This window comes from Coptis chinensis, chromosome 1 (assembly GCF_015680905.1).
Source record: "Coptis chinensis isolate HL-2020 chromosome 1, ASM1568090v1, whole genome shotgun sequence".
NCBI lineage: Eukaryota > Viridiplantae > Streptophyta > Magnoliopsida > Ranunculales > Ranunculaceae > Coptis > Coptis chinensis.
The window spans coordinates 46,672,581-46,744,669 of NC_141456.1; the positions used below are offsets into that span (position 1 = coordinate 46,672,581).

General features: G+C 38.3%; 3 protein-coding genes, 1 non-coding gene and 1 pseudogene across 4 annotated transcripts in view; 4 read left to right on the forward strand and 1 right to left on the reverse strand.

Annotated features, from left to right (window-relative positions):
- Positions 1 to 199, forward strand: part of LOC147524299 (uncharacterized) — a 627-nt gene extending 428 nt beyond the window's left edge. Inside the window, exon 1 of the mRNA XM_086574185.1 lies at positions 1 to 199. This exon is cut by the window's left edge and continues 428 nt beyond it. Coding sequence (XP_086430311.1) covers positions 1 to 199 — 199 coding nt within the window.
- A 9,561-nt stretch (positions 200 to 9,760) lies between these two features.
- LOC147524300 (uncharacterized) lies at positions 9,761 to 10,669 on the forward strand. The gene has a single exon (XM_086574193.1). It carries the CDS (start codon positions 9,761 to 9,763, stop codon positions 10,667 to 10,669), a length of 909 nt encoding a protein of 302 aa, XP_086430319.1.
- Positions 10,670 to 14,598: 3,929 nt separating this feature from the next.
- On the forward strand, positions 14,599 to 15,961 carry LOC147524301 (peroxidase P7 pseudogene; annotated as a pseudogene).
- Positions 15,962 to 49,216: 33,255 nt separating this feature from the next.
- On the forward strand, positions 49,217 to 50,843 carry LOC147524302 (small ribosomal subunit protein eS19-like). Its single transcript, XM_086563190.1, has 2 exons — positions 49,217 to 49,493; positions 50,550 to 50,843. Exons 1-2 carry the CDS (start codon positions 49,219 to 49,221, stop codon positions 50,695 to 50,697), a joined length of 423 nt encoding a protein of 140 aa, XP_086419316.1. The 5' UTR covers positions 49,217 to 49,218; the 3' UTR covers positions 50,698 to 50,843.
- An 8,263-nt stretch (positions 50,844 to 59,106) lies between these two features.
- Positions 59,107 to 59,212, reverse strand: LOC147524303 (small nucleolar RNA R71). The gene has a single exon (XR_015206088.1). It is a non-coding gene; the product is annotated as a small nucleolar RNA R71 (small nucleolar RNA).
- Between the last annotated feature and the right edge of the window lie 12,877 nt (positions 59,213 to 72,089).

Consider the following 72,089-nt stretch of genomic DNA (forward strand, 5'->3'; position numbering starts at 1 on the left):
ATTGTCGATGAAGTTGGGATTCGCGGCTTCTAACAATGAATCAGATTATGAAGCGGTGATAGCTGGGCTGGAATTGGCCGCTGATCTGGGTGTGAGAGAACTTACAGTCTACTCTGATTCCAACTTGGTGATTTGTCAGATGAACGGAGAATTTGCTGCCCTGTGCCCCAGGATGGCGAAGTATCTGGAGGTATTATAGAGAAAGGCTAGTAAGTTTGGTAAGATCCGATTCGCTCATCTAGGCCGCGGTGAAAATAGACATGCTGACGTGATGACATATGTTGTCACGGTACTTCTTGGGTCCGAAGGTAGATCAATTGAGGTCAGGGTGCTGAGCAAGCCAAGTACATCCGAGAATGAGGTGGTTTGGGCGACCACGGAGGAAGAGCCATGATGGATAGAACCTATAAAGAATTTCTTGTCAGGGATAGAGATCGAGGACAAACGGGAGAGAATGAGAATGGAACAGGTATCCTAAAGATACACTTTGCTGGATGGAGACCTATACAGACGAAACATCAGCGGACCGTTGTTGAGATGTTTGGGGTCGCGGCAGGCGCAAGAGATCTTGGGAGAGGTTCATGAGGGGGACTGTGGGAGCCATTCGGCAGGAAGAACGATTGCGCATCGTTTGTTATCACAGGGGTATTTCTGGCCACACATTAAGAGAGACGTAACCGAGTATGCCAAGAGGTGTGAGAAGTGCCAAATATTTGCGCCGCTGATACATGCTCCAGCTGAGCCCTTACATAAGGTGTGTAGTCCTTAGCCGTTCGCCATGTGGGCACTTGATATTGTAGGACTGCTACCATTGGCAAGTGGTAAACGACGATATATACTAGTCGCGACTGATTATTTTACCAAATGGGTAGAGGGCGTGGCGCTCCAACAGATTAAGGAAGAACAGGTCAAGAAATTCCTGTGGGAGAATATAATATGCAGATTTGGGTTGCCGCATACCATAATCGCAGATAATGGGACTAAGTTTATAGGGGGGAAAGTGCGAGAGTTCCTCCAGGTGTTCAAAGTAAAACAAGTATTCGCGGCTCCTTACAACCCTGAGGGGAATGGGCAGGCAGAATCCTCCAACAAAACAATTATGGATAATCTGAAGAAAAAACTGGAGGATAAAAAGGGGGCTTGGGCGGACAAGTTAAACCAGGTGTTGTGGGCAGATCGAACCACGCCGCTAACATCTACTCACGAGTCGCCATGGCGTATGGAGTAGAGGTGGTGATTCCAGTAGAGATGGTGGAGGCCACAACTAGAACAAGAGCGGTGGAAGAAGGGGTCAATGAGACCATATTGGCCGCAGAGTTGAATCTTACAGAAGAAAGGAGAGACATAGCACGCATTAGACTGGAGGAATACCATAAGAGATTGCAAAGACAGTATGAAAAGAGAGTAAAGCCGCGGCAATTTTAGGTGGGGGATCGTGTTCTGAGGCGAGTAACCCCGGTAACCAAAAAGGAGATAGACGGAAAAGTAGGGCCTAACTGGGAGGGGCTCTACATCGTGGTAGAAAAGGGAAGTGCAGGAACCTAACGGCTATAGATGCCACAGGGAAAAGACATCGCAAGGCCCTGAAACATCAGAATGTTGAAAAGGTTCCATGAGTGACACCTTGTACAGTGTTTACATCAAAGACAAAGTCAGTGGCTTCTAGAAATGTAGTGACATTTTATGATGATGTTTGTGTTACATATGTTATCAATGAATAGAGTGCAACTTTGTCCAAATGTCGTATTACATTATTGGCTGCGAATGAGCAGAGAAATTGACCAAGGGCGATGAGGTCCAAATCCAACTTAGGGGCAAACTGAGCTGCCCCCAGCTAGCCTTACGGCTGGCAAGGACAACGGGGTGGGGTGAGCCCTTCACGGATAATGAGGTCCGAATCCAACTTGGGGGCAATTTGAGCTACCCCAACTTGGGAGCACATTAGAGACAGCCGGGGGGGGGGGGGTGCTCTCTGCAGACGACGAGGTCCGAAACCAACTTGGGGGCAAACTGAGTTGCCCCCAAGTAGCTTCGCGGTAGAAAATTAAGTATAACAATTTTCCAATGATTGCAGTGATTGGTGAAAAACTTTATGCAACATGGGCAAACAATTTTCCAATGAGATAACAAATTGCAGCAAACACACTGGTTAAATAGCAAAACAGATGTGATTTCCCGCTGGGAGCACCCAGAAATACGGGACACAGAGTATACATACAAAGGTTTGAAAGCAAAATATGTTAAAATCAAGTACAGGGGAACTATCTCCAAACTATTTCTCATTGGCCGTCTCCTTCGGATTCTGATCCTCAGCTGCTTCTTTTTAGGGCGAGCCCTCAGATATTTCCACCACAGCATCATCTGTCACCAGGATAGTGTTGAGATCTCCTTCAGGTGGCGGAGTGGAGGCAGCAGAAGGGTTAGCAGCAGGGGTAGAGGTGGAGGAGGGCAAGGGGAGGAGTCTCCCAGCAGTGGTGAGATCAGCTAGCTGATGTTGGAGCTCCCTATCAATCTTCTTTTCAGCCAGATCTTGAAAGCGATCAGAAGCGACCTTCAACGATTGTTCAAGTGAGGCTTGTGTAGCGGCCTCACTTGCTGCTTTCTCACTCTCCACCTCGGTCTGACGGTCAGACATTTATTGGTGGAAAGTCTCCTCCGCGGTCTGGAGCGCTTTGTGTGATTTTAGAGCCGTGAGACGTGAGTCATCGCGGTCTTTCTCCAGACGGGCATATCGCGTTTTCCAACCTTCAGGCCCATTAATCTCCTGCTTCACCACATCCAGGGTGTCCAGAGTGTTGGTTAGGTTGTAGATGATGTAGCCTATATCCAACTCAGCTGAACACAAAAGGGTCGTTAAATATGTTATCATTAAAAAACACCAAGGCAAGAGGGGAAACAGGTACACCTTTTCCCAACCAATGTAGATAGCAGCACGGTGAGCAGTAAAGGTCCCAAAATCATCGTAGGCCTGGCCCCAGGGAAGATGGGAACTGAAAAATAGCGTGGCAGCCACAGCAGTGTTGTCCAAAGCCGAGTCTAGGGTGGTGACCACACGATCCCTAGCCTTGAAGTCAGGACGCCAGACTTCGGGTCTAACCGGGGCGAGTTCCTTGCCTGGGCGACATGTAGGAGCCACTGGCCGCGATAAGATGGATGCTGGGGCAGAAAGGGCAATGGAAGTCCTCATAGTTTTACTTCTCTTAGCGGGTGGCCTCTTTGCAGCAGAGTCAGTGGGTTTCTTTTCTTCATCGCTGTCCCATAGTTTCAGCTTGGTGACGTCCATGTCTGGGGGTTGCAGAGGGGAGCCGGCAACTTCAAAATCATCCTCCTAATCAGCGAGGGAAGAGAAAGGGGCGGGGGCAACTTGTGGGCTGCCCGAAGAGGCTTTCGCGATGGAAGGGTGTGATTGAGTGGCCGTCGCTTATTTGGTAGCAGCTTGGGTGTGAGAGATCTTCTTGGTGTAGCCCCTCTTCTTGGTCTGAGGGGGGAAGCTTTGGGCAACCTTTCCTTGGGAGAAGGCAGATAGTAGGAGGGGCCCTAGTACTTGCCGAAGTCTTTGAGAGATGGGTCCAGAAGGAGAGGGGTGGCTTTTTCCGGATCGATACCTAAAATGTCGCACTGGTCACTTCCTAGTTCGCGGAGCTTCTGGAAGATCTCTGAGGAGACACCAGCGTATAGTTGAGAGTGTGAGTCTGGTCTCCAACCTGTGCCCAAGAAAGTTATATGGTGTTAGCAGTGAGAATATTAAGAAGAAACATAGGCTGACCGACTACACTTACCGCTCTAGAGAAAATGTAAATGCCTTAGAGAAACTTCAGTAGGTATATCCGCTGACAGAAAGCTCCCGGACACATAGAATGTATAGTGGTGCCACACTTTGTCGGAAGTAGTGATGCGGAGAACAAAGGACTTCTTTCGCAGACAGCTACAGAATGATTGGTAGCCTACACTCCCGAACTTGGTGCTCTTCTTTATGTAATAGTGGGCTATTATATTGCGGAGTTGGATTTGGGGGGAGTTGGTTTTGTTATAGAAGTTAGCGGCATACGTAACACGCTAGAAATTACCAATACCTTGACATGGCAGAATGTTGAAATGGTTGCATACTTCTACATCTAGTAGGGACAAGGGAAAGCGCAGACCGGCCACTATTTGACCTACCGTAACGACCAGAGTTCCCGGCCAAGGCTTGACCAGGTGAGGGAAGTGAGTAACTCCAGACACATGTTCTAAAACCACGTCGTCAGGGATGCCATAAGCCGCCTTGACCGCAGCTAGATTGGGTCTGCGGTAATATGAGGGATGCGGAGGGAGTTTAAACGATCTCCCAGAGGTGGAGGGGACAGCGGTAGGGCCATCCGAGTCCGAAGTCGCGGACTCAGACCTATCGGCAAGGGGGCTACTAGACCTAGAGGAGGGGGACCCATATATGAGGGATTTGATGGCGGATGAGCTCGCCAACTCAGAAGCCGACATTGTACAAATAGTACGAAAGGTAGAAATCGAAAGGTGAGGGATCTAAAAGTGGCAAGTGTGAGGAACCCAAGGGTCACCAGAGAACATCAAAAAATGTATGGAAAAGATTTGAAAGAGAAAAAAAAAGAAGAAAACAAACCTTGTTTATGAAGAAGCTGCTGGCAAAGGAAAAGGTGGCGTTGCAAACTTGTGCGAAAGCAGGGGAGATATCACCGGGAAGAAGGAGAGGGGTAGGAAGGATGACTGGGCAGAGAGGAACGAAGGATGGGTTAAGGTTGAAAAAAATGTATGAGGAAACAAAGTGGAGTTGGAGAGAAAAGGAAGAGTTTGAACGGATTTCGAAGCGCTAGGGGTACCAAGGTAATTTCCAAGGTACAAAAGCCGAAGAGTCAGAATGAGGGGCCAGAGGGTGAGTGACACGTGGAAGGATAAAAAACGAGGAATCAGGTTCTGCAGGCAATCATGATAGGTGGAGGCGTGTGGAGCACGTGAACAAAGTTAGAGTGACACATGTCAATTAGGAGAAGACACAAGCCGGCATGAAAAGGACACAACAATCATGTACCGTGGATCTAGTTGGCGGAGAGTATCTCGGCCCCCGAACTAGATTTTCAGGGGGTCCGAGGGCCGAGAGGGGGCATCTGTATCAACCTAGTTCATGACCATCAAGATGACATGTCTTTTAAACTGAGGCAGCATAATGTAGGAAGGAAAAAAAGCACAGGATCCAGTCTGCGAAACATAGAAGGTCCGCAGAATCCAGAAGGGCATATGGGTCAGTAGAGTGTCGGCGGCCCAAAAGGAGGAAGAATAGTGAAAGGAGTGGGAGCATGGTAGCAAGGCCATGATACCTAAAGAGACAGGTGGACAAGTAGTGATCGTGGGACGAGAAAGGAGATCATGGGATAGGAGAGCGGTTAGAGAAAAGTGAGCAGTTAGAAGATATAAAGGAGAGATGAAGAAAAGAAAGGGGAGGAGAAATAGAGAGAGAGAGAGAGAGAGAGAGAGAGAGAAAAGGACAAATAATCTTCAAAGTTATAATATCTGATAATACACTTGGTGATGATGATTTTGAGGGAGAAGATAATGATGATAGCGACTATGAAGAGTATCAAGTTTCGAGTGATGATCTTGATGATGAAGAGGAGGTGGAGAAGTATGTTGTCGATGACGATGATATTAATGAAGGTAATAATGGGACTAAAGCTGCTACGATAAATTATCAGAGTTGAAAGAAAAGAATTTGGGAAAGAATAGAAAGAGAAAGGGGGGTTAAGCCTACAACTGATGGTAATATATAGGAGACATAAATCTGGCAGGCAAAATGATTAGAGAAGAAAGCAAGGAAGTTTGGGGAAGTTTACAATTGAGAAAAATTGTGTGAGTATAAAGAAACGGGCAGTTGTCAGGGAATCTACAAAGGGGAAAGAATTTGGTTCCTCAAGTGATAGGAGGAATAATAAAGCATTATTAAAGCTGTTAAGACAAGAAATCAAAGTAGAAAGAAGGGGATTTTGAGGTAGGGTACGAAGACAAAGAGAGTTGGTTCTTCAAGTGATACTAACCATAGTACAAAATTTCATAATATGGCAAAATATCGATGCCTGATTTATGGATATGTGTCGTGGATATATCCCCCTCTTTGGGGATATTTGACATTGTTTCATGCAAATATTATGGATATATTCAAAATATCGACAAATATCGTAGATATTGTGGATATTTCTTGATATATTATGATATATAATTTATATTTATTTGAAATATAATGATAAATATTAAATAAAATTGTTACATACACAAAATATAGCCAAATATCGCAATATATCTTAAAATATCGATAATATTGATAATATCGTCGAAATATTGCCGACATATACAGTTGTAAATATCTCTAAGCATATCGCGATATTTACTTATCTTTTGCAGAAATCTCAATATATATCGCAATATTTTGTACTATGATACTATGATGCCGATGATAATGATTTGGATAATAGGATGACTAAATCTAGTGGAGATAAGATCACAGCAGAAAAAAGGGGTTTTGCGGAATTCTACATAGAGAAAAAGGGTTGGTTTCAGTGTTTAGAAATTCGACTGGACCAGTGGTTGAACGGAGGTTCGACCGGAACTGGTAATTTTTCGGCTCGAGTTGGTGAAAACTGAAACTTTTGGTACTCGGTTTAAGATAAATCGGGTTGAACCAAGAAAAACCAGACCACTTTTATTATATATATTTTTTTTGAAAAATTGATAATGTGGTGGGCCACCACCTCAACAATATAGGGCAAGCTCCAAACCAAAATGCTATTATGTGTTTTTTGTAAACTACTTCCATTTTGATTTATAATACCAATTAATACTGAATTGAAACTTGTGTTTATTAATTTCACTTTTGTAATTATATAATTTATTAAAAAATTTGCTAAATAAAAGTCAATCGGTCCAATCAAGTCAAATTATGGTTGAACTATTTCAACAAAAAATTGCCTGGATTACCGGTTCGGTTTTCAAAACATTGGTTGGTTCTTTACGTGATAATTTTCAAGTGATAATTATGAAGACGTTTTTTTTTCTAAATGTAGTTGTTTAAATGACTTAAAAACGTGGCTGTAAATCTAAAAGACTTATAATTAAATTTCTGGAGAACTAATGACCAAATTTCTTATTATTGATCGATGAATACAATGTATTAGTTTTGAGAGTAAATATATTTATAAATTGATTTTTCAGTCAAAACGAATGCGTAAAAGAACGGATATAGGACCCCTAATAGGAAGATAGGATTCACGATTAACATTTTCATTATCCCCAGCCAAGAATAGAAAATGTTTGAAAATGTAGTATAATAATCAATCTATATGACTATATGCCTAGTGAAAAAGAACGTAGAATATAATCATTATATGCATTGAAAAAGAACGTAGAATATGATATTTTGGTAAAAATAATGGGGATAATTGATAGATTTCTACATGAGAACAAAATACACATTTCTAAGTAATTTCCTAATAAGCCATTTCACGAACTAGCATGCAAAAGACCAAAACATGGCTGCTTTATGAAAGAAAGAAAGGAACAACTTCCAACTTTTTTTCCTTTGTACATTTGGTATTTAGTAATTCTGGTCCCTCTCCACCTCTCCACCTCTCACCCAACTCTCCACCTCTCACCACTCCTCTCCCTAAGCCCATACCCAAACATCTAAGCCCAGATCCAGCCCAGAGAGCCAGCTACTGTTTTATTTTTCTTTGTCTGGGGACTTGTTTTTAAAGATGCGCTAAGTAGATTTGTTTCATACAAGTGTTTGTTTTTTCATTGGTTTTGAGTTTAAACTAATAGGACTGATGCTAATCATGATTAGCCTAGAAAAGCACGAGCATAGCAGAACGGCGAAAGATGCGTTTTCTTGATGCAGTTTTTGTGTTGGAACTCTAAGTTTCTGGTGTTTTTTCCTTGCAGACTGGTTTTTCTGGGTTTTTTTGTATGATGAGTTTTTACCACGCGAGCTGGAGTCGGAAGCTGATGAGACAATGGAAGTTCTATATAAACAATCCTTCACTGTTTCTTCATCATCTCAACCCCAACTTTGCACTATCTATCAAAATAACCATGCCCAGTTCCAAAGATCAAAACACTTTTATCCAAGACCACTCAAACAACATGGAAAACCTTTCTTTTGATTTTGCTCAAAAAGTTCGTTTGACTTATAAATCAGCCCCTACTATTGTTTACTCAGACCGTATGAAATCAAAATTGTTGGATCATAATAAACTAAGCATTTTTATTCGTGTCTTGGATGGAAAAATAGTAGCTGTAAATCTGCGTGCTGGTCTAGAAAAACTTTGGGCACCTTTCAAGATTGTTAAGATGGAGCTTTATAGAAATGAAGTCTTTCAGGTCTGGCTTGAGAACCAACACCAACTAGAACTGATCCTCAAAAGGCAACCTTGGATTGTGTCGCAGCATATCTTGCAGATTGAACCTTGGATAGATGTGAAGGAAAACAAGGAACTTGATTTCAATAAGTTCCTTATATGGGTTCAATTACTAAACTTTCTTGAGATTTTTCAGGACAAGGAAATAGTTGAGAATAATCTACTTGAATCTGGTTGTTTCGGACCAACCCAACTGATGCACTTAGAACTATACCCAAAGCATAAAGAAATGGCTGAACTAACAAGAGTCAAGGTGTTGCTTGATGTTAACGACCCCATTCCACCTGGTTTTAAGCTTCCAGAATCGATTAATGGGGCGGAATGGATCCAATTTGCTTATGAGTATCTACCAATTTTTTGCTTTCGGTGTGGTTTCATTGGACATATTAAGGCCTCTTGCAATTACAACAATGCTGATTTCTGTGCTGAACCTCAATTCACCTCAACTGGTTTGAAGTTTGAACTCTACAACGCCAAGAACCGCATTTTCCCAAAGCCAATTGTTGAGCGCCCCCTCCAAGAATCTCAATTGATATCGCCAACTGAACCACCTCGAGGACATTACCCTTTTCTCACCAGGAACTCTTTTAATGTAGAAGGGCTGTATACATCAATGAAAGGACCAAATGACGATGGTTACAACCCAGGACCATCAGGTAAAGGTAAAGGTAAAAGACCGATGATTATGGAATTAAACACCCCTGACTCTAATCTGGGCACAGGTCAGCATTTTAATGAAGACTGGATGATCAATGACAACCCTGTCAACTCTGAAGTCATTTTTCCTGATCAACTTGTTTTTAACCATCAACTCCCTGCCATTCAGTTTAATGCACTTCCACAACAGACTTTCTATGCAGGCGCATCACAGACAGAACCATCTAATCCTAATGTGGTTCCTTTGGTTGATCTTACTACGCAGTTGGATGGCGAGAATGCGAAACAGATGACCAGTTCAAAAGGCAAGAAATTAGTCAAGGCAAAGCTGCTGATACTGATGGAAACTTTACCCATGTCCAGACTGAAGTGGTGGATAGCTTTAACATGGACAGAGAGCAGCGACGAAAGACTCCTCTTCATGTAATTATGGAGGATCGTGAAAACTCCATGTCTTCAAATAGTAATACTTTGTGCCTATCTAGCAGGCGTAAGAGAAGCCAGACGGTGAAGGCAGCTGCCCGTAAGCAGCTCCACCCCAAGCAATGAATTGCATCAGCTGGAACTGTCGAGGATGTGGCCGTTCCTCGACTTTGGAGGAGCTTAAAAAGAAGATTTCTTTTTTTAGGCCTTTGTTGATTTTTGTAATGGAAACTAAATGTAGTAATCTAAATAAAGCTACTAGTATGATACGTAGATTGGGTGACTATAGCTCTTATATGGTGCCAAGTATGGGTTTGTCAGGAGGTATGTGGTTGTTGTGGGAAAGTTTTGTGAAGGTTGAAGTGTTGGGAGCTAACAGTTGGTTTAGCCATTGTAATGTCGACTTATCTATGAATGGAAAGGAAGAGAGTTTTGTTTTGTCTTGTGTATATGGAAATCCAAAACTGGCAATTCGAAAGATGCAATGGGCTGTTTTACCTCTGCTAAAGCCACAAAATGATGAAAAATGGATTGTGATGGGGGATTTTAATGAAGTAACAACCCAGACTGAAAAGAGGGGTGGTCGACCTTTCAACTTTGTACAAGCCATACCATTTCTAGATATGATTGCTGCCTGTGAATTAATCGACTTGGGCTTCATTGGGAACATTTTCACATGGACAAATAAACAAGTTGGACGACGCCGAATATGGGAACGACTCGATAGAACTCTAGTTAATGCTTCTTGGATTCTTCATTTTGTGAACACAAAGGTTTACCATCATATGTCTATGACTTCTGATCATAAGCTCTTGGTCATCAAAATTTGTAATGAATCAAATCACCTTCCAAGACCTTTCCGTTTTGAAGCCATGTGGTTACAAGATAGGAGCTGTACTGAACAAGTTCAGTTGGCCTTCGAAGTTGACACTGTGGGCTCTCCCTCTTTTACCTTGTGTAATAAGCTAAAGCAATGCCAGAAGAACCTCAAATGGTGGAATAAGAACATTTTCGGTCTTTTGGACACCAAAATGCAAGACGCACATCATAGACTTGAGCAGATTCAATATGAAATCCTTTCTCAAACCGACCCTGGGGATGATTTGTTTGCGGCTGAGCACACTCAAATTCAAAGATACAATGATCTTCTTGTCCAACAGGCTACTCACTGAAATCTTGCTCTGACTGGTATAAGTTCGGTGACCTGAATACCAAGTATTTTCATGCTCTAGTCAAATGTTGTCGGCAAAGATCTTTCATTCACCGGATTAGTGACCCTACAGGGGCTATACTCACTGAAAGGCGCCAGATTGGAGATAGATTGACGGAATTCTTTGCAACTTTAATGACAACTTCTGAACCTTCTTTTGATTCGGAGATTCTAAATGTAGAGACACCAGTTTTGTCCACTGAGGATCTTCTTTGTCTCGCGAAGCCAATTGACAATAAGGAGATCTTGTTTGCTTTAAAACAAATGCACCCTTTCAAAGCTCCTGGGCCAGACGGTTTCCAAGCAATTTTCTTCCATCATTTCTGGCACCTCGTCGGACCACAGGTGTGTGATGCGGTAAATAGATTTTTTACCCAAGGATCTTTTTCACTACAACTCAATCATTCTTTCATTGCTTTAATCCCAAAAATTTCACATCCTACATCCCCACGAACATTATCGCCCCATGCAACTTTAACTAATGTCGTGTACAAATTAATCTAAAAAATTATTGTAAATAGGTTATGCCCTATTCTGAGGAAAATAATCAGCCCTTATCAAACCGCTTTTCTTCCACATAGAAGTATCCATGACAATGCTCTTCTAGCCAATGAGTTTTATCATAAAATTAGAGGTCGTGGAAATAGGAAATCCAAGTTCTTTGCTTTAAAGATTGACATGCAAAAAGCTTTTGATAAACTTGAATGGTCTTTCCTTAGAATTGTTCTTTCCAAATTTGGATTTCCTATTGACTGGATTAACCGCATTATGTTTTGTGTGGAGAAAGTTTCGTACTCTATTCTCTTAAATGGAGCTTCTCATGGTTTCTTCAAACCAACAAGGGGTCTTAGACAAGGAGACCCTTTATCTCCGTATCTATTCATTATATGCACTGAGATTCTATCTTTGAATTTTCTGAAGTTACAAAGACAAGGTCTAATTCATGGCTGCCGTCTTGCAAGACATTGTGCTGCTGTTTCCCACCTTATGTATGTCGATGATCTCTTTGTATTTGGGAAATGTGGTCTGCCGGAGCAATATCACTTGAACAACTTGTTATCAGAATACTGCAGAGTATCTGGCCAGACAATTAACAGAGACAAGTCTCAGATTCTTCATCATCCAAAGCTCCACAGGAGGCTTGTTTATTTTCTCCATAAAATCCTTGAATGCCTTCCACCAGCTGTATGCCGACCTATTTGGGAATACCAAATCTTACTGGTAGAGGCCGCATTCATAAATTTGCTCTGTTACTCCAGCATTTTCAAAATAAGCTTGCTGGCTGGAAGTCGAAGATTCTATCTAAAGCAGGCCGTTTGACCTTGGTAAATTCCGTTTTATCTTAAATACCGACTCACACTATGTCTTGCACTTTACTACCGGCAAAGATTGTTGACACTATGGATGTAATAAGAAGGTCTTTTCTCTGGGGGCACTCTCCTTCTGAACGCAAGATGCATTATTTTTCTTGGAGGCTTGCCTGTACTGCCAAGGGTAATGGAGGACTTGGCATCAAAGACCTACAGCTTCAAAATTATGCACTGTTTGCCAAAAAAGCTTGGGATTTGCTATAGCAAAATTCCATGTGGGCGATATAGATGAAGGGCAAGTACTTCCATTCAACAAGTTTTCTCAATGCAAAAATTCGAAGCAATGACTCCATCATGTGGAAGCAACTTTGTGCAGTGCGAAAAGTGATTAGAGTTGGTTGTTTTTGGAACATTGCGACTGGTTCATCAATTAAAGCATGGGAGGATGCTTGGATTTTAAATGCTAACGAACCTCTGTCGATGCCTCCAAAACCACAGGCATGTGATTTGGAGTTAGTTGCTGATTTTATAAACCATTCTAATAACACATGGAATTTTGAATTGCTTCGTCAATTTTGGCCAACTGATTTTGTTCATAAAATCAGTTCCATTCCATTGTTTCACACGACTGATAGTGATAAACTTGAATGGAAGTGGACCAGTTTGGGATGTTTTTCTGTCAAGTCAGCATATAATGGATGTCTACATTTGGTGAATTCCAGAAGTAGTTTGGTGTGCGAACAAAGGTTTTTGTTCAAATTTGTATGGAGACTCAAGTTACCTTTTCGAATTAGATTTTTCTTGTGGCAATGTTTGCAGGGTGTCATCCCCACAGTGGATCATTTGGCATCCCTTCATTTTCAAGTTTATGCGCAGTGTACTCTATGTGAGACTACTTCAGAGACTCCATTTCATGTTTTTTTCGAATGCAGCTTTGCAAAGGCTGTATGGTGTGGTACAAATTGCTTGACAATGATCGACGACGTCCTCTACTCTTCTGTTTAGGATTTTAAACAAAGAATTTTCCAGATGTTTAATATAGTAAGGAAGCAGCCTGAAGGGGATATTCAAGTTTGCCTACTAGGACTGGGTTTGTGGTTCATTTGGCTTGCAAGGAATGACTAACGTTTCAACCGCAACAGTCCAGATCCTATTTTTTACATTAGAAAGATTTATGGACAGCTGCAAATTCTTAAAGACATCCTAGATGAAAAAGAACACAAGGAGCTCATCACTATATATATTAAGTGGCATCCACCTATTGAAGGATGGGCAAAACTCAACACAGACGGATTTGCCCTTGCGAATAACGGGATTAGGAGGTCTTTGGTTGTGTTTTCTGAATGGCTAATGGTCGAGTTTATCATGGGGTGCTGCGATCCCAACACTTCACACCTCCAACAATTTGGCTGAGTTTTTGGCTATGTTATATGGTATCCATTTGGTCGTGAGACTCGCGATCCATAAGATTGAAGCTGAAACCGATTCTCAATTCATTGTACAAATACATGACTGCTATAACGGTCGATACAAATTGGTTGTTGGTGAAAATAAACAGGGAAATCATGTCCTTGTTACAAAATTTTGAGGAATTCAGAATTCTTTGGTGCTACAGGGAGGGAAATTCAAGTGTTGACTGTTTTGCTACTCATGCTGCTAGTTTGGCATCGTCAGATACGTGGAGAGCACACCCAGAGAAAACACTTCTTGGTCTTTAGATGACTTAAGTTTTTTACCTCTATCTTCAGTTTGGTTACATCGCTCACTTGTTCTTGCTGCTTCAGTCCTAGCTTTTGATGCTTGGGGCTTTTGTAAATATAGAATTATAAATAAATAAGATCTTAGCTTTCGATCAAAAAAAAAAAAAGAAAAAACAAAACACCGGCCACCAGTAGTTAGAGTTTGATAGATTCTATCCATCGATTGAGGGGCCATGTATAATCCTTATGATTCAATTTGCAAAATAAATTGATTTAAGGTTATATATGTTTGGAAATTATGGCGATTTATATTAAAAGGAATTCAAGTATTTGGGATTTAATTTATGTTACTCGAGACTTTGTATTATGGACAGTAGTCTGAAAAACGTATGACTGGATTTAAGTTGACAAGAATCAATTTTAAATTAAGAAATGACATGAATTATGCATTAAGTAGGAATTCTATCTACAACGATTTTCATTCTAAGTTCAAAGTGCCTTGAAATTCAAGTTTCATATATTTTAATATACAATGCATATTAAACACCATTAGGAAATAGCCTAATAGGAGAGTAGGAGACAATGATATCAAATTATATAGCTTTAACACACGTTTAAATTTTTTGGAACCTCCACATGCTAATTAATTTTTATGGAAAGCTGCTTACAGTCCGGAGGCTTGCTGATTGAATTTTTTTATTAAGTGTTTATCACTAGATTATAATAAAATAATTAGTACGTCTGAATTGAAAGTAACAATATCACAAAAGTAAAAAAGTTATATATACCGGCCACCTTGTTCCACTCGAATGACATCCAAGAATTTCTCACCATTGAGAAGAGCAAAGAGGTAGAACAAACACGTTTAGCACAGTTTTACAATGGCAGCTATTAGTTACTCAAACAAGTATAGTTTGTTTTCTATCCTCATTTTCATCACCGTCGTCTCATCCCCAGTCTTGGCCCAGCTTTCAGTTGGCTTCTATGGCAGGACATGCCCTTCAGTATACGACACAGTTCGTGCAGCTACACGCTCGGTCATCAATAGAGAACCTCGTATGGGGGCCTCTTTAATACGTCTCTTCTTCCATGATTGCTTCGTAAATGTGAGTCGTTACTATCAATGTTCAAATGTCGTAGTTTTATTTGATCAAGCAGGTCAACTTGATAAAGTAACATTATGAATGGCTCATGCAGGGCTGTGATGGAGGGGTTCTTTTGGATGACACTGCATCCACTCCTGGTGAAAAGGGTCGTACAGGTAACATAAATTTGCTTCGAGGTTTCGAGGTGATTGACAACATTAAGGTACAAGTTGATAGGGCTTGTGGACGCGTTGTGGTGTCATGTGCTGATATTGTAGCAATTGCAGCTCGTGATTCTGTTGTAGAAGTGAGTACAAGTTTTTGTGTAACATATATGTACTGTCAACGTTCATTTCAAAACTAAAATCAGCCTAATTCTAAAATTTCAGTAAAAATATTCCTCTATTGCTTTAAAAATTCAAACTAACGTACAGTAACACCTTATATAAAGTCACACTCTGAACCTTATTCTACTATCTAATATCTTTGAATATGTGGCAATAGCTTGGGGACCATCTTATGCAATCCCAGTAGGAAGAAGAGATGCTAGAGCACCAAGTCCAGCTAGAACCAATGATCTTCCAGCATTTTGAGGACCTAAACCCACTAGCGGCAAAATTCAAAAGCAAAAGATTTACTACTCCAGAAATGGTCGCAGTCTGGTGCACACACCCTTGGACAAGCCCGTTGCGCATTATTTAGGGACCGAATATACAATGAAACCAACATTGATCCTAGTTATCGGAGATCGCTACAGGCTAATTGCCCTCGCGTTTCTCCAAATGGGGACAATAATTTGGCTCCTCTCGACGAAAAAAGTCCTAATCGATTTGGAAATAGTTATTTCCAATCATTGATGAATAGACGAGGACTACTTCATTCCGACCAAGTCTTATTCAATGGTGCTACAACGGATTCTATTGTGAGAGAATATAGTAACGATCCCAGAGCTTTCTTGAGTGATTTCTCAAATTCTATGCTGAAGATGGGTAATAAGCTCAAATTCTAGCCACCATATATGTAAATGGTCTAATCTAGCCCAAACTTATTAAGCCCAGAGCTGAACAGCTTAATAAGCCCATACCGTATTAAAGCCCAGATAACAAAAAGCGTAAGGCCCCGCTTTGAGAGCTCGCCTAGCACCTTTCAAATCTCAAGGTCAGCCCTGCGTAAATCCATCCTTCTCAGCCTTCTCTCCAAAGACATCGCTGTCTTTTTAGGTATTTACACACTATTATTAAACCCTAGATCCTAATTTAATTATTGTTTTAATACTCATTATAGATTGTGTAAAGAAAGGGTGTGAGAAACACACCATTGGACAGGCAATAGAGTGTTTTTAGCCTAAGAAAAATGTGTAAACGATCTCTTAAAAAACAATGTGAATCTCCCCAAAAATCTTGTTGAACCTTCGTGTTTTTATATATATATATATATTTTTTTTTTTCATTTTTAAATATTATTTTGTGGTGTTTCAAGGCATCTTATTGGCTTGTTTGGCACCATGGATTGGGTAACTTGTATACTGAATAAGACCCTGGATAAGATGTTTAGTTGTTTGGTCAAGTCCATTTTTAGAAGATGGGCCACAACTTATGAATAGTCAATATGAAAATGGCCCAAAAATTGGGTGGATCTTTATCATAGGAAATATATATAGGATTCAATAACGTGTACAGTAGGAAGGAGGAGATAGAAAAATAAAATAAAAAAGTGATCGTTTTCTTCACTCTTTCTCCTGGTCTCCACTCCCAAAGAAGATTTCCCTGTCTCTCTCTCTCTTCCAATCTTTACCCTTTCAAGAAAGTGTTCTTTCTTTCTCTTTCTCTCATCTCTTTCATATGATTTCATCAATTTTTTTTTATGTTGTTTGGGTCAAATCCAACTTTATAATATTACAAATCTTTCAAAATTTGACTTCCATTAATGGCTAAAACATTTTTGTTCGAACTCCATTCAATGGCTTAGGTAATTGAAGAATATGCAGTCAATAATCTTGAGCAAGAGGAATTTGTAGGAGAATTCATTTTGAACTACCAATTTTCTTGCAAAGTTATAATTGATTATATCTAATTTTGAATTGTGGATGTTGGATGTTGTTTGCGGATTGTAAAAAATGTTGCGGTGGGTTTCAATCGTTATCAATAAGGTTAGTGACAAACTAACAACCAAACACTCCAAGAAGCTACTTGTGTGACAACATAACTTTGCAAGTGACAACCAAACAATAGTCTGACTAATTCAGTCAGGGTGTCCTTCACTAGAATTTGGTGATCTAAACACGTTGAACTACTACCGAAATTCTTGGTGCCAAATAAAGCCTATTTGGACTTTGGCAACACATTAGTGAGTTGGCTATTAGGAATTGCTAAATGCTTGTGGGTTTTAAGGTAATTTGATATATTGGGGCTTGTGCAGCCTAAATCTGCATAGAATTGAAGCATCTCTTTTGTTGGAGTGGCACATGAGCAGTCTTCAATGTGTACAACTAGGGGTGATAATTCGGTCCTCAAGCCCTCAATCTGGCCCGACCCGGCCCTAAAAAATGCTTGCAAAAGCTCTCAAAAGCTACCCTCATAGATTTGAGGGCCGACCCTCATGCCTATTAGGGGTGGGCTAGGGTCTAGGTTCTAGAACATGAGCCCGACCTCATTAGACCCTCATCAGTCCTCACTTGGCCTTCATAATTTTTTTTTGTTATTTTACGTTACATATATGTTTTCTAATAATTATCTATGTTATATCACCTTTTTTCACTACAATTAGTATTCAATAAAGAGTAGATTAGAACAGAACATATACTTTTTTTGTAATTAAATGAAATAGAGGTATATAGGTCATATAAAGGCAAAGTAAATAACATGCAATTCTAACGTAGCAACATGGTTAAGTATTAAAAGTGTAAGACTTTCATCTCTTCCACCATCTCTATATCTCCCTTTCTAAAGGTATAAGAATAAGTTTTATATCCTTAGTTGAAATTGATACATAATCAAAATTATAATACAAACAAAAAATCAAAACCATAAAAAACATTAAATAATTAGTAGTGTATAATTCGACCGGGCCTGACCCGACCTCATTTGGCTCTCAAAATTGAGGGTGGGTAAGGGCTTGTGTATTTATGTCATGGCTCTACTTGACTCGGCCCTCAACACACATTAGGGACGGGCTGGCCTGACCCTCAGTCATAAAGGCTTTTATGGTTTGAGAGTCGGGTTAGCCCGACCCAACCCTTTTAACACCCCTATGTACAACCTCTCAATTTCGTTGTCAACTTCCTTTTTTAAATTTTTATCAGAGTTAAGTTTCAAAGTTCAAACCAAGCACTCTCACTATCCCTTTAGCTGTTTAGTGAAACTACCAACCCTCTTGGCGTGGTAGTTTCAAAAAAAAAAAAAAAAAATGACAGTTTCATTCCATTCAGTTTCGACACTTTCGGTTTCTTGGCACAATAGTCTGTTGAGCTCCTTAAGAGGTTACAGAAAGTTATGGACAGTAACGTAATGACAGCTGATTCTAACGAGTTTGCATTTAGAAGTATATGATTTGTGCACCATTCAGAAAGGACTTAAGGCGCAACTTGTTGCACGCTTGTCTTAATTAATTGTAAAACTTGTTATCATTATTAATAAAAATTTCCACTTCTTAAAAAAAAAATCGACTTGGAAGAGGCGCATTAGGCATATTTTCTTTCAAAGACAAAATAGAGTATGTGCTTGATACGCCAATGCCAAATGAGCCGCCTCTTGCTGCTGGTGTGGCAACAATATCAAGACAAACTTATGACCGTTTTCTTGATGATGACAAGGCTGCAAAGTCCACCATGTTAACTTTTATGGACCCCAACTTAGAAATTATCTATGATGGACAACCTACTACTAAGAGTATGTTTGAAGCTATCACTCGAGCATATATACGGAGGACAATCTAAAACTTACATTCAACTTTTAATTGAGAAGTTTAATAATACCAAGATGAAGGAAAATGAGTGTGTTTTGGACTATTGTAGTCGTATGACCGTGATTGCTAAAGAATTAGCGGCAGTATAGGGGTAACCCAATTTCAGGAAAAAAAAATATAAATTTTGACTCTTTTACATAGTCTACCTACCTCTTGGGATCTCGTAGTAATTGTTATTAATTTGCTTGGAAGGGTAGTTATAATGAATGATATACCGATGTTGTTGGGTGTTGAAGCCCAACGTAGAGAAAAAAGAAATGGTGAAAGTTCACAAGTCCATGTTACGGAACAAGTTACTACAAACAAGAAGCACTATCATGCAGGTATCAAAAAGCCATTTAAAAGGAACCTTAAAAAGTTCAATAAAAAGGGTTGGCACAATCCCAAAGACAAGACTTGATATATTTGTGGAAAAGAAGGACACTTCAAATCAAATTGCCCAGAAAATAGTAACAACAATACTAATGGCCGGCAAGAACACGAAAAATGTGCCTAGGGATTTGATATGTGTTATTTCAGAATCTCTTCTATCCGATTGTGATGAAGAAACTTGGTGGATTGACTTGGCTTCTTCAAGGTATGTGACAAAATCTAGAAATTACTTTGCTGGCATCAAGGAGCTGAGCTCAAAACCGGCGATCATAAAGTGCATATGGGAAATAACACCTATTGTGATGTCTTAGGCATTAGAATGGTGAAAATCCCTTTGCCAGGTGAGATGAATTTGCTCCTAATTGATGTATTGTTTGTGCCAAATATGCATGAGGAGTATTTTGATATCTGTGCCACGTCTTGATGACAAGGGTTATGAAGTAAGATTCCGATTTGGAAAAATTTCTTTAGGGAGACATAATAGAATTCTTTTTTGGGGAACTGAAGTAGTTATATAGTGGGAGTGTTGGTAAGAGCCAAAAACTGTAGTTTTAACCCCTTTAAAAATATCACTTTTGACTAATTATGTGAATAATAAGTAAGAGTTAGTACTGTTATTATGTTCTTATATATTTCAGGTATTGGAGTCAAATATGTGCAGAAATACGCCCCTTTTGTGAGATAAAGGAGCAACGGTTGGTTGCTATAAGAAGTTCTATGATAAAAGGCCAAGATTCAAGGATAAAAAACCTTTTTAAACCCCGGTTAAAGCTGAAAAGTCAAAGTCAACGCGGGCAGAAACAGCACACAAAAGTCAACATAATTTCCAAAGGCCGTATCTTTGGACTCAGATCTCAGAATTGGGTTTATCTTATGTCAAAACGAGCGTCTTGGAAAGAGCTTTCTAATGATCCCAGCCTTGACCCAATCAGAGGAGCAAAAGTGGACGAAAAGGCTGTTGAAGTCAAATCTAACTGAAAAGCCCTTTGTGGATTGAAGTACTCAAGTTTTAGGCTCGATTTTCCGGCCCAAAACAGGCTCCTCAGCCCATGCACGATTTTGTGGATCTGGTCTCCTCCATTTAACAAACAAAGACTTAGCTCTTAAGGATACCTAGTTCTAGATCAGAAAATTAGTTTTAAACTTAGTTTTTACTTAGTTAATTAGTTTTTACTTAGTTTTTAATTAGTGAATGATGAAAAATACTTAGTTTTATTGCATTAAATTAGTTTTTATAGATTAATCTAATTAGTTGTTAAAACAAGATTTGAGTTTTAGAATAAAATACTTAGTTTATATTTCAAGTTTTAATTTCTAATTCAATATTGAATTCATAAATTTAGTTTGTCTTGAATTTATAATTAGTTATTCATAATCTTAGTTCTACATTAGTTTTAATTTCAGTTTTAATTCATTTTGAATATTATCTTATTGTTCAATTAGATTTATAAGTAAAATCACTTATTCAATCATGACTTGTTCTTATTACTCTTGTTTTAGAAACGATAGTATAATGATATTAGGCTAATCCCCCCATTAGAGAGAGTGATTATGAAACCTAATGAGGAATAAATTGCTTAGTAGAATTATTTCATGTGTATGTATTTTAATGAGTTTAGTTTATTGTATGACTTCAAAAAATAAGCATATGATAAATTAAACTAGGGATTGTTGTAATTAAGTTGAGAGACTTGGTTGTAATAATCTTACATGCTATTAATAATGACTATAGAGATATAGGTTGTTGCTAGGGATGATAAATGTTAAGGCTTTAGGTTGAATCGTTGCGTGAAAACCTAAATATGATCTATTTTCAATGAATAATTCAATTCTTGCATGAAACTAGTTATTAGGTGGATTGATTACTCTTCTCTATAACTTTCTCTTCTATCAAAACCCTATTTTTATTTGTTTAGTTAATTTAGATTTATTTGAATCCATAGTATAATCGTAGAATAGAAATTTCACATCACACATTACTCTCGCCATTGTTTCTTTGTCTTTGATTAGTTAAATTCTATTTATGTCTTGATAGTTTATGAGTGGAAGGAATCCTGACTCTCTATATTGCATAATGAATTGAGAGTAGGAATATTGATCTAAGCACTTATTTCGTTAATTGATTATTTGTGTTTACGCATAGATAGTTAGTCTACGTAAATTTGTCTTTATCAAATGGCGCCACTGCCATCTTAAACTCTTTCAGGACAAGAATTCAATTGCTTGAATCCAAGGGGCAATCCCCCATTCTCAACCCACCCACCCTTGTTTGGTTCTAACTATGATCGTTTAGTTCAGAAACTAATTTTTTCTTGCAAGAATAGCAGCCAAGCGACCCCATACATACAAGGCTACTTATGAAGCACCTAATTTGGCGTCACCTGGAACTCGAGTTCAACCTGGCTTGCAAGCAACCAGCCTCTAACAAGGCAAATTTCCCCCCCAAGACCGCTCAAGCTTGGAACTCGAGTTGGACTTGAGCGCAACCCGCACCCTATCTAGGCTATTTCTTAGCGCGACCCGCGCCCTCTTCTGGAGCAGCCCGATTTTCACAGGTTAGTCCAAATTTCAATTCTTCATGTTATTCAGTGTTTCTAACTTGTTAAATACACTGAGCTCGCGTATACAAGACGCTATTCATAAGCGTAGCAAGGAGGCATTCAGGTACTCCTTCTTTCACTCCTCGTTTCTTCTGTCAGAGGAGTTTAATTCTAGTATAATCATTCTTGTTTTTTGTAGATATAAATACCACACGCCTATCTAGAATTTCACACACTACACCTGCATCAATGGCTAAAGAACAAGAGACTCCTCTCTCTGATTTTTATAAAGCCCTAAACGATGGCCCTAAGTCGTGCATCATTCTTGCAGACCTAGTGGGGGATTTTCGAATTCCCCCTAATATATTTAACTTGTTACCAGTTTTTCATGGTTTAGACCACAAGAAGCCTTACCAGCATATGCGTAGGATAGAACAAGTTCTCACTACATTCCATCATCCTAGCGTAAGTCCGGATCAAGTTAAACTTAGGGTGTTTCCTTTCACCTTAGCCGACAAGGCGGCGTCTTGATTAACTTTCCAAACGCCAAACTCGGTGGACTCATGTGCTAATCTTGTTAAATTGTTCATGGAACAGTTTTACCCACCCCTGAAGACAGATGAAATGCTTTAAAAGATTCATTTCTTCCGCCAGAATCCTCATGAATCCTTTTCAGAGGCCTGGAATCGTTTCACTGATCTTCTCATTGAATGCCCACATCATAATCTTGCGAAAGACACACTTGTTCGTGCCTTCTTCAAGGGCTTTTACATCATCATAAGAAGGTTCTAGATATCATGACTGGGGGTAGTTTTCTTAGTAAAGGAGCTTTGGAGGCTTATAAATTCTTAGAAGATCAATCTAAGAGAAACAACAATTGGGGAGGTCACGACTCTTCTCCTTCTTTTCTTGAGGTTAAACATGATCTCGAGCTTAAAACTCTTATCGATGCCCTCACTAAAAAGGTAGATGTTCTCTCTATTCAACAACAACCCACTCCAGTCATGAACATTAAATCTACTCGTTGTAATGTCTATTTTAGTCTTGAGCATTCCGACTTCTATTGTCCATTTGTCTATGCACAACCACCACCACAACCATCAAACTTCAACCAATTTACTCAACTTCAAGGACAAGGAAACTTAAGTGACCAGAATAGAGGTTTAGTGCCCATGACCCAGAACTATCAACATCAAGCCATGAACGCTCAACAAGCTTTAATTCTAGTTCAACCATCTACAGACAAAGTAGTAGTGACCTTGTTGGAAAAACAAAATCAAATTATACAACAAAACTCCAACTTGATGAAAGATCAGCATGATCAAAACTCTAAAATGATGCAACAAACGATGCAAATGATGCAGTCTTTGTGCCAAAAGGTTATTGACATGTCTCCTAACCAAAATAATAACCAAATAGGCGTGTTTCTAGGTTAAGCAGTGCCTAATCCTAAGTCAACAAACACCGCATTCAAAATAAAAAGTATTCAGTGTAATGGTAATATAACCCCAGAGGACCTACAGGCAGTCACTACCCTTCGTTTAGGGAGAGTAGTTGATAACAAAGTAACTATGCCTGGAGACCACCCGCAAACAGAAGCTGAAAATAAAACCATACCAAATACTGTAATAGAAACTGAAGACCCTACAACTGTAGAAGTACCAGTTAAACCACAACCAAAAGGAAAACTTTACAAGACCCAATAATAGAAATTGAAATAGAGATTCCAATATGGACACCTAGATGGAAAATGGCTAAAAATAACGCAAAGACTAATAATACTTTTGAACCTTATGCTAAATATAGAGATAAACCACTGTATTCCTAGAGACTAGTTGTGTCTAAAAAGGACGAGAATTTTGATGAGATTAGGGAAGTGTTTAAAAATCTGACTATAAACCTACTTTTTCTAGATGCTATAAAAAGTCTACCTGGACACGCTAAGTTTCTAAAAGAGTTGTGCACCAAGAAGAGGAAAACCAACATACCCCATGAAGCCTTCTTAACTGAACAATATCCCTCTTTGTCTGAACATAACAGAATTGTTAAGTACAAGGACCTTGGTCGTCCTACTGTATAATGCACTTTAGGTGATACCTTCATAATAACTACTTTATTAGACCTAGGGGTGAGTGTTAACTTACTCCATTTTTATTTATATAAACAACTAGGTCTAACAAAACTTCAACCAACCAAAATGACTTTGCAGTTAGCCGATCGTTCTATTAAGTATCCCAAAGGCGTAGTTGAAAATATTCTCGTTAAAGTTCATGATTTTTACTACCCAGTTGACTTCATTATTCTCAACACAAAAACTTCTCATGATTCTATTCCCATCATCTTAGGGCGTCCTTTCTTGGCAATCGCCAATGCCCAAATGAATGGCCGAGATGGCTCAATGACTCTTTCTTTTGGAAATCTTTCTGTGGAGGTTAACATATTTAGACTCAAGCAGGGACAACTAGGTTTGCCTATAGAAGGAGAAGTGAAGTCCATTGAGAGTTTTGTATCTCACATTAGTGTGGCCGACGCTTTCGTCCCCACACTAGTAGATACCCTTTTTATGGAAGAAGACAAAGATCATAATTTCGACTCCTTAGACAAGATAGATGAATTCCTCAAAGATGGAGATAAATACCATATTTATATGGATGCGAACAACCTAGATGAGGACTTCAACGAATTTCTAAGAGCCTGTGATGATCCACCCTCTCAAGCACTACCTAGAGCACCACTCGACCACCATCCACCTGAGATAATCCTTCATAGAATCCAATCATTCTTTCCACCCTTTTCTTCTAATACTTATCCACATTCCAAGTATTTTCCACAACCATTCTTTTTTTCACGATCATTCACTTGGACATCCTTTCGTTCAAAAGAGAAGAGAGTACACGCTCGATTAGGTTCTAGGTCCATCAGATCTTGCTCTCATTCCACTAAGTTGCGTCGTAGAAAGTCTTGGTGCTTGATTCTGTTTGGTGGTGCATTACGTGTTAAATATTTATGGAAAGATCCACAGTTATTTAGATTATTGATGTATGGTAAACTGCATGCTAATACATATATATCACATTAAGTCTATGAAATCTGACTTTAAAAGACCCAAGTTTTTGTACAATACCACTTTTCTGGAGTATAGGCCAAACAAAAATTTTCAAACTTAAAAAGAGTTTTCCAATTTTGTTTGGGGTGGCGTATTTTGGTATTTCATTTCAAAACGTTTTGCCACCCATTGTCTGTCATGTTTACTCCAATTTAGTTAGTGCGTAACAGTTTAATTGTGCTTCATGTTATCATATCATCTTTTATAATATTTCTATTACAGGTACTACCAATTTTTGCCACGTTTATATGGTAAATTCTTTCCTTATCTCTTTACACTTTGAGGACAAAGTGTTCGATAGTTTGGGGGTGGGATAGAAACATTTGCAAAAATTAGGCACTTTTAGGATGTAAATTACACACTTTTCTTTATAAAAAATTAAAAATTAAAAATATTGTTTATACTAGGCACTTAGTGATAATAGTATTGTTCCCTTCTCCATGATGATATTAGTCTAGAAATCTCACGTAGTACTTGAATTAAGATTTAATTTTTGAAACATAGATTAATACGTAGGTAATAGTCATTTCATCTTTTCACGAACATCTTGCATGACCATCTTTGATTGTACCTGGCAGTATTTTTTTGAGACCTAGGTTAGAGTACTTAATACATATCCTGTGAGCATCTAGCCTAAAAGCCTCATAAGAGTGAAATATCTGAGTGATGACACAATGAAGAAGTCAAATCCGAGTAGAGAAATCACACATCCACTTGCTTGATCACCACACCATATTCTAAGCGAGAATTTAGGCCCTCTTTCGATCAATATAGCCAGAAATTCACACCTATATGAAATTTATTATCCGCTAGTTGCCCCACTGAGGCTTTCATTAGCCTTTTCACAAACCCAAATCCTTTACCCAATAAAACAAAAAAAAAAAAAAAAAAAATCAGCCTACCTATATGGATAAGTATGAGGAATAGAATGAGTGAAGAAAAGAGAAGAGAAAAACCTGTGTAAACAAAAATTAGTTAGTTGCTTTAGAAAAAAAAAAAAGAAGTTTCCATCCAAAGAAAAGAAAAGAAAATAAAAATAAAAATAAAAACAAAAATAAAATAAAAACTCCAAAAATAGAAGAAAAGGAGTTAAAAAGCCAAAATAAAAAGGGCTAAGGATGGAAACAAAGTGTAGAAGCAAAAGAACAAGGTTTTCTCTAGTTACATAATATGAAGACCTTATTTTCTCAGACTTGTCTTTTTGAATATCCATTTTCTTCCTTCTTCAACCAATACCTACTCCCCATATCACCTAATAAAGACCTCTAACTCAATTAGGAATAGGTTGGTGTGATAGTAAGTGGTAGATGTGTTTGTTCGACCTCGACTTCTTTGGATTGTCATTGAGATTGAAAGGAAATGTGTGCCCACTACACACTGGAGTTAGCAAACTTGAGTGGAAAAATCAGAGTGTTATGAGTTTTGACACATTCCTTGTGAGAGCCTACTTAGGCACGCAACCCAAAAGTTTCAGAAACGGACCTGCCATTGCATTTCATATCATAGTTCATTGTATAGTTGTTTATCTTAAGATGATTTGATTATTATTCATATATTAGCTTAGGTTTCGACTTGATTATTCTGTATTCATTGCTAGTGAGATGTATAGATATTTGCGAACAAATAAGGAAACAACAGTTTTATTTCTTAGTCGTTGTAGTATAGATAAAGTTTGTGAGTACCTTCACTAGAAAACTCTCACGAGGCTATAGCTCGTCCACTAGGGAATTTCTAGTGGTTTAAGGCCTTGTTGCATATGGTCAATGCAATCGCACTTGGCGAAACGAGATTAGTTATAACTCCATTTTTAGTCACTTATTCTAATTTCTCATATTTGCTTGAGGATAAGCAAAATGCTGTTTGGGGGTGGTTTGATAAGAGCCTAAAACTGTAGTTTTAACCCTTTTAACAATATTACTTTTGACCAATTATGTGATTAATAAGTAAGAGCTAGTACTGTTATTGTGTTCTAATATATTTCAGGCATTGGAGTCAAATATGTGCAGAATTACGCCCCTTTTGTGAGATAAAGGAGCAAGGGTTGGTTGCTAAGAAGTTCTATGATAAAAGACCAAGATTCAAGGAGAAAAAACCTTTTTAAATCCCGGTCAAAGCTGAAAAGTCAAAGTTAACGCGGGCATAAATAGCACACAAAAGTTAGTAGAACTTCCGAAGGCCATATCTTTGGACTCAGACCTCGGGATTGGGCCTGCCGTATGTCAAAACGACAGACTTGGAAAGAGCTTTCCAATGGTCCTAGCCTTAACCCAATCAGAGGAGCAGAAGTGGAGAAAAAGCCTATTGAAGTCAAATCCAGCTGAAAAGCCCTTTGTGGACTGAAGTACTGAGGTTTTGGGCTCGATTTTCCGGCCCAAAATAGGCTCCTCAGCCCATGCACGATTTTGTGGATCTAGTCTCCTCCATTTAACAAACAAAGACTTAGCTCTTAAGGATACCTAGTTCTAGATCAGAAAATTAGTTTTCAACTTAGTTTTTACTTAGTTAATTAGTTTTTACTTAGTTTTTAATTAGTGAATGATGAAAAATACTTAGTTTTATTGCATTAAATTAGTTTTTATAGATTAATCTAATTAGTTGTTATAATAAGATTTGAGTTTTAGAATAAAATACTTAGTTTATATTTCAAGTTTTAAATTCTAATTCAATATTGAATTCATAGATTTAGTTTGTCTTGAATTTATAATTAGTTATTCATAATCTTAGTTCTACATTAGTTTTAATTCATTTTGAATATTATCTTATTGTTCAATTAGATTTATAAGTAAAATCACTTATTCAACCATGACTTGTTCTTATTACTCTTGTTTTAGGAATGATAGTATAATGATATTAGGCTAATGTCCCCATTAGAGGGAGTGATTATGAAACCTAATGAGGAATAGATTGCTTAGTAGAATTATTTCATGTGTATGTATTTTAATGAGTTTAGTTTATTGTATGACTTCCAAAATAAGCATATGATAAAATAAACTAGGGATTGTTGTAATTAAGTCAAGAGACTTGGTTGTAATAATCCTACATGCTAGTAATAATGACTATAGAGATGTAGGTTGTCGCTAGGGATGATAAAGGTTGAGGCTTTAGGTTGAATCGTTACGTAAAAACCTGAATATGATCTATTTTCAATGAATAATTCGATTCTTGAATGAAACTAGTTATTAGGTGGACTGATTACTCTTCTCTATAACTTTCTCTTCCATAAAAACCCTATTTTTATTAGTTTAGTTAATTTATATTTTTTTGAATCCATAGTATAATCGTAGAATAGAAATTTCACATCACACATTACTCTCACCATTGTTTCTTTGTGTTTGATTAATTGAATTCTATTTATGTCTTCATAGTTTATGAGTGGAACGAATCCTGACTCTTTATATTGCATAATGAATTGAGAGTAGGAATATTGATCTAAGCACTTATTTCGTTAATTGATTATTTGTGTTTACGCATAGATAGTTAATTTACACGTAAATTTGTCTTTACCAAGTGTTCAAAGTTTAGTTTGATGAGGTTCACTATAGATTTTTAGAGATGGATTGATGGGAGTTTATGAAGGTGAGAAGGTTCACTATAGTTTGATGGGAGTTTATAAGGTGCACTTAAAGTTCATGACTTGTTTTTGAATGAAACAACCTTGTATTAAAACTTGACAAACTTGAATGTAAAACTTGGATTGATGAATTAAACTTGTATTGAAGATTGAATGACAAACTTGAATGTAAACTTGTATTGAAAAACACTTTGTATTGAAGATTAAAGAACAGACTTGAATTGAAAAATTGAAATGAAGAATAAAAAGTAAATATAGAAATAAAAACTTGAAAATATAAAGGATTTGAAATTAAAATCTACTATACTCCTACATGACCATAGATTAAGTCTAGGTGCCTTATCTCCTCATACTTTTTGGCATTTATACTACACTTTTTGCCAAAGACTGATTTGCCCTCTCCCTCTATAATCAAGACACCTCAGTATGTTGCTTTAGGCTTTTCCTTTTCCTTTTTCATATCTTCTTGAGCAAGTTAGGTTTTTGAGCAAGTTTTCTTTTATAACAAGGCCATACATCTCTAGTCTTCTGAGTTAAAGATGCGACTTTCAGTTATTTGGTTTCGAGTCATTGACCTTTGACCTTTGAATTTGACTTTGACTTTTTCAGCTCTTTTTCATAGCAGCTTTAGTCTTCATAATAAGCATTAATAAGGCTCCTTTTGGCGCTAAAATACAGTTTTTATGATAAGTGGTCTGAAATAGCCTGTAACCTGAAAAATACAATAAAAGTTATGAGTTGCCTTTTCATTATCTGTAAGAAGGGCTGTAATGTAGTAATGTAAAGGTAATAAAATGCACATTTGGGAGCTGATCAACCACCTCTAAATAGCATTTTGCTTGTCCTCAAGCAATGATGAGAGAGAAAACTAAGATAACAAATGAATAATTTATTATTTATTATACTAATCTCATTTCGCAGAGTGCGATTGCATTGACCATATGCAATAAGGTCTTAAACCACTAGGAATTCCCTAGCGGACAAGCTTAAGCCTCATGAAAGTTTTATAGAGAAGGTACTCACAAACTTATTCTATCCAGTACAAAGGGTCTTGTCTCCTTATTTATTCTAAGAAATCTATACTTCTCATTAACGGGGAATAAGTAAAAACTCCTTTGAACTTAGAATAACATATGTACATTAATTAATTCATCTAGAGATAAATGCGCAAACATGAGCAATGAAATGCAAAAGCAGAGTTGTTTCCGAAACTTTTGGAGAGCGTCCTTAAGGTGGGTTCTCACAGGGATGTGTTAAAACACAAACTCTCTGATAGATTCACTCCAGTTTTGTTCTGTCAAATGCAGTGGGCATTTATATTCCTCACATACACGAATGACGTCCAAAGGAAATCGGAGTCGATTGATCACACTTGCCACTTACTATCACACTATCCTTTCCTAATTGAGCTAGATGTATTTTATTAGGAGTTACGGGACTAGGGTGATGGTTTAGAAAGAAAAAGGAAGGAAATTTTTTTTTTGATAAGTTGAGAAATTGGGTCTTCAAGATACTTGTAACTAGAGAAGAACCTCATTTTGTTCTTTGCTTCCGAATTGTGATTCATTCTTTAGCCCTTTAGCTTTGTGACTCCATATGATTTTGAATTTTGGGAGTTTTAACTTTTCTTTTGTTTCTTTTGATATCGGCTCCTTTTGATTTTGAACTTTTGGGATATTTGATCTTTGACTCATTTGATTTTTTTGGAGTTTTGGTTTTTGATGGGTCTTTCTTTTCTTTTCGAAGCAACTAACTGATATGTTTTTGTACAAGGTATTCTCTTCTCTTTTCTGATATCCATCCAATTCTCAACTCGTCATTTAGGTAAACTTTTTATTGTGTGTTGTAACGGGTCAGGGATTTATGGTGAAAAATAAAAATGCTTTTAGAGAATTGTGAAGGCTAAAAAACTAGAGGAAGACTATCTTTTTGGGTTTTTAACGTTTATTTGGCTATATCAATCCAAAAATGGCCTAAATTCCCTAATAGGATATGACGTGGTGATCAAGCAAGTGGATGTGTGGTCTTTCTATCCGGACATCCTTTGTGTCATCATTCAATAATCATTTAGATGAGGCTTTTAGCTAGATTCTCAAAGGATATGGAACTTAATTGTTCTAACCTTGGTCTCGGAAACTCACTGCTATATACAATCAAATGCTTATGCATGCCATTCATGAAAAGATGTAGAAACTATATTGTACGTATATTAGTCTAAGTTCGAAGAACAAATCCTTACTCTATTGCTATAATGAGACTTCTACACTATTTACATCATGGAAAAAGGAAATAAGACTTTTAATACTAAACAGAAAAATATTTTTGGTCTCCTTCAAAAAATAAAAAAAAAAAAAAAAAATAGAAAAGGAAGAAATATACTACTATATCTAATGTAAGAATTGCATAGTTTTTGCAAAATTTTGTTATACCACCCCCAAATAGAAATATGTTTTGTCCTCAAAGTATGAAGAGATAAGAAAAGAGATTACTATAGAAACATATGCAAAAATGGCAATACACTTGTACTTTGTTATTCGTGATGAAAATAAAAACAAATAAGTTTGGGGCGTGGGTAACTGATATAAAATGAGAAATACATGGTTTATTGTACTAGGGATTTACGTAATTATTCTACTATAAAATTTTTGGGTTTTTGTATTTTTGAAAACACATATGTAATGCAGAAAAGAAAAATAGAAATTTTTGGCATGATGTATTTGTATTACCTTCTACTCATATACCAAATTCCACATAAGAAACAATAAAAACAAGCAGATAAAATTAAAATTATACTAAACGTTATACATGCAAGTGCTGAAAGGAAAAAACAAAATAAAATAAACCTAAACATCCAACTATACGGACACTAGGGAGTTGCCTAGTCAGAATCCGTGTGTGACTCGTCACAACGTGGATAAGATCCTTCTCCTCACTGACATCAAGTCCTAGAGTGTCTTTCACTACGTGGGAGCGCATCGCTAATGCTGTGCAGTGTCCTTGTGACACAGTGTTGAAAATGTCGCTGCTCCTATTGGAAAGATTGCTATTCCTCTCTAAGGGTTTGCTGCATTGCTATAATAACTCGTTGCCATTGCCTGAGTTGGTGGACGTGCTGGTGTAGAATCCTCTGGCCCTCATGGAGGAAATGAATTACATCCATGGGTGGAGTGAACTGGCGAGTGGCACCTTCAGTGAAGTAGTCCACTGGCGTAGTAGCGCGTGCTTGCTTGGTGACACTGGCGGCAGGTGGATGCCAGAATTGCTAGACGCAGTGGGAATAGATAGGACCTACGGTAGCATCCTTGACCACTAATAGAGCATTTATAATAGCAAAACCCTAGTGTTGCATGATCCTAGTGACCAACACTGGTAGAGGGGCGGTGGACCTCCTGGGTTTGCAGAGTTGCTCCCAGACGAAGGTGGTGATGCAAAAGCTGTTCTTCTGCTCCTTAAGAATCCACAGGATGTGGAGCATCGTCATACCGATATCAGAAGGCTTGACTAAGCCTATCAAGTCATAGGCTGTCCATTGAGATACTACCAACTAATTCCTTCAAAACGAACTATGAAATACGCAGTGTGATGTGGGGTTTTTACTACCCTCAAGAAACATTTCTACCATCATAACATCAATGGTCTTGTTGTCTGGGGATTGTTTCGTCTGTGTATAGACTTTCAAAGGAATCCCCAAAGACTCACTCACCACCTCCTTATGTGAGCTCGAACGTGTTGCCCTCCATGACAACCATGACGTGGTTTTCCTCCCCTCGTTGAATGTTGGTGTAAAACAAAAGGGTGAGAGAGGGAGAATAACTCGTGTCCCCTATCAAAACAAAAGACTCCCATACTCTTCTTCTAATCTCAGCCTTGAAGTGCACTTTAAACATATCAGAATTGAAGAGGGGTTCGAAATTTTGCCCCAACACTATTTTTAAGACTCGATCCATTTTGGGTAGAAGTTGATGAAATCGGGGTGGTTAGTTGTAATGTGGGTTGAAAAATGGAGCTTACTATAAAAATTTGGAGTGGTAGGGTTTAAAGTGGACGGGCAGTCGCGCGCTGGTATGGTGCAGATAGGGTTCGGGATTTTTGGGGATGATGGGTAGGTCGGGCAGTCACGTGGTTTACAAAGGATTTGATGGCACGTGCCTCACACATGCCTTTTTAAGTTGTTTAGAATTTGGGCCCAAATCCAAATAAAATCAGGTAATTCCGATCATATCCTTAGTGCCTCAACATCTTCTAAAGCAGATCGCTTCGTTACTCGTCTGATTCTGACTCGTGAGGTACCAAAACAATCATCATTGAAAATGCTATGCAAAGATATAAGGTACACTCACATCCAACGGTAGATGAAAAACAGGTAAAGGAAAGAAAAAAAAAATAACTGAGAAGGAAATATATACAAACAAAAGAAGAAAAAACTTAATTAATTTTTTTGGGTTTTGCATATTGATAAATTGAATTTTCTTAAAAAGGTTGGTCATTTTAAGTCAGATTCCCAAGACTTTTTGAAGTTTTTGATGACTAGAGTCAATCCCAACAAGATGGTTGGATTACTCTCTTCAACTATGCTCGGTGAGTGATAAACCCGTATTTTTCTCGAACGTTTATTGGTTTTCAGTTACTAATTTTCTTAAGTCCGAGGTCGGCAGTCTAAAGTCCGAGGTCCAAAGACCCAAGTCCAAAGTCCAAATTCCAACGCCCGTATAGTCGTACGTTTTAGTCAAATTACCTTACTCACGTGGGTTTGGTAGGATAGGTCGAGTAAGGGATCGTCCAAACCTTAGGGCTCGGATAGGTTCACAACTGGAATTACAACTTTTAGTGAGTAGGATTTTTAGGTTTTTTTAATTGGTTTAATAAATTTTACAGTAATGCAATTAATGTAAATTACTACGATGATTTTTATGTAGGTGAACAAAGGTGGAGAAACAGGGAGAGAGTTAATCATGCTCATGCAAAAATCATTTTTCAACAGTTTACTATTACATCACTACATCTCTAATTCGTCTCGTGTTCGGAGACGACGCCGAGTATTGATCCCTAGTGCATGCCCACATCTCTAGGTCGCATTTCACTAGCATAAGGAGTTTCAATAATATCTCATCTACGGTATATTATTTCAGCTCGACTTCGATTTCACATCACCGGGCCGAATTGGAGAGTCTGTTCGACACTGCAGAGTCGCGCGGCGAGACATTTTTTGTCGCTACAGTGATCAATCTGGAGCATCGCCGATCCAACTTTGTGCGATCTCGATCATTTTGGGACCGGATATCAAATCTATGCCTAATTCCTAAGTAGTGATTCTAGAATATTAACGAGTCAATCCGGATTTTCACACGAACAACATAACCCTCCCCCTGAGGGGGGGGATTAGCTCATGGTCATAGAAGGAATAATAGAACTTGCTGTATACATTAAGTAAATAAATACAGGACAGGAATTAAACTAGAAAAGAACTGACTGTTATTAAGGGTAAAATAACTTACAGTATTTAAGTTGCTGGAATGGAAATGACAGAATGTAAGTACTGAAGCAATAAACTAACTAGGCGGAAGCTAAAGCATTAATATTCTAAAGGGGTAATAATGAAGGCGACCCTCTCATATATATAGGCTGGAGACTGAAGACCCATTTAATTGAGTTTTGTTCGGAAATGACAGAATGTAAGTACTGAATCAAAGTTTTGTTTTGATCTGTTTTAATTTTTTGTCTTTTTGCTGATTTAAGGTTTTGTTTGTTAGCTCATTTCAATTCAAACCACCGGTTTGAATTGGTGCGATAATCTTCTCTCTTGCCGGTGGTACCAAATTGAAACCATTCTTTGCCACTGCCTATGCTAACTTCGTCATGCCTTTACGGCCCTGAGTGGGTCCACTTATTAATGTGCAACGATGGGGCCGATTTTGGCGTTTTTACTACTTTTTGTCCTTGCGCAGAGTTCGTCGCCCGGGTCGCTATGGTAACTTCACTAGCCAACGTCGGCATCTAGATTTATCCGATTTGAGCTTCGAAAATTTGCTGCTTCTTTATATGTGGGCTCGTTCTGCACTGGTTTTGTTCTTTTGGAAACTTCGGCTCTAGTCAGGCTTTGTTGGGCTTCACGGAGGTTGAGTGGAAAACTTCAAATATTCCCGTATTCCCGTACTTCGATGCATGTTTTATCACTATATTTATTTTAATTGCGGAAACCTGTGAAAGTACGAAAATATAATTATTACATAATTATTAAACACATAATCAACCAAAATGCTATGTCTCTCGGGGTTTAATATTACAGTTTTGGGTGCTTATCACACCACCCCCAAACAGCGCTTTGCTTGTCCTCAAGCAAAGAAGAGACATTAAAACGATAAGTGGTCAAAAATGTGTTGTCCTAAGCTAAATCTCATTTCGCAGAGTGCGGTTGCATTGACCGTATGCAACAAGGCCTTGAACCACTAGGAATTCCCTAGTGGACGAGTTATAGCCTCGTGAGAGTTTTCCAGAGAAGATACTTACAAACTTCATTTATACTACAACGACTCAGTAACAAAGGGTTGTTCCCTTAATTAATCTCAGGTATCTAGACATCTCACTAGCAGGGGAAACAAGGATTTTATTCTTTCGAAATTCAAGTTAATATACATACAATAATTGAAACATCTACATATGAGCATGCAAGTAATCTAATAATGAAATGTCTGGCGGGGGCCATTTCTGGATCCTTTGGATAGCGTCCTTAATTAGGTTCTCACAGGTATGTGTCGAAACACAATTTCTCTCTTATTTTTCCACTCAAGCTTTGCTATCTCCAGTGTGAGTGGGCACACATTTCCTCACATACTCAATGACAGTTAGAGGAGCCGAGGTCGAGAAGTCACAACTACTACTTATTATCACACTATCCTATTCCTAATTGAGCTAGAGGTCTTTATTAGGTGTTATGGGGCTTAGGTGGTAGTGTAGAAGAAAATGGAATGGAAAGTTCAAAAATGATAAGTATGAGAGAATAAGGTCTTCGAGATATTTATACTAGAGAATCCTTATTTTCTTTCCTGCTTCTAACATGGGTTTCCATAGTTGGATTTTTCAAGCTTTTGTATTCCCTTTTGATTTGATTTTTTTGGGGGGGAATTCTAACCTTGACATTTCTTTTGATTTTTGGAAACATATTTCTATTTTGTTCTTTTTCTTTTCTTCTGAAATAGGTAACTGATTTTGATTTGTGACAAGGTTTTTCTCTTCATTTTTCTGCACTTCATCCTATTTCTCATACTCATCATCTAGGTAGGCTTATATATTTGTGGTTACTAGATGGGTAATGATTTTTTTGGTGAAGTAGAAAGTATTAATGAAAGGTTTAGTGGGGCGACTAGCGGTAATTTTTTTTTTACAGGTGTGAATTTTTGGCTATATCGATCCAAAGAAGTCCTAAATTCTCGCCTAGGATTTGGGTAGTGATCAAGTAAGTAGACATGTGAACTTCTCTATTCGGAAGAACTACTCCTCTGTGTCATTACTCATATATCATACATTTTGAGGCTTTTGGTTAGATTCTTATAGGATATGGAAACTAAGTTGTCTAACCGTGGGTCCTTAAACTTCTTGTTGTGTACATTTAATGATAGTCGGTGCATGAATGCTTATGAAAAGATGTAAAAACTATTGCATAATGATTAAATTAAGTTTCTAAGAACAAGTCCCGGATTCGATGCTAGGGGAGATTTCTAAATATTTTTCATCATAGAAAGGAAACGAGAATTTGTCACTAAATACGTTTATTTAGACATTAAGTAAACTATATACAACTATGCATGCCTAATTTTTGCAAAAAGTTCTCACCACCCCCAAACAGTCGGACACTGTGTCCTCAAAGTGTTAAGAGGAAGAAAGAGCATACCTGAGAGGCTTTGAGCAAAAATAAAGCTGACATCTTCCACAGAAATTTATTGTAACACACTATATATTATACATCATAAAAGTAGAAGCACACTGTTAGAGTAGCACACCGTTAGGTTATTTATTTATTTCATATCAAAACGTAAAACAAATATGTACATGCATCCCAACTCACATTGCCCCAACCTTGAACTGGGGGATAGTCCCTCCTTGCCTCGTCCCTGTAGAAATGCCATTCCTTCGCATCCCGCCAATCTATCATAGCTTCCCAGACTTCACTCCACTTCCTCTTCTTTGCATTGTCTAGATGAGCTATCATTTTATCATCATTAGGGAAAGAACGAACTTTCTTAAGATACCTTGCAGGGCGTGTCCATGTCCGAAATCGCAAAGAACGAATTATCTTGTTTGTTGGACACATAGAGTCGACCTTTACCCAGTCCTGAAAGGTGGCCGCAAACTCAGGGAAGTACGTCCTCACTATCCTGCATGCTGTAACTGGCAGGGTGATATAGTGTTGCCGAAAAGACCGAGCCTTCTTAAGATTCTCAATTACTAGTTCTGTAATGTCGAAGGTGGTATGTTGCTGGGCCAATGCATGGAATGTCTTACACGCTGACTTTGATGCAGTGGAAAAATGCCAATCCCCCATGATGTTCAGAAGAATAAATAACATGGCAGTTCCAACATTCATGGTCATACTGGCTAGTGGAATAGTGAATTCCGGCCATCGGCCAGCTTCGGCACGTTCTTTGACGTGGGCAAGGCCATCGCCATACCGGGCAGCAAAATCTTCCCTAGAATAGTCATTAAGGTCATTCTCTATCATGTATTGAATGGGGAGATCTGGCTGAAGAGGAGGAAGGTCTAGAGCCATAGCCACTGTTGGCTCATAAAAAGCGTGTCGGGTGTTACCAATAAAAAGTGAAACCCTGGACAGCTGGTAGATCTTCCATGTTATCATAAAAATAAGTTGCCAAACCTGGGGAGTATGACTGCTCGGGTGTAGAATGAGAGAGTTCCAACCAACTTGAGTGATGTAGTCTCTGAAAAGATGTCCATATGCCGGAGAATTCAGCAATGAATGGAAAGATTGTTCTGGAATCATCTTTGGAGCTTCCATTGTGTGAAAACAATGTGACCTGTTTAGACAAGGATAAACAAATATTAGAGTATGATGAGAATAATTAAGTAAAAACAAATTACCATATGAAAATTAAAAACTAAAAAGAAAATGATAAATAATATAAAATTGCAAAATTTAAATGGTTTCATTGGCCCAAGTAACGGCGAGGATCCTTTTGTGGGAGGGATCCGTTTTATAATTTTTATATGCAAATCAATCATGCAACAACCCGTTGCAACATTTTGCTTTGCAATGCGGTAAATCTCGGCATGGTTCTCCATTATGAGAGTGTGATTTGCCAAGAACTGGTTGTGTATTGTGGCAAGAATTGTGCTTGTTCCTCTTCGTTTATTGTCCGCAGTCCCGAAATTCAAGAAGGCTGGTGATAATAATGTTCGACGCGTTTGAATAATGTCATCAGTCCTTGTTGAATTAAGCGAAGCCCTTCCATGGGATTAAATATGTTGCATAATGCATTTTCAGTAAAGATGTTGTCGGTGGAATAATCTTCGTTGGTTCCTGCACCGACATGGTTCTTTGCAACGTCGGGGTTCTAGAATCCGTTCCTACATACTGAGTGAATGGTAAGAATGTTAGCTGTTCAAAGAGGTGTATGAGGAGAAGTACTAGAAAAACCTCAATGTATCATGATAAGTGTCACAATGGTTGGTAAAGGAGCTGCCTTTTTTCCGCGCGTCGCGATCGCGCATTCAGAGAAATTTAATAATGCAAAATCATTGCAGTTACTCTGCAAGACCCAGAGTAAATGGAGGAGGGGTTTGGTTATTTCGGAATTCTTAGACGTGCCTAGGACATTATGAGCTACCCATTGGATCACAGATAATTGGTTCTTTTGTAAAGATCTCTGATAAACAATACGGTTTTTCCGGTTGTATTCGCCGTGAAGGATAGTTGCAAACATCAGATACCGGATATTATCGAAAGGTGAATCCTGAAGGTGGACTCCTTGGTTTGTAATAGGAATTTGAAGTACCTCAGAGATGATTTCCATAGTCAATTCATGTTCGCATCCGTTAGCACGGACAAAGAATTGTCCGTTTTGGAAATAACCGCTTTTATAAAATAACAAGACCAATTCTCTGGAGTAAAATGCTTGATTATGGTGTAAAAGAGGGTACCATCCTCGACGTAATATTTCAGTGTCAAAAAAAGGATGAGAAAGACCATTTTGGAAATTTTCCATAAAATTTTGCTCGGGCACGAAACTTCGAGTGAGGGCCATTAAAGATGGAGTGGTGGAAAATTAGTTTTGAAAAAAGGAAGTTAAATTTTTGAGGTGTCTATCCTTGTTATAAATAGGCACCCATCGAAATGTAAAAGATACGTTTCGAGGTGTCACAGGGTAGTTAGACCACGTGTATCTTCTAAGATATGCACAAAAGTGGATGTAGTATGGATGAGAATAATGGGGCATGTGACATGGAGTGCCCCCTTTGTTTATTTTTTTTTTTTTTTTTTTTTTTTTTTTTTTTTTTATTTTTAGAAAAACGTAAGTAGAAGGACAAGGAAAATGTAGGTATACGATTACAATAAGATGTAAGAACGTACAACGGTATGGAAACACAACACAATGATACGATGACTTAAATACAAACCTAAATGTTAGATAGAACTATATGCCACATTAACAACATGACTATAATAAAACAACCGAGCATGAAGACTTGAGTAGCATATTCAATCTGCTGCTACTCAAACTTTTCTAGTGCATCCATGAATCTTGAGCTTGGAGTGATCTAAAAACGTTTTTTTTAGAATAAGAAGTGTAGAGGAAAGAATATGAAATGAGTGAATATGGAGGAAGAGTTGAACTTATTTATAGAAAGAAACTTGCTGTTTTCTGACCGTTTTTTAGATGTGGTTCATGACCGTTTTCTGACTGTTTTTGATGTGTTTTCATTATCGATTTCTGAACGTTTTATAAAACGTTAGTTTACGTTAAAATTTGTTGTTTAAGTATGACATTTAAAATATATATTTATATATATAATTTATTATTACCAATATATGTTCCTATCTATATACTATAATATTAGATATAGCTAATATATCAAGATAGAAATATTTAGGAACCATCTACTATTAAGCTGGAAATTGCAAACACGTAAATAAACTATCTGATATAAATATTATACAAGACCGGAAAAAATAAATCTATCTACTGATGATCCTCAGATGCTGTAGCAGAATCCTCGGGGGCTGCAGAAGAAGAACCAGGAGTGTACATCACCTGAGCCTGAAACTGATGCTGGATATCACCAAACCGTGGAGGCTAACTGCTCCTGGATATCACCAAGAGTATCCATCACCGAGCTCAAAATCGATCTTTGGCTCGCCATGAACATTCACAAAACCGGGTTCCGCGAGTAAGCATATTGTCTGAAATGCGTCATGGAGGCTCTCATTTTCTTTGGAATTAAGCCCATCTTTATCATCATCGACCATCGTGTGGCGAAAGTGGTCATATCTGTCCTTAACTCACCCAAGGTACGTCTCATTGATACCTGGTGAGTGTACATGTCTCTCAGACCACTGTTTACAGCACGTAGGGCCTCTATGGGTTGGGTGATCTTACTCATGGCAGTCTCATCAAAGTATGGTGGGTGAGAGGATCCTACGTTAGCTTGCTCGGCAGCCCTAGGTGCTGTGGGTTCCCAAGGGTCCTGTATGCATTTCTTGAAGAAAAGCATATTCTCATATTGTGGTATAGGGAGTAGTGGGGTGGCAGATAGAAAACCCAAATTAATCATGACTTGCGTTACTAGAACGGCAAGGGGGGCTGACCTAAGAGTGGCGTGTGTGATAATATCAAAAAGAAAGGTAACGATGCAGAAATTACCCTTTCGCTCCTGGAGGATCCAGAGAAGGTGGAGGAAGGTCTTGTTGATGTCCGAAGGCTTCGAGGTGCCAATGACGCGTTCAGTCCCACCATTGAGTCACCGCCCGGTGGTTCCGCCGCGACCGGGGGCTCGATACGGCGCATTTCCGTCGATGTTGTACTCTCCCCTTGATTAAGCGGTCGAGCATTAGGTCGTAAGTCCGGTGGGTACACGGGACTCTTTGTTGAGTCAAGATGCGTGGTTGACCAAGCCGGAATGCCCGTGATCCCGAGAGCAACACAGGTGTGACTTTCGCGGGCGCACACCCTCGACGGTGACCCAAAAATGGTCGCCATTAAAGCTCCCATTGTCATAGAATTTCATCACCAAATCCTTGGAATAAAGCCCTCCATTGGCATATAACAAACTCTCCCATCCTCTAGAGTGAATTTCGTGATCAAAGAATGGAGCAAACATCCCGTTTTCAAACAAATTTCCAAAAAAAATTTCAACACAAATCCGCCTGTTTCCGGCCATTACTAGTCTTAGAGAGAGGATGGCTATTGATTACTGATGAGGGGAAGAATTGGGATGTTCTGACGGAAGGAAAACTTGGTCAGAGGTGTGAGGGTCTCGCGCGAGACCTGGTTTTAGTGTGGGCCTGTCTCATGCGAGACTAATTCGAGAGGGGGCAAGATCCGGTTTTTTAGGAAGAAGAATGGTGTATTTGTGACGCGTGTTTTCCGGTTTTTTGTGTTTAAATGGACCGAGAAATCGGTATTTTGGTTGGGCCAAAAATTTTCCCGAAGCCCAAATCAACCCTAAAGCCCGATTTAAACCTAAAAAATCTAAATGCTTACCCACGACTCGTTTGGACTCCGAATTGGACGAATGAGATACCGAAACGATCGGCACGAAAAATGCTATCCAATTGTATGAGTCTTTCTTGAAAGTCACAATTTTTTTTTCTTTTTTTTAAAAAGGAGACTATTTTATTTATAAACAAAGGTTTTATTCACATACAAGGGAGATATACGTGAAAAACACTGGATGTCTAGGGGAGTCACCATCTTAAATCATAGACAACTGTCATGTCAGCTCTGGAGCGAACCCAATCCAGCCAGACTGTGGCTTCACCTCTATGTATTATGGGGTTAGGGGCAGGACGGTACCATCTTGGACCGTGCGCGCTACGGTCTAATAAAATTGCCCTTATTACATACGGCTATCCTCAAACTGCCCCAAGAGACTCAAAGTAACCAATTCTAGGGTTGGTCTGGTGGAATCCATTGCCCGTTTGTGTTCCAAGTATGCCACATCTGAGGTTTGACACGAATCCCATGTGCAAAACTTAATGCAAAGGGAAAAGGCAACAATATAAACATATTTACAAGGTGAGTCTTTTAATGTCAGATCCTCAAGACGAGTCGAGTCTTTTAACGTCAGATCCTCAAGAGGCGAATCGAAGTCTTTTAATGTCGATTCTCAAGACGAATCCCAACGTGGGGAGAAACGGGTATGGCGACGAAGATTATCCCGCGAGCTGGTGTTAGACAAAAGTATACCTTAAACCGGCTAGTATCGGATAGGAAGTCGAGCCAGACGTAAGGGTGTTTGGCAATGCATACACCAGCCCATCCTTCGCGCACGTCGTTTACGAGCAAAAGAACTACGACCATTCCCTATTCATGATGAGTGAGACTTACACCAAATGATTAGCTGAAGTTCGCGAGGTAGAGAGTAGAAAAGGGAAGAGAAGGAAGGAGGTGAAATTTTAGGTACCCATCGCTTAACCGAAAAGCACGCGTTTGCTCGTGTTGCGAGAAGACATTTATACTGGGTTCAGAAAAGAGTTTTCGTGGACTAAGGTTCCGGCGCTTGCAACCACACACTTCAAAGAACTTTGGAGATCATAAGATAGAAGATGGCCCGGCTACCAAAATGGCGTACCCTCTATAGAAACAAGATTGAGTACGCCAAACGAAACATCTAGTCTCTCAGTATCTTCGGATTACGAAGAAGAATCATTCAACATCCGGTGAGCCTAATTAGGTGTGGTAATGTTTTAGGCGTTGTCCATTGACTTGAAATTATTTGTTATCTTTTGGATTAAGCAAAGAGATTGCCCCATAATGTTTCATAGTGACACACAATGAAAGGACCGGACCATCGTGTTTTCAATTTACCGGGGAAAGATGTGTAATCCGGAGTTGTACAGTAAAACTTTTTGGCCAATTTTGAAATCCTTACGCAAAATGTTCTTGTCGTGCACTCTTTTCATATTAGCTTTGTAGGATTTCGAGAGATCATAAGCATCACTCTGAATCTCCTCCAGCTCATTTAATTGCAGTTTTGCTTCTGCCGCTGCGATGATATTGTAATTGAGGCTTTTGATGGCCCAAAAGGCACGATACTCAAGTTCAACTGGCAGATGACAAGGTTTTCCAAAAACAATGCGGTAAGGAGACATCCCTATAGGTGTCTTAAATGCTGTTCGGTATGCCCACAAGGCATCCGATAAGTGGAGAGACCAGTCCTTCCTTGAGGGGTTGACAGTTTTCTCTAGAATAGACTTTATCTTTATGTTGGAGACTTCCACTTGGCCACTCGTTTGTGGGTGGTATGGAGTAGCAACCTTGTGTGTAACTCCATATTTCTTCATTAAAAACCCAAAATTTTGTTACAAAAATGTGTACCCCCATCACTGATGATAGCTTTGGGAACACCAAAACGAGAGAAAATGTTTTCTTTTACAAATCTCACAACAGTCTTGTGGTCATTTGAGTGACATGCGAGTGCCTCAATCCATTTGGACACATAGTCTACAGCGACTAAAATGTATAGAAAACCTTGAGAAATAGGGAAGGGTCCTATAAAATCAATGCCCCAAACATAAAAAATTTCCATAATCAAGATAGGATTTAGGGGCATCATATTTCGTTTGGTAATTCGACCTAGGTGCTGACAACGAATGCAAGCTATGCAATGTTCGTGTGCATCGCGAAAAAGGGTAGGCCAGTAAAAACCACATTGTAACACCTTGGACGCAGTTTTCTTTCCACTGAAATGACCTCCGCAAGATTGTTCATAGCAAAAGGATAATACGTCGGTGTGTTCCCAGTCGGGAATGCAGCGACGAATGAGTTGGTCGGAACAATACTTAAAAAGGTAGGGTTCATCCCAAAAATAATATTTTACAGTGGATAAGAACTTTTTATGATGAGGACGTGACCAAAAGGAGGGGACTTCCTCAGTAACTAGGTAGTTAACGATATCCGCGTACCATGGGGATGAGAAAATAGAGTACAAGTATTCATCCGGGAAGGAATCACCGATAGCTTCAGAATCACTATCGATGTCACTAACCAGCCTTGATAAATGGTCGGCTATGACGTTTTGGTTCCTTTCTTGTCTTTGATTTCCAGGGTGAATTCTTGTAAGAGAAGGATCCAGCGGAACAATCGTTGTTTTGCGTCCTTTTTCACGAGTAAGTACCGAATTGCTGCATGGTCAGTATATACGATGGTCGATGTTCAAACTAGGTAGGGGCGAAACTTATCCAAAGCATAGACAACAGCTAGGAACTCTTTCTCAGTTGTGGTATAATTACGTTGAGTGTCGTTAAGAGTTTTAATAGCGTAGTAAATGACAATGGGTTTGTTGTCACGTCGTTGGCCTAGCACGGCACCAATAGTAAAGTCGCTAGCATCACACATCAGTTCGAATGGTTGAGACCAATCAGGGGGTTGAATGATAGGAGCGGTAGTCAGAGAGGTTTTTAGAGTATCAAAAGCTTGTTTGCAATTGAAATTGAAGTCGAAATCGCATCCTTAAGCGGGGAGATTGGTTAAGGGTCGAGCAACTTTAGAAAAATCCTGAATGAATCTCCTCAGAAAAACCCGGTATGGCCTAAAAGGCACGGATATCACGAATCTAATGACGTGGGAAAGGTAGCTAAGAAATTTTAACAATTTTAGCTTTATCAACCTCTATCCCGTCTTTCGAAACAATATGACCTAGAACAAGTCCTTTGGTAACCATGAAATGACACTTCTCCCAATTGAGTACCAGATTTTTCTCTTCGCAACGCGTTAATACTTTAGAAAGGTTGGATAAACAGTCGTTAAAGGAATTTCCGTAAATGGAAAAGTCGTCCATGAAGACTTCCATATAACGTTCCACCATATCACTAAAAATGTGAAGCATGCAGCATTGGAAAGTGCCCAGGGCATTACAAAGACCAAAAGGCATTCGTCTGTATGCAAAGGTTCCAAAGGGACACGTGAAAGTTGTCTTTTCTTGATCGGCGGGATCAATGACAATTTGGAAGTATCCGGAATAGCCATCAAGAAAATAGTAGTAAGCATGACCGGCTAAACGTTCTAGCATCTGGTCAATGAATGGGAGAGGGAAGTGATCTTTACGGGTTCTGGCATTAAGTTTGCGATAGGCAATGCAAATTCTCCATTTCAAAGGAATGCGAGTGGAGATGCACCCACCATTTTCATTTTGTACAACTTGAATGCCGGACTTTTTGGGAACAACGTGGACAGGACTAACCCAGAGTCACTATCTGAGATAGGGTATATGATACCTGCATCAAGTAAACGTAAAACTTCCTCTCTCACTACTTCCTTCATGGCGGGATTAAGGCGGCATTGTGGTTCTTGTGATGTCTTTGTGCCGTCATCAAGATGTATACGATGCATGCATATGCTAAGGTCTATTTCCTTGATATCATCTAAGGACCATCCGATAGCGGAGCGGTGTTCACGAATGACATGAATCAAACGTGCCTCTTCGTCTGTAGTCAAGTGAGCAGAAATTATTATAGGGTGACTACCATCGAGATCGAGATGCATGTACTTCAAATCAGAGGGTAAAGGTTTTAAATCCGGAGTTGGAGGATTGGGGATCAAGGATTCGTGAGGGATCATCTCTTCAATGGAAAAGAGCGAATCCGGTTTCCGAATCGGTTTGCACCAAGCATTAGGGTCAAATAGTGGTACCGACTCTAATAATGCATGGACATCCCTTTACGCACGAAGTCATCGTCAAACTCCGGATTATCAAAAGAAAGAAATTGGTGTATCTCGTGCTGGGGAAAAAGTTTGTGAAATAATCATGTTCCAGACTATCAACCAAGCTAATCTCGCCCTCCATTATAGGATCGGGAAACTGTTTCATTAATTTGAACACGTTGAGTTCGACAAAAAGGTTCCCGAAAGACAATGTCATTGAACCATCCTGACAATTTATGAGAGCGTTGGCAGTTGCAAGAAAAGGACGTCCCAAGATGATAGGGATGGAATCACAGGCTACTTCAGTATCTAGAATGACAAAATCAACTGGGTAGTAAAAATCTTGGACCTTTACTATAACGTTCTCTACTATGCCCTTTGGGTACTTGATGGAGCGATCCGCGAGTTGTAGAGTCATATTGGTAGATTTTAATTCATGAAGACCTAATTGCTTAAAGAAGTAGTAGGGAAGTAGGTTAACACTAGCACCTAGGTCTAAAAGTGCAGTAGCGGTATACTTGTCGCCCAACGTGCATGGTACAGTTGGTCGACCTGGGTCCTTGTACTTTACCACACCATTGGTAGTGGTAATTGAGGGAAACTGCTCAGTGAGAAATGCTTGTTGAGGTACATTCGTACGTCGTTTGGTGGTGACATGTCCTTCAAAAACTTGGCATGCTTGGGCAAATGCTTTAGCGCATCTAGGAAAGGTAAGTTTATAGTCAAATTTTTGAAGGTTTCACGGATCTCATCAAAATGTTCGTCATGTTTGTTCTTTACCAAACGGGCAGGGAACGGAGCTTTTGGACGGAATCGCGTATAAGGATCAGTGGCGTCTTTCCCTAGGGACGTGGGTGTAGAATTGGAAGGCACAACTTCGTCCGTTATAGGTTGCGAGGTAGGAGTTGGAAGGACGTCAGTCGTGGCTTCCGTCGATTCCTCGTCTGGCATACGTATATTATTGTTGATGGTTCGGACAGAACGAAGAGTGGTAATGGCATTTACCTCATCCTGGCTTGGATTACTAGGTCCTGGTGCATTGTTGAGTTCAAAGGCAGTGTTTGTAGGCTTAGGGTTTGGAACTGTTTGGCCAGGGAACACGCCCTTTTGACTTTTATCTTGAGCTAACAGCTGAAGAGACTGTTGGATAGAAGCTAGGATTTGATTCTGTTGATTCATGTATGTCAGGAAAGTTTCAGCCGTTTTATCGGCTGTGGATTGTACCAAAGGAGTAGCAGGAACTAGTTCACGGTTATTATTCACGGGTTGATTTTGGTAGCCATATCTTTGATTAGCGGGAACAAGGTTGCGGTTGTTTTGGTACCCTATATTTACGTTGTTGGGAAAATTACTTTGCCCTTGCTGGAATTGTGGAAGATTTCCTTGACGATAGGAATTGTAGTTCGCGGGTGGTCGTACAGGAACGTTGTTGCCACCTGGAGGAGCTTGTTGTTGGACAGGGGGTGCCCAAGCTAAATTTGGATGTTGTCGCCAAGGTGCATTAGGGATGTTGAAAGCACAAGCCTCTTCAGAAGGTTGGGGAGGACACTCGTATACCAAAGGACAATAAGAATCGGCGTGCTCAGGACTTAAGCAAAGAGGGCATGGGGAAGCGTTGGCAGCCATGACCTGTTTGGGTTTTTGTTCATTTACTTGTACCGAAAGAGCATCGACCTTTTTGTTTAAGGACTCGATTAAAGTTTTTAATTCCGGATCGGGTTTGACCTCGAACATAGACGTAACTTTGGTAGGAGTGTCTTTAGAAGATCTAGAAGAATCAGTGTTTCCCCAATGGGTGCTTTGTGAAGCCTGTTTCTCAAGAAAAGTGTATGCTTCAGTAGCGCCCTTGTCTATAAAACAACCGCCTTTCATGATATCTAATGTTTCCTTTTGATGGTCAAAGAGACCATTAAAGAATGAACGGACTAATACAGCGGTGTCGAGTTGATGATGGGGACATTCGAGAAGTAGATCAGTAAATCTGCTCCACGCTTCCGAAAAGGATTCCTGGGGGTGCTGGCGAAAGAATTGAATCTTTTGAAGCATTTCTGTAGTTTTTTTTTTCTGAGTATAGAACTTTATCATGAATGCTTGTACAAGTTTGGCCCATGTGTCAATGGATTGTGGCGCTTGTCCGACGAGCCAAACTGAAGCTTTATCAACTAAGGTGAAGGGAAACAACTTAAGCAAGACTTGTTCGTTGGTAACTGTCGGATGGCGGAAAGTGGTGACTACTTGTTGCATCCGACGAAGATGATTGTACGGTTTTTCATGGTCTAAACCATGGTAAACAGGTAACAAACCGAAAATGTTTGGCGGAATGCGAAAATCACCTACAATCGCATCGAATTTAATACAGGAAGCAGGTCCTTCCTGTAAGGCAGTATAGAAATCCGAAAGGGGTTTCTCGACTGTGAGATTTTCCTCAGCCATAATTAAAGGAGATAATGGCAACGGAGATGTTTGACGAGGTTGATTTACGGAGGAGGAACTATGTCTAGGAGATAACATAAACAGTTGTTTCTTGTATTTACGACGACAATATGTAAGTTCTAATTCCTTATGTTTACCAGACCGTAGTCTCATACAAATATAAATTTTAATTTAAGACTCATAAGGAACGAATAATGACTGGAGATTTTAGAATTTAGGAAGGAGGGAGTTGAAGCACGTCTTCCTGAGCTGTTGCTAACTCGAGCAGGGAAGCTAGGTTAACGTGTGAATATTCCAGCAGCCAGGTCACCTGAGAGAATTGAGGGAGGTTGTTCGTGCTAGCACGTTCCTTAATTAGGCAACCTCAATTTTTTTCAAGTTTCCTAGGCACTGATGGAACAGGATGATGATTTATGATGGTGTATTATGCGGGGTGTTATTAAGATGATTTAGATGAAATTTTTTACACTACTAAAAAAATGACATATTATGACGCTTGTTTTTTATCTATCTTGACGGCTTTGTTAAAAACCGTCAAGATAGGTGTTTTAGTAATATTTTTATGACGGCTATTGCAACATTATATCGTGTATGACACAAGCGTCAAGAAAATATAATAATTTTGTGACGGCTATTGCAACATTATGTCATGTATGACACAAGCGTCAAGAAAATATAATAATTTTATGACGGCTATTGCAACATTATGTCATGTATGACCCAAGCGTCAAGAAAATATAATAATTTTATGACGGCTATTGCAACATTATGTACGCCGTGTATGACGCAAACGTCAAGAAAATATAATAATTTTATGATGGCTATTGCAACATTATATCGTGTATGACACAAGCGTCAAGAAAATATAATAATTTTATGACGGCTATTGCAACATTATGTCGTGTTTGACACAAGCGTCAAGAAAATATGATGGTGTTTTCTAAAATAGTGAAATTAGCAATAGAATAAACCGTCAACCTTCTCACAATTTTTTGGGCACTAGGTTGGACCATTTTTACTTTCAATTAAACCGTAAACAACTTAACAAAAAAAATATATATAACAAAATCAAGTAACTCACTAATAAAAATTGAACCATCAATACACTCCCGAGTTTCCTCACCCATCTTCTTAATTTTTTAGTTTTTTAATTTTTATTAGAGAAAAAAGAAAAAACACAAAAGTGCGTTTTCTTCCTGGAAACCAAGGTCATCTTCTTCGTCCTCTCCAATTGGAACACATATTAGCACTGGCACCTCTCCATTTCCTTCTCTGAAATCGACATCTCACTGAATCTTTATTTGCCTCTCATCTGGCCATGGAGAAAAAGGCACCTCATTTTCTTTCAGATTCTGATTTTACTTGGTTATCTCATTTTAGAAACATGTATTTGACATAAAATTTGGAGAGAGAGAGAGAAAGAAAGAAAGGAGACAGTCTTGAAACAAAACCCTTAAAAAAACGATGGTGGCCGTCGAAACCGCAACAATAGTGAAAGACGTATCTCCTTATGAGTTCATCAAGGCTTACTCGCTGCTCATCTCAAACGCCCGCAAGATGGAGCTTCCTCATTGGACTAATATTGTGAAGACTGCTACTTTCAAGGAGCTTGCTTCATATGGCCCAGATTGGTACTATGTTAGAGTTGCTTCCATGGCTAGGAAGATTTACTTGAGGCAGGGTATTGGAGTGGGAGGATTCCGCAAGATCTATGGTGGGCGCAAGAGGAACGGAAGTCGTCCACCACATTTCTGCAAGAGCAGTGGTGCTATTGCTCGTAATATTCTTCACCAGCTAGAGGACATGAAAATTGTTGATGTTGATCCTAACGGGTGAGTTTGTGATTCCCATGTTTTTTAATTTTAATACTGTTGAAATAGCTTATATGCTGCACAAATTGTACATGATATATGCCTAACTGTTACAAATTATGGAATACACAAACTGCTCCCTCTTCTGAAATTAATTTTGCATTTCTTACATTGTTTAGTAGAATGGTTGTAACATAGATGTATGGTCTTAAAGCTTTTTGGTTCAAGTATATAACTAAGGTTTCATGTGTTCATAAGTTTGAATTCTTCTTTATTCTTGCATGGTTTTGCTTTTCTGGAAAGAAGGTAAGAACCGTCGAAGGAAAGGTCTGGATGCAAACTGGGAAGAGCTTTGTTGCTCTGAAATACCTGTAGGTTCTCTGCAGGGTGCCCATCCTTGCAGTCCTTGACATCAATTTCATGAATTTATTCTGAAAGTTGGCTTCATAGTACGGGTTTTGTGCTTTGGGTGGATGATTAGGGAGGAAGATTCAGCTACTGAAGCTTGTCTCTCTTTCCACCACCCATCAAATCTTTCACAAATCCGCCTCCAATTGGCATTACATGTTTCTCTTCCCTTCTTGATTGGAGTTTTTCTTAAGATGTCCTTCTTATAAAGTCCCTATATATAGGGGAGGGATTAGTGTTTAAATCAGATTGGTACTGATTAGTATATAAATGGGATTACTAGAAGTTTCGGTGATTTGCCAACGTAAGGCTAGCTTAGAGAACTTAATTACCCCCTATTTGGCTGTACTGTGAAAGATTAAAAGACTTCTGATTTCTGAAAAGGAAAGAATGTTGAAACACTAGATGTTGAGTCGTTGTTGCTGTCTGTGTCTTGGTGATGGTTAAGCTTGAACTCCACCTTTGGCCATGAAATGTTGAATTGGCTTCGGTCTAGGGCTTAGCTTTGACCATTTATAGGACTGAGATATCTATGATGAAAAATGACAGAAAAAGCTTTTCATGTATGGGTTTGACACGTATTCAATAGCATACATGAAGACATTAAGTAAAATAATTTCGTGTTCTCATTATCTAATTGTAGATGTTGAATTTCTTGTTTTGTAACAGTGGAAGGGTAATCACATCTACTGGTCGACGGGATCTTGATCAGGTTACTGGACATATAGTAGTTCCTGCTGCTGCTCCGATCCATGATTGGAATCTCTCTTGCTTCTACATTTTATCCTTTGTCCAAGGTTTTGTAGGTCCATTTTAGTTGAAGAGGATATGGCTGTCGTTTGAATGTCAAAATCTTTCTTGTCTTTTCCATATTTTGTATTTTGGATAATGAGCATGTTTGTTGGCCTGGTTAAGACAGTGTTTCATGTAAAACATCTTACCTTTGTTTTACTTAATTAATATAGTTTCAAAAAAAAAATTGCATTCTTGTTTAAGAATTAAATCCCAGCATATGGTAGGTATATTGTTCAAATTGTTCCCTATTAATGAGTGTTTGTAGTATTTTATTTGTCCTTTTGGTTACTCTAATTGTTATGAATGTAATATACAGATATGTGTATCGTGTGAAGCTTAGCCTTAGCCATGTTTCAGCCTGAGAACAGCTCAAGACATGCATGGTAAGTATGTGCTAGTATATGTTTCTTGTTAGAACTTTGTGGATTTTCTCATTAATGATTGGAGATAGATGTCAGATACAAGAAAAGGAAAGATGGTTTGGGTGGTATATTAGTCTTAATTATATTACAATAAGTTTCCGATTAGTGTCATTCATATATATATTATTGTTTACCTTGATTAGCTACCCTGGACTAGGAGTTGGTTTTCCTTGCATGGTGCTAATAGCTTCTAAATTAAAAAAAAAATTGTTCTTTTTCTTCATGTGTTCCATTTAAAGGGCATACATGTGGATTTGCAAACTTAAGTTGGAGTTATTCTAAGTAGCACCCTTCTTGCATGTGAAAGGAACCTAGCTCTCTTCATCTAGTGATCATGGAAGTTGTTGCTTACAATAGCAAATTTTTCTTTGGCATACATAGTAAGGTATTAGAAATCTTTAACACCTAGTCTTGTTGCTGTTAGTGGTTGGCCTTTCAATAATTTATTGTTTTCACTTTATGGAATTTTTCTTTCACAAAAATTATTAAATTGTGCTGTCTGTGCTTTGGTTTTTATAGGTTTTAAATGAATGAGTGCAAGACTTATACCACATAAGGTAAAAGTTCTTGAAATTATTTTCATCTTTTTTAGTTAAAGGAAAAAATTTATGAGCTAGTTTTAGGAGTATAAAGGTTCTTGGCTTCTACCCAGTAAGTTTGTACACTCTAAGTAACCCAGGAGCAACTAGCCTTCCATGAGATGATCTTTGTAGTCGTACCTCAAATAATATTCTTCAACATTTTGTCATGTTGTAAACAATTCAAAATCTAATTGGCTGAGGTTGTCAGTTTGTGGAAGTTTCCGACCAACACTTGTATCTATTTGAATCTGTCTAATCCATAGATGAATTGAGAAATATGCCTATTAGCTAAAGGTTTATTTGTGTACTAGTGGTAGATATACAGATCAGATATATCCTACATATATATCCTATAGTGGTGTACGTTATTTGGGGCTTAACCAACATGATTCTATGTCATAGTTGTCATAGTTGATCGTATATCTTTCGTTTAGTAGTTATTGACTTATTATGCTAACACATTGTTTGTGTATTTTTTTTAATACTGTGTAGAAGCTAGTCGTTATATTATTATATTTTTAGTTTACTTATTAAACAAACTAACACATTCTTCTTCATATTGTTTTTTAGGTTAAAAGTGAGATAACATGGTAACTCAATTAAGTTTGTTTGAGATGGATCGGTTAATTAGCAATTTGTTAGATGAGTTATGTAAATTATATTGTTGTTGGATTATATATGAGACTTGATTTTGAATTAAGTGTTCGAGTTATTTAATTTTTTTCTCTGTGAATAAATCATGTAATATGAACAGGTTCTTGGAATGATTTTTTTCGTAATGGACTTGAGTTGTCAGGGTGTATGAATGCATTGGTTTACATGAATTTTCAGATTTACAGGAAAAAAAAATGAAGAAGTTATGACGGCTTCCAAACAACTGTCGTGTTACATACCAATTCTTGATAGTTTTTAATGTTAATTTATTGACGCTTTTGTTTCTCATGGTGACGCTTAAATAAAAACAGTCATAAAGAAGGTTTATTTCTTGACGCTTTTTCTAATAAAACTATGACGGTTAAGTAAAACATGTCACGCAAAAGGATCTAATTATGATGTTTATAAATGAATTTTTGTCATATTAAGTTTGAGCATTTATGTCAGCTTCTTCAGAACCGTCATCAAAATTATGACGCTTTTAGTTAACTTTTATGACGGGCTCTATAATGACGGTAGTTTTTTTAATTAAAAAATGTCATTAAACCTGTTTCATGACGGCTAAAAGCCGTCATCACAAGTCATTTTTTTAGTAGTGTTAATTACTATGATTTTTTTTTTATATATATATATATATATATATATATATATATATATATATATATATATAATCATAGTAATTAAAAAATTTCATCTAAATCATCTTAATAACACCCCGCATAATACACCATCATAAATCATCATCCTGTTATATATATTTTATTTTTTTAATTTACGTAATTAGTGTATTATGGAGACGTGATTACGAAATATGCAATTAAAAACAAAAGATGCCAAAATAGAAATTAACTAACATATACTAGTTTACGCAGAAAGTCTACCCATGCAAATATATATTACCTATACATGCAACTATATGTAAGTTATAATGAGCTAGGAAATGTCGAGAACGAACTCATGCAATTGAATACCGCATACGTGAATTGATGTAACATACACATACAAAAATATTCTAAGCAGGTGGTTTGGCGCTACGCATATATCAAAATATATTCGAATCATATTAATTGTGTTACGTGAATATGTAATGACGAACCACCTTTACATGCACGGAGTTCTCATGCCAACATACAAATATACGAGGTAAAATAGGTTATAGCAAATAACATCCTCAACAAAGTTTGAGGAGTTTAAGAGTTTGAAACCTGGCGTCCCGCGATTCCTCGTATAGCGATCGACTACTCCCGAGCTTATGCTAACTAGAAAAACAGGACCAGAGAGCCCAAAAGAGTATTGAAAAGGAAAGTGGCCTGTACCTGAAAACCGGAGTGTTGATACTCCAGGTTAGTCTCGCGTGCTTACTAATTCAGTCTTATCTGAGACTCTTTTGTCTGTTCAGTACTTCAAATTCCTACGGAGTACTTAGACTGTGCTAATGAAAATAAACAAAACTTGGTTCACAGATATTTGTTAGTAGAAAAAGTTAGGGTAAAGAGTTACGTAAGTTGTTAGTATTGTAACAGAAATGAAAATTTAAAAAGATGAGGAGGTAGGGGAGGGGGTTTTTATGGATGTATTCCAGTTATTACGTTAAGTCCAGAGTCCATCGGCGTGCAGTGGCGCCATTTGATAAACGCGTATTTTTCTCGAACGTTTATTGGTTTTCAGTTACTTATTTTCTTAAGTCCGAGGTCCACAGTCCAAAGTCCGAAGTCCAAAGACCCAAGTCCAAAGTCCAAATTCCAACGTCCGTATACTCGTACGTTTTAGTCAAGTTACCTTACTTACGTGGGTTTGGTAGGATAGTTCGAGTAAGGGATCGTCCAAACCTTAGGGCTCGGTTATGTTCACAACTGGAATTACAACTTTTAGTGAGTAGGATTTTTAGGTTTTTTTAATTGGTTTAATAAATTTTACGGTAATGCAATTAATGTAAATTACTACGGTGATTTTTATGTAGGTGAACAAAGGTGGAGAAACAGGGAGAGAGTTAATCATGCTCATGCAAAAATCGTTTTTCAACAGTTTACTATTACATCACTACATCTCTAATTCGTCTCGTGTTCGGAGACGACGTCGAGTATTGATCCCTAGTGCATGCCCACATCTCTAGGTCGCATTTCACTAGCATAAGGAGTTTCAATAATATCTCATCTCTGGTATATTATTTCAGCTCCTGGCTCGATTTCACATCAGCTGGACGAATTGGAGAGCTGTCTGACACCAAAGAGTCGTGCAGAGACATTTTGTCTGGAGCATCGTGATCCAACTTTTGTATGATCGATCATTTTGGGACTGGATATCAAATCTATGCCTAATTCCTAAGTAGTGATTCTAGAATATTAACGAGTTAATCCGGATTTTCACACGAGCAGCATAACCCTCCCCGGGGGGGGATTAGCTTATGGTCATAGAAGGAATAATAGAACTTGCTGTATACATTAAGTAAATAAATGCAGGACATGAATTAAACTAGAAAAGAACTGACTGTTATTAAGGGTAAAATAACTTACAGTATTGTAAGTACTGAAGCAATAAACTAACTAGGCGGAAGCTAAAGCATTAATATGTTGAAGGGGTAATAATGAAGGCGGGGGCCCCTCATATATATAGGCTGGAGACTGAAGACCCATTTAATTGAGTTTTGTTCGGTAGCTAATTGATTTCTTCAAAACTTTGAGAATCAAAGTTTTGTTTTGATCTGTTTTAATTTTTTGTCTTTTTGCTGATTTAAGGTTTTGTTTGTTAGCTCATTTCAATTCAAACCACCTGGTTTAAATTGGTGCGTGTCTTCTCTCTTGCCAGGTGGTACCAAATTGAAACCATTCTTTGCCACCTGCCTATGCTGACTCGTCATGCCTTCTGGCCTCGCAGAGTGGGTCCACTTAGTGTGTCCAGTGGCGGCGCCGATTTTGGCGTTTTTACGACTTTTTGTCCTTGCGCAGAGTTCGTCACCCGGGTCGCTATGGCAGCTTCACTAGCCAACGTCGACATCTAGATTTATCCGATTTGAGCTTCGGAAGTTCGGTGCTTCTTTATATGTGGGCCCGTTCTGCACTGGTTTTGTTCTTTTGGAAACTTCGGCTCTAGTCAGGCTTTGTTGGGCTTCACGGAGGTTGAGTGGGAAACTTCAAATATTCCCGTATTCCCGTACTTCAATGCATGTTTTATCACTATATTTATTTTAATTGCGGAAACCTGCAAAAGTACGAAAATATAATTATTACATGATTATTAAACACATAATCGACCAAAATGCTATGTCTCTCGGGGTTTAATATTACAGTTTTGGGTGCTTATCAGTGAGCAGGTGGCTGACACATGAAAATCTTGAAAACTGAATTTTCACTATGAGGTTGAAGACCGAGGCAAGTTGGTGTTTGACAGTCCTAGCACCAGCCTTCTCTCATAGCACGTCTCTTACGTGTGTATGAACTCTTACCCAAACCAGGAATGGTTTTTAGTATATGTGTTCATATCTTCAGTTGCAGCTCTCTAGGAAGTGCCTGCATACGATCATTGAAACTGATCCATCTAGTTTTTCTAGGAAGTGCCCTCTTGGAGGAAACATCATTAATGAATAACTCTACTTAAGGTTGTTCCTATGTTTATGCTATTAATATCTTCTTTCCTTTTATGTGAGCTTGGGCAGCTATTCAATGAATCACCAATTAAGGCAAACACAAGGAATACTTCCCTTACTCTAAAACGCCACACAACTAGAAGAAAAGTAGAGAATAATAGTATAATATTTAATTACAATAAATAAAATCCTATTCTAGCATTATATTCAATTATAATAAATAAAAGCATGTGACTAGCAAATATTCAATTGCAATAAATAAAACCCTAAACTAGCATGATATTCGATTGTAATAAATAAAAACCTTAATCTATACTTCCATCCCCTAGTCTGGGCAATGGAACTAATAACTAAAAATATAAATAACTAACCTGATTGAAGAACACCATGAACCAGAAGAATCATCAAACCCTAAGCACCGGCTTCATCTCCTCCCTTGAAAGAGAAGATTAGCCTTCCATAAAAAAGGAAGAACACGAAGAACGGGAAGAAGAAGAGTCGAAGAACATAAGACTAGAAAGACTAATTTATTAAGACTCGACTAGTTAAAACCGAATATTTTATTATTAATCTCTCTCTGCCTCAAGTTATGGAGACAAGAGTATAAGTGAATTGGCCAATTACATGAGGCACTTAGGTCTTCTAATTATAGAGGTTACTGATAAGAGCCCAAAACTGTAGTTTTAACCCTATAACAGTCATACTTTTAGACCAATTATGTGAGTAATAATTAAGAGTTAACACTGATTACGTGTTTTTATGCATTTCAGGTTTCAAAGTCCATTATGTGTAGAAATGTGCCACTTTAGCGAGATAAAGGAGCTAAGGTCGGTTACTAAGGAGTTCCATGATTTAAGGCCAAGATTCAAGAAGACAAAGCCTTTCTAAAGCCCGGTCAAAAGCTGAAAAGTCGACGCGGGCTGAAACATCACACAAGTCAACAGACCTTCCAAAAGCCGTATCTTTGGACTCAGACCTCGGAATTGGGCCTACCTTATGTCAAAACGACCGGCTCGGAAAGAGATTTCCAATGGTCTAAGCCTTGACCCAATCAGAGGAGCATAAGTGGACGAAAAGTCTATTGAATCCAACTATAGCTGAAGAGGCCTTTTTGGACTGAAAGAATTGGGTTTTGGGCCTGATTCTCTGGCCCAAAACATGGCTCCAAGCCCATGCACGATTTTTGGATCTGGACATATAAAAACAAAAGCTTAGCTCTTTGTTAATGGTAGATAGTTAGACCTAGATTAAAGATTAGATTAGTAGCCTCCATTAATTAATTCTAGATCTAGTTTTCCTTAGATTTAATTAGTTTAATTTAATTAGTTTCATATCATGTTTTTATTTAATTCCTTGAATGATTGTTCTTCATTTAATTAGATAAATAAAATAGTTATAATTTTATCAATTTAGAATTGTGTTATTTCAATATATTAGATCTAGTTTTAATTATTGTTGGTTACCATTTATTAGTTGTTAATTAGAATTTAATCATTGTTTAATTAGATTAGTAAATTTCGAATCTTGATAATATGTTTAGTTTAGATTCATATGGGAATGATTGCGGAATGATTCAAGGCTAAAACCTCCATTAGAGGGGTTGATGAAGCCTTGATGAAAACTTAGTGGTATAGTGTAGAAGCATTGTAGAGTCTATTCCATTCTAGAAGGTCGTGATTCGCCATGAGAATGGGTGGACGACCTCATATGCTAGTTAGTACTCGGTAGAAATGCCATGAACACTAGGGATTAGAACTCGAATTTCTTACCGTAAGAACGTAAGAATCGAGATACAAGAATCTATGCTAGGCTATTAAGTTGGATTCGAGGTGGATTCAATTCCCCTCTAATCCTTTATCTAGATTCAAAACAATCATATTGCCATAACATTCGTAGTTAGATTCAACATAATCAATTTCATATAGGTATCGTAGTATAACACACCTTCGTAAAGCTCTCATTGACTTTAAGATTGATCAATTAGACTAGAAAACATTCCATGCTAGAGCACTAGGAGTGGAACGAACCTCTTACTCCACTATATCTCAAGGGATTGAGAGTAGAGAAATCTTTGATAAACGAGACATATAAGATTAGTTTTAGTTTACTTACGTTTTGAGTTCAACGTTCATTTCGTAGGTAAGCTATTCAATTTTATCTTTATCAAATGGCGCCGCTGCCATCTTAGTTGCACTTTAGCATTGTTTTCATAGTAGAATTAGTCATTTTTAAAGTCCCATTAAACCCACCCACCCTTGTTTGATTCATACTGTGGTTATCCGTTTCAGCGTTGAAAAAGTTCCGACAAATTTACACTGAGCGCGACCGTGCCTGTAAGGAGCGCACCTGCGCCCTATAGTCTGGAACACGAGCACGACCCGCCCTCAGACCGAGCGTGACCCGCCCTCACACCGAAGCGACCGCGCTAAGTCACTGAACAAGGAGCGACCGCGCCCTTTGCGAGCGCACCTGCGCCCTCATCAAAATTTTTCGGATTTCTACAGGTTTGTTTCGAACTTCGATTTTTTAAGTTTTTCAGTGTTCTAACTTGTTATTTACACTAAACACGCGTAAACAAGACGCTATTCATAAGCGAAGCAAGGACGCTATCAGGTATTCCTTTCTTCCATACCTCGCATCTCGGTTAGAGGCTTATACTAATATATCAAGATTGTTTGGATTGTTTTCGTGTTTAGACTTAGACTTGCATGAGATTAAGGTGCGGTGGGAGAAAAACACCGAGCGTAATTAACCGTCAACAAACAAACATATCGAGTATACCAATCACTACACTTCTAACTACTATCCCACCAACCATACGACATAATGGTGAAGAAAGAGACTCCTCTCTCCGACTTCTACAAAGCTTTGGCGATAGCCCTAAATCTTGCATCGTTCTAGCGGACCCGGTGGGGATTTTGAATCCCCAAACATATTTAATTTGTTACCCGTTTTCCATGGGTTAGGCCATGAAAAACCTTACCAACACATGCGTAGGATTGAACAAGTTCTTATAACATTCCATCATCCTACGGTTGGTGCGGAACAAATTAAACTGAGGGTATTTTCCTTCACCTTAGCCGATAAGGCAGCGTCTTGGTTAACTGCCCAAGCGCTGAACTCTGTGAACTCGTGGGCTAAACTTGTTCAGCTATTTATGGAACATTTTTACCCACCCCTAAACACGGATGAGATCCTTTCCAAGATTTATTTTTTCCGACAAAATCCTCATGAATCGTTTTCTGAGGCTTGGAATCGTTTCACCGATCTGCTTATAGAGTGTCCACACCATAATCTAGCAAAAGACCGTTAGTTCGTGCCTTTTCAAAAGACTTCAACATCACCATAAAGAAGTCCTTGACATAATGAATGGGGTAGTTTCCTAAGTAAAGGAGCCCTGAGGCTTACTAATTTTAGAAGAACAAACTAAACACAATAACAATTGGGAGTGATGATATCCCCGCTCCGCTAGTTCTTCTTCAACAGTTAAGGCCGCCGGTATGTTTGAGATGAAACCCGATCCAGAACTTAAAAATTTAATCGAATCTCTAACTAAAAAGGTAGAGGCTATGTCTATTCAACACAATCCTATTCCCGTCATGAATGTCAACTCCAACCCATGTAATTTCTGAGTCCTGAGCACCCTGACTCCTATTGTCCTCTCGCCTATGAACAACAACAATTAGAGCAAGATAATGTTTGCTCCATTAATAACTATCATATTCCTAATGCCCCATGGAGACAACATCCCAACTTTAGTTGGTGAAACAATCAACAAGTTACACCTCCAGGGTTTAATAATCAAAATGTTAGGCAAGCAAACAACTATAATCAAGCTCCAACTAGGCAAGGACAGGGACAAGGTCAAGGAAATTATAATAATTATAACAACCAATTAACAACCACGACAAGGTGTAGCACAAGGTCGAGTAATTATAATAGTTATAATACCAATAGAGGTATCGTTCGGTTAACAATAGTAACTATCAAAACCCACCCATAAATAATCAGCGTGAGATAGTTCGGTCCACACCACGTGACTAGTACACCTACACAAACCGGAGACCGGATCGACGCCTTTATACTGAGTTACCCAACAACTTTTCCAATCAATGACTCAATCAAATCAACAGATCTTACAATCCATAAATCAGGGCATACAACAATTAGCCCAAGAGAAAGCCCAACCAAAAGGCGTGTTTCCAGGACAAGCTATACCAAACCCTAAAACAACAAACACAGCCTTTGAGGTAAACGGTAATACTAGTACGGAAACGACAATAGTAGGTCACCTGAATGCCATCACCACTCTCCGTTCTGGAAGAGTGGTTGATAACAAAGTAACTATGCATATAGTTACCCTATCAGTACTCCCTACACCGGATATCGAACTAGATACCGAAATAGAAACTGAAGAGCCTACCATAGTAGAGGTACCAGTTAAACCACAACCTAAGAAACAGAAAGCCAAGGTAACAAATCAAGTCGAGCCATACGCTAAATATAGAGCAAAACCACCATTCCCTCAGAAGTTAGCCATGCTAACCAGGGATACAAACTTTGAGGAGATTAAAAACGTTTTCAAGAATCTAACGATAAACCTTCCTTTTCTCGAAGCTATTAAAAAGCTACCTAATCATGCTAAGTTTCTTAAAGAGTTGTGCACTACTAGGCGTAAGACCAACATACCTAAAGACGCCTTTCTAACTGAACAATTCCCAACTTTATCCGAAAATAATGGAATTGTTAAGTACAAGGACCCTGGTCGTCCTACTGTAAAATGCACCCTAGGAGATTCCCACACGACGACTGCGTTATTAGACCTGGGGGCGAGTGTTAACTTACTCCCATATTATTTGTAAGAACAAATAGGTCTACAGGAAATGCAACCTACAAAAATAACGTTGCAATTAGCGGACAGGTCAATTAAGTATCCTAAGGGTGTAGTGGAAAACGTGCTTGTTAAGGTTCGGGATTTTTTACTATCCTGGCTGATTTTGTTATCCTCGATACGAAGTCGCCAATGACTCTGACCGATCATCTTAGGGCCCCTTTCTTAGCAACCGCCAACGCCTTTATAAATTGCGATGGTAAGATGTCCTTATCTTTTGGCCATCTTACGGTTGAGGTAAATGTTTTAAAATGATGAAACAATTACCGGATCCGTCTATATAGATGGGGAGGTTAGCATGATCGAGAGCTTAGCTCAAGATTATTTTAACAACACATTTCACGAAAACAATATGTACAAATTCCTTTCTTTTGGAAAGTCAGATTTTGTAAATGACTCCTACTTAGAGGAAGTCAACACCATCCTTGAGTCCACCCCCAATAGACACCCGGTTGCTCCACATATTGAGTATGAAGACTTGCTACCTAAGCAAGTATTCATTATGCAAAATGAGGACCCCGACGAAACATCTATTGATTTTCCTCCCACCCCAGTGCTTAAACCCCTTCCCCCAGAGTTAAAATATATTCACCTCGATCCGGATGGTAGTCATTCGGTAATTATATCTTCTCTGTTATCTAAGAATGAAGAGACAAGTTTAATCCGGGTGATTAAGGAACATCGGTGTAACGCCCGTATTTTTAAAATACGTTTTTATCTATTTATTAATTAATTAAATTTATTTATTTTCAAAATTCGTCGGATTGGACTCGGGATACGTGGGCCTAGTTTTGGGCCCGAGTCTGTGTTGGGCTTGGGTTTCGGACCTAAGTATATAAACACATTGTTCTAGAGAATAGGGTTTTTAAGATAATAGAATAATGAAAATGGAGGCAGAGCTTGAAGCTCCTTTGCTGGAGGGTGGAGCGTGACGACTCGAACTCGGAGGAATTCGTAGGAGTTGTTCATACAGGTGAGTAGCTATTTTGCTATTTCACCAGATTTTTAGTTTTCGTATGTCGGTATACTGTCTACTATTTCTGTTTTTATATTGTTCATTATCCTGTTTTATTCGACGTCGTGCGTGTCGTATTTAATAAACTTTGTTCAATATCGAAATTTTATTGAACTGTTAAAGCTTTGGAAGCTTGAAGCTTCGACAAACATTAATGGCGGTATTTGGAGAACTTCGCCATGATAAACTTTTTGTGAATTTGTCATTGTTGGTTGTTGTATTGTTTTGATGAGGGTTGTAGATTAGGGGGGGAGGGTTTGAGTGAGTCTTTGGAGGTTTGGTCGTCGGTGATTGGACGAAGCCGTTCAAGCTCAAGCGCGTCGTTAATGGTCGACTTCGATTATGGAGAGTCTTTGTCGTCTGTAGTGGTTGGTATGGATTGTTGATAATGGGTTGAAGTTGGGTTGTGTGGTGCATGATGTCGGGGCAGTGAAGCGTTGAGGGAGGCGTTAATGGCGTTACTGCCATTACTGTGATACTGGGACTTGGGTTCTTATGCATTTTTAAAATCGTTTGAACTGTTTTGTTTGTTTTGGTGGGTGGTTGATGTATGTTGGTATGTTGGAATGTGGATGGGGGCTGTTGAATGGTGGTGGAAGCCATTAATGGCGGCGGTAAGGTTTTTAGATCTAGATTTGATGAAGTTGGGATGGAATGATTTGAGAAATGCGTGTTTGTTAAAGTTGTAGGGATTGTTATGGGGAGTGAAACTGTGTGGTCAAAGTGGGTGGTCGATTAGAGCTTGGTGGTGGTCGATTTTGGTGGCTGTTGGTGGTGAGAAGATGATAAACAGTAAATTTCGGGTTGGGCTTGGGTCAAGACCAAGTGGGTTGGTTTTGTTTATGCCGATTCTAGTTTGTTTAGTTGTTGGGCCGGTTTTGTTTTAAGTTCTTGGGCCCTAGCTTGTTTTGTTTGGGGCCAGACTAATTTGGCTTAGCCTATGGGCCAGTTCAGTTGATGTTGGGCCCGGTTTTGTTTTAAATTTGTGGACCAGTTCAATTTAAGGTTTTGGGCCAGTCTAAGTTTTATTTTCTGTTAGCTTGGGTCGAACCCAATTTGTTTGTGGACCAGTTTAATTAGTTTCTTTGGGCGGTTTCTAATTTAGGTGGGCTGGTCCTTATGTCCCCAATTGGGTCAGGTAGAATAAATAAGTCGGTTTGAGACTTTTGGGTTCTAAGGTTTGGGCTTGGCCAGTTGGGTCGGAACCATTACCTTGGTCATGAGCCCATGAGCCATGCACCTTTGACCTTAGCTATGAACCATGGCTATGACTATGAACCTGTTAAACATAGAAACAACAGTTTGACTTTGACTTTGACCGTTGACCATTGATGGTTGACTTTGACCTTTGACCATGGCATGTTGACTTTGACCATGACGTGTTGACTTTGACCATTGACCATTGATGGTTGACTTTGACCTTTGACCATGGGATGTTGACTTTGACCATGACATGTTAACCATGATATGTTGACTTTGACCTTTGACCATTGATGGTTGACTTTGACCTTTGACCATGGCATGTTGACTTTGACCATGACATGTTGACCATGATGTGTTGACTTTGACCATTGACTTTGACCGTTGACTGTTGACTTTTTCCAATTTTTCTCATATTTGATTTTATGGACTATTGTAATAATAAAATGTTGTCGAACATTATATAACGTTGTTTGTTATTATCTAATTATGATTTGACGTGAGTAGTGTGTAAAACATATATATATTGGGCTTTGATTTTAGACTGTAGACTGTTTAATTGTGCTACATTTTATGTTGTAAATTGTATGGACAAATCAAATGTTGAAATGCTGTGTAAGCTGATATAAATTTGGTTGTCATTATTTAATTAAGATTTGACGTTGATATTGTGAAACTATGTAATATGTTGGGATATATATATTGAATGCAATAGTTTTGGAGACATAGATGTATAAAAGCTTTATTATTTTATATGTGAGATGCTACTATGAGGTAGTATAATATGTGTAGATATTTTCCCACGGGTTTGTGGCGTAGTGCAATAATATATTGGCACGTGAAAGAATGAAATTGGTTATTAGATAGAATCGAGATATTTCTAAATATTGTGGCTTAGTGCAATAAGGTAATTGACCTGCACGTGATATAGTGGAATGTTTATGAGTCATAAATGTATGACACCTGAATAAATTACGTAACGAAAATCCTAAAACCTGACTACCACAACTCATGTGATGCATACGTGTATTGATATTTGATATATAAGATGTTGATATATAAGATGTTGTATATATATGAGATGTTGGATTGACCCATGTGTTGGGCAATCGTAGCGAATAGTGGCTTGATATATAAGATGTTGATATATAAGATGTTGTATATATATGAGATGTTGATTGACCCATGTGTTGGGCAATCGTAACCGAATAGTGGCTTGATTGTTCCGTTCGCAAAATAGAACGAGATGCGCAATATTTTATGCCGAATAGTGGCATTACTTACATAATGGCTTCCGTGTGAGGATTTACGGTGTCGCGGCATCATTTCGGGGGTGGTTACGCATAGAGTGGTTCATTATGTAAGGGGAGGCATGTGGATGTACATGTTCGGCATTGGGTAGCGATTGTGGTAGCCAGGGAACCTAGGTAAGACATAGATACGACGTGAATTTTAGGGACACGCAAAGAAAGTCTAAACTAATATAATTATGGTAATATGTTGGTAAATGATATATCTTTAGATAGATGATTGTATATGTTTGGCTGGTTAGTAGTTTAGTTAGAACCTAAGGCGCCTCGTGGAGGAACTAAATGCCTTTTTATTATGCGTATGGTATGTTGTATTAGTTGTTGGAAGTTAAGGCACCTCAGGGGAGGAACTACCTGCCTTAGTTATTGAACTTAAAGATGTTGTATTAGTCGTGGAAAGTTAAAGTACCGGTGGAGGAACTAAGCTGCCATTATGGTTTGTGTATATATTGGTATAATTATATGTTGTATTTTAGAGCTACTCACACCAGCATTTTTATAATGCTGACCCGATTTGCATGTTTGCTTATCGGGTGTGTTCATTCAATGAACATAGTTGATAAGTTTTGACAGGTTTAGTGTTGAAGAAGATCGGTTGCTGCTTGTGGTTTACGTTAGCGTTGCATTTCAAGATAGGTTTTGTTTTCCCTTAAGGTGATATAGATTTTCAGTTGAGGAAATATTATTTGTATTTTCATTTGTAATTTTAATTAAAGAGTTATTGAAAAGAGATTTGTAACCTAATCTTATTTGATGAATTTTTGTAATGAAGATGACATTTGTTTAATTGAAATTTTTATTGGTTTTAATTATCCGCATATTTAAACTGTTTATGGGTTTTTGGGAGTTGAGAGTGCGTCACACCTCGGAGATCGAAGAGTCGGGAACAAATAATGTTTTTCTGAATTCTGTCGAAATCCGGGGTGTGACAGTTTGGTATCAGAGCATTTGGTTAGCTTAGGCTTAGGTGAGTCTAGGTGATTCTCGGATCGTGGTTTGTGGGTAGTGTTTAAGAAGTATTATTTTCAAAACTATTTCCGCTAGTTGTTTTATTATTACAAAGAAAAGAAAAGAGATACAGAAATAAAGAGAGTCAATATTTTCGTGATTTGTTTATATGTGTAATGTGTATACTTATATTAGTTACTCTGGTGGAGTGCATATGAAATGCTTTTATTTTTCCTTATCATATGAGGAGTGAGTATATGTGTAATATGTTAATTATTAACGGATTTGATCAAAATGATGTGTGCTGCTATAGTGTGGTTTTGCTGTTGGTGATCATTTTCACATGGAGTATGGATTAAGTATGACAACCTGTTTGTGAACTTTGTATTTGAGTGTTAGGTTATTATTCAAGAGACGATAAGATATTTTAATCTATATTGAATGAGTTGTATTATCTGATGACTTTATGACGTACTAAGTAAGGAACTAATTGCCTCTGTGTTGGAGGAACTATCTCGCCTCACTCGTACATTGTAATGGATGAATAGTATTTTGAAGTATAAAAGATTAATTTGTTAGAGGTGATTAGTTAGACATAGACCGAATAATAAATAAAATATACGTGTATTCTTTTTGAGATGTGTATACTTGCGTATACACGTGTATTCTTTTTGAGGTGTGTATACTTGCGTATACACGTGTATTCTTTTTGAGATGTGTATACCTGCGTATACACGTTTATATATTATTGTATATATAGAGGAACTATTACCGTGCGTATGTGATGATTAAAATTGTTTTACCAAGAAAACATGCATGTGTAGGTTGTTTTCTAAAGGTCACGTTATTAATGATTAATTAATATAATGGTGATAATTGTTTTTTTTAAACTAGATTGGAATTTATGTAGATGATGTCTTAATATAATGATGATCGTATTTCCACAACAAACGGATTTTTATTTTGTCTTATAAGTGTGTCGTGCCTATAAATTATGACATGATTGATTAATATCGTTAAATTAGTTTCACATGATTTTGGCATATTCAAGTATTTATTCCTAATTGTTTTGTTTCAGTCTATATGATTTTGATAGATGAATATGAAAAATTATTTTTGGATACGTGTTATATTTGATCCAGTTGCAAGCATGAATTAGGATTCAAGGGTGGTTTTAAAATTTAATATTTCTGGGAGCATGACTAAAGTAAATATAAAGTTTTATTATAGTATCAATGACATGAGTGACATTTTGTTTTAAGTGTATCAGGACACTAATTTTCTTTTATGCATGATAATGAAAGACTCCCTAATGTTTTATACAGGGATGAACTTACCCTGTATTATTGATTAATTTAAGTAGAATATTATTTTTCGTAGAGACTACTACGTGTCAAGAAACTACATGCTAAAAAGATATGATATATTTATCTTACGTTTAAGTGACAGTAATAATTTGTTTTAATATAGATAGTTAAACTGTAATAGGTTTTGTAATGGCATGAGGATATATAATATGGAATTATTTAAGAAATAATTAATACAAATGTTATCTTGCTTAAGTTTAATCAACGTACATTCTTGGGTATGTTCTAAGTTAATAACCAACGTTTTTGTTCGTATAACTTTATTTCCGAATCTCGGGACGAGATTCTTTTGAGATGTGTATAGCTGTAATGCCCGTATTTTTAAAATACGTTTTTATCTATTTATTAATTAATTAAATTTATTTATTTTCAAAATTCGTCGGATTGGACTCGGGGATCGTGGGCTGGTTTTGGGCGAAGTGCGTGTTGGGCTTGGGGTGTGGGACCTAAGTATATAAACACATTGTTCTAGAGAATAGGGTTTTTAAGATAATAGAATAATGAAAATGGAGGCAGAGCTTGAAGCTCCTTTCTTTGGAGGGTGTGGGCGTGGACGATTTCGAACTTCGGAGGAATTAAGTAGGAGTTGTTCATACAGGTGAGTAGCTATTTTGCTATTTCACCAGATTTGTAGTTTTCGTATGTCGGTATACTGTCTACTATTTCTGTTTTTATATTGTTCATTATCCTGTTTTATTCGACGTCGTGCGTGTCGTATTTAATAAACTTTGTTCAATATCGAAATTTTATTGAACTGTTAAAGCTTTGGAAGCTTGAAGCTTCGACAGACATTAATGGCGGCGCTGGAGAACTCGCCAGTAAACTTTTTTGTGTGGACTATCATTGTTGGTTGTTTTATTGTTTGATGAGGGGTTGTAGATTCGTGGGGAGGGGTTTGAGTGAGTGCTGGAGGTTTGGTCGTCGGTGATTGATTGGGCCGAGCCGCTCAAGCTCAAGACGCGTCGTTAATGGTCGCCTTCGGTATGGAGAAATCTTGTCGTCTGTAGTGGTTTGTATGGATTGTTGATAATGGGTTGAAGTTGGGTTGTGTGGTGCATGATGTCGGGGCAGTGAAGCGTTGAGGGAGGCGTTAATGGCGTTACTGCCATTACTGTGATACTGGGACTTGGGTTCTTATGCATTTTTAAAATCGTTTGAACTGTTTTGTTTGTTTTGGTGGGTGGTTGATGTATGTTGGTATGTTGGAATGTGGATGGGGGCTGTTGAATGGTGGTGGAAGCCATTAATGGCGGCGGTAAGGTTTTTAGATCTAGATTTGATGAAGTTGGGATGGAATGATTTGAGAAATGCGTGTTTGTTAAAGTTGTAGGGATTGTTATGGGGAGTGAAACCGTGTGGTCAAAGTGGGTGGTCGATTAGAGCTTGGTGGTGGTCGATTTTGGTGGCTGTTGGTGGTGAGAAGATGATAAACAGTAAATATCGGGTTGGGCTTGGGTCAAGACCAAGTGGGTTGGTTTTGTTTAGGCCGATTCTAGTTTGTTTAGTTGTTGGGCCGGTTTTGTTTTAAGTTCTTGGGCCCTAGCTTGTTTTGTTTGGGGCCAGACTAATTTGGCTTAGCCTATGGGCCAGTTCAGTTGATGTTGGGCCCGGTTTTGTTTTAAATTTGTGGACCAGTTCAATTTAAGGTTTTGGGCCAGTCTAAGTTTTATTTTCTCGTTAGCTTGGTCGAACCCAATTAGTTTTGTGGACCGGTTTAATTAGTTTCTTTGGGCGGTTTCTAATTTAGGTGGGGTCGGTCCTTATGTCCAATTAGGTCGGGGTAGAATAAATAAGTCGGTTTGAGACTTTTGGGTTCTAAGGTTTGGGCTTGGCGGTTGGTGAACCATTGGTTACGGAACCATTACCTTGGCCAAGAACCATGAGCCCATGAGCCATGCACCTTTGACCTTAGCCAAGAACCATGGCTATGATTATGAACCTGTTGAACATAGAAACAACAGTTTGACTTTGACTTTGATCGTTGACCATTGACGGTTGACTTTGACCTTTGACCATGGCATGTTGACTTTGACCATGACGTGTTGACTTTGACCGTTGACCATTGACGGTTGACTTTGACCTTTGACCATGGCATGTTGACTTTGACCATTGACCATGGCATGTTGACTTTGACCATGACGTGTTGACTTTGACCGTTGACCATTGACGGTTGACTTTGACCTTTGACCATGGCATGTTGACTTTGACCATGACATGTTGACCATGATGTGTTGACTTTGACCATTGACTTTGACCGTTGACTGTTGACTTTTGTCAGTTTTTCTCATATTTGATTTTATGGACTATTGTAATAATAAAATGTTGTCGAACATTATATAACGTTGTTTGTCATTATCTAATTTATGATTTGGCGTGAGTAGTGTGTAAAAAAACATATATATATTGGGCTTTGATTGTGGATTTGTAATTTTTAATTGTGCTACATTTTATGTTGTAAATTGTATGGACAAATCAAATGTTGAAATCTTGTGGAAGGCGATATAAATTAGGTTGTCATTATCTAATTAAGATTTGACGTTGATATTGTGACACTATGTAATATGTTGGGATATATATATTGAATGCAATAGTTTTGGAGACATAGATGTATAAAAGCTTTATTATTTTATATGTGAGATGCTACTATGAGGTAGTATAATATGTGTAGATATTTTCCCACGGGTTTGTGGCGTAGTGCAACAATATATTAGCACGTAAAAGAATGAAATTGGTTATTAGATAGAATCGAGATATTTCTAAATATTGTGGCTTAGTGCAATAAGGTAATTGACCTGCACGTGATATAGTGGAATGTTTATGAGTCATAAATGTATGACACCTGAATAAATTACGAACGAAAATCCTAAACCCGACTACCACAACTCATGTGATCGCCTGTGTGGTATTTGATATATAAGATGTTGTATATATATGAGATGTTGATTGACCCATGTCGGGCAATCTTAGCGAATAGTGGCTTGATATATAAGATGTTGATATATAAGATGTTGTATATATATGAGATGTTGATTGACCCATGTGTTGGGCAATTGTAGCGAATAGTGGCTTGATTATTCCGTTTCGCAAAATAAAAGCGAGATGCATAATATTTTATGCGAATAGTGGCATTACTTACATAATGGCTTCCGTGTGAGGATTTACGGTGTCGCGGCATCCCGCCGTGGTGGTTCGCACGGAGTAGTTCATTATGTAAGGGGAGGCATGTGGATGTACATGTTCGGTTGGGTAGCGATTGTGGTAGCCAGGAAACTAGGTAAAGACATAGATCGGCGTGAATTTTAGGGACACGCAAAGAAAGTCTAAACTAATATAATTATGGTAATATGTTGATAAATGATATATCTCTGGATAGATGATTGTATATGTTTGGCTGGTTAGTAGTTTAGTTAGAACCTAAGGCGCCTCGTGGAAGAACTAAATGCCTTTTTATTATGCGTATGGTATGTTGTATTAGTTGTTGGAAGTTAAGGCACCTCAGGGGAGGAACTACCTGCCTTAGTTATTGAACTTAAAGATGTTGTATTAGCCGTGGAAAGTTAAGGCGCCTCGGTGGAGGAACTAACTGCCGTATGGTTTGTGTATATATTGGTATAATTATATGTTGTATTTTAGAGCTACTCACACCAGCATTTTTATAATGCTGACCCGATTTGCATGTTTACTTATCGGGTTTGTTCATTCAATGAACATAGTTGATAAGTTTTGACAGGTTTAGTGTTGAAGAAGATTGGTTGCTGCTTGTGGTTTACGTTAGCGTTGCATTTCAAGATAGGTTTTGTTTTCCCTTAAGGTGATATAGATTTTCAGTTGAGGAAATATTATTTGTATTTTCATTTGTAATTTTAATTAAAGAGTTATTGAAAAGAGATTTGTAACCTAATCTTATTTGATGAATTTTTGTAATGAAGATGACATTTGTTTAATTGAAATTTTTATTGGTTTTGAATTATCCGCATATTTAAACTGTTTATGGGTTTTTGGGAGTTGAGAGTGCGTCACACCTCGGAGATCGAAGAGTCGGGAACAAATAATGTTTTTCCGAATTCTGTCGAAATCCGGGGTGTGACAATCGGTCTGCGATTGGTTGGTCCCTAGCCGACATTAAGGGAATTGACCCTAATATTTGCACTCATCGTATCCATTTGGAGGATAACGCGAAGACTTCTCGCGAACCTCAGCGTCGCTTGAACCCAGGCATGAAAGAGGTGGTTAGGGAAGAAGTCTTACGATCACTCGATGTGGGTATCATATACCCCATCTCTGAGATAGCGAATGGGTAAGCCCCATTCATGTAGTTCCTAAGAAATCGGGAGTTACCGTGGTACGAAATGGGAAGGGTGACTATGTTGTCACACAAGGTTCTATGAAATGGAGGATCTGTATTGATTACAGACGGTTAAATGCTATGACACGAAAGGATCACTTTCCCTTACCTTTTATAGATCAAATGCTCGAACCCCTAGCTGGTCATGCTTTTTATTGTTTTCTGGATGGCTACTCAGGCTATTTTCAGATTATTATTGATATTGATGACCAAGAAAAGACTACCTTCACATGTCCCTTTGGAACGTATGCCTATAAACGAATGCCTTTTGGCCTTTGTAATGCTCCTGGAACCTTCCAGCGGTGTATGCTTCATATATTTAGTGACATGGTAGAGCGCTTTATGGAAGTTTTCATGGATGATTTTTCTATCTATGGAGACTCCTTCACAGACTGTTTGTCTAACCTATCTAAGGTTTTGACAAGGTGTGAAGAAAAGAGCCTCGTTTTAAACTGGGAAAAGTGTCATTTCATGGTGAAAAAGGGCATAGTACTAGGTCACATTGTATCTAGTGATGGCATCGAAGTGGATAAGGCCAAACTAGATAAGATAGCAACTCTACCTAAACCACGGACTGTCCGTGATATTAGAGCCTTTCTAGGCCATGCGGAGGTTTTATAGGCGATTTATTAAAGACTTCTCAAAAATAGCTAGGCCTTTAACTAATCTGCTTTTGAAAGATGCAATCTTTGATTTTAATTTTAAGCGTAAGCAGGCTTTTGAAACTTTAAAAGCGCCCTAACCTCTGCACCAATTATACAGACCTCCCGATTGGTCTAAACCTTTCGAACTCATGTGTGATGCTAGTGACTATGCGGTTGGTGCGATCTTGGGACAAAAACTAGATAATAAGTCCATTTGTTATTTATTATGCTAGTAAAACATTAAACGATGCTCAACGGAATTATTCAACTACGAAAAAGAATTCTTAGCCGTCATTTATGCTTTAGATAAGTTTAGATCCTTATTTGGTTGGTTCTAAAACCTTAGTTTACAAGGACCATGCAGCCCTTAAGTACCTTCTTGCGAAGAAGGATGCTAAGCAGAGATTAATCCGATGGATCCTTCTCCTGCAAGAGTTCACATTAGAAATAAAGG

What these genes read in the sequence shown, in the direction of transcription:
- LOC147524300 (XM_086574193.1), top strand. Translation starts at nt 9,761, where the DNA reads ATGATACGTAGATTGGGTGACTATAGCTCTTATATGGTGCCAAGTATG.
- LOC147524302 (XM_086563190.1), top strand. Translation starts at nt 49,219, where the DNA reads ATGGAGCTTCCTCATTGGACTAATATTGTGAAGACTGCTACTTTCAAG. An exon ending in GTTGATGTTGATCCTAACGG is followed by an intron (nt 49,494 to 50,549) that starts GTGAGTTTGTGA and finishes GTTTTGTAACAG; the next exon opens with TGGAAGGGTAATCACATCTA.